Source organism: Dipodomys merriami, unplaced genomic scaffold (genome assembly GCF_024711535.1).
Source record: "Dipodomys merriami isolate MVZ:Mamm:240054 unplaced genomic scaffold, mDipMer1.0.p SCAF_729, whole genome shotgun sequence".
Taxonomy (NCBI): Eukaryota; Metazoa; Chordata; class Mammalia; order Rodentia; family Heteromyidae; genus Dipodomys; species Dipodomys merriami.
This window is the reverse complement of record NW_027206323.1, coordinates 351,425-423,513: the sequence shown is the minus strand read 5'-3', so window position 1 is coordinate 423,513 and position 72,089 is coordinate 351,425. Positions and strand designations below refer to the sequence as shown.

General features: G+C 37.9%; 1 pseudogene; it reads right to left on the bottom strand.

Moving 5' to 3' along the window:
* Nucleotides 1–26,316: 26,316 nt before the first annotated feature.
* LOC138818279 (Golgi to ER traffic protein 4 homolog pseudogene) lies at nucleotides 26,317–64,137 on the bottom strand (annotated as a pseudogene).
* Between the last annotated feature and the right edge of the window lie 7,952 nt (nucleotides 64,138–72,089).

Below are 72,089 nucleotides of genomic sequence, written 5' to 3'. Positions count from 1 at the left end.
AGGCAAGAGTTCTATCACACTCCAGCCTTTCACTTTTATTTTGTTTTTGAGATACTATCTCACTTCCTTTGTCCAAACGGGACTGAAATCTATGATTTGATCTTCCTGCAAGTAACAGATGTGCACCACCAATCTAGGTGCTGAATATACACATTATTCATTTAACTCAATACTCCCTCAACAGTGTGTGCGTGTATACACATATCTACTCAATATTCTCTTTCTCTCCCTTCCCTCAACTCTTGTTCTTTTCTGTTTGGAAGAGATTAGGATCAGTCTCAATCACTTCATGACACTCTAACCCTGAAGCTGGAAAGGTCGGCACCAGGACAACATGACAAGAGAGAAGAACTCTGCCAACCAAGTCTAATATGCCAATCTTGCCTCAGAAAATAGAATTGAGGACCTGAAAATGAGGCAGCAGATAGGAGTCTGTGATGGAGCTTAATTCTATTTTCAGCCACAGTTCATTCAATGAGTGGAGCAATCAAGCCTGGAGGAAAAATCAAGAGAAGGAGAAACTATGTAAGCTTGTGTCTGGGGGTGGGAAGAGAGAGGGAGAGGAAGGGAAAGACAGAGGGGAAGGAGAGAGAGGAAAAATGAGACACACAGACAGACAGACAGACACACACACACACGCACGCACACACACAGACTCACACACACACACACACACACACACACACACACACACACACACACACACACACACACACAGATTGCATTCTTGGAGCATTTCCAATTGCAAGGAGATTTTACTGTTTTTCCCCAAATAGACTTCTATCTTCCCTTCAAATACATTTTGAACTTAAGCTAATTGAGTATGTTCCTTTAAGATACCATGATAATGTGCATTGGTAATGACTATCTTGTTCTGTACAAGGCATCATTCCAACTATTTAATGTTCATTTATTTCATTAAATACATTTTAATTGTTATATCAACCCTCTCTAAAATGTGTGTCACTGCCTTCATTTTACATAGGAGGACAGAACCTCAAAAACTTAAGCACGAGGCACTGGTTAGGAACGGCATGCTCACATACTACACCTGCCCCCCCCCCATATATACATTTATTTTTCTGTGCCCTTTGGCACCTCCTCACCTTCAATAGAACAGAAATGGACGTCTTTTTTAAAATATGTGTGCAAACCAGCATCAAGAATACAAGAACAATATAAGAAATGGGAAAATACAATTGAGTGAAAATCTGAAAACTCCTATGCCCCAGACCTGTATTTCTGTCCTGCACAGGGAGGGGCCTCTTTCTACCTCTACTCTCCCAGGCCTCCTCAGCAGGTCCCTGGGAACATAGTTGGAGAGGGACTAGTAAGTCTTTTCAAATGAAAGACATCAGTGAATTTACTATAAGAGTCAAAGGCAGAGGAATTAAAATCCACATAGACATTGACTGCTTTCCTTTACCCTGACTTTCAAAATTCTTTACTTCTTCACATACCTCAAAAAGCCAACTGTTGCTTGACACCCGTGGCTCACCCCTGTAAGCTTAGCTACTAAGGAGGCTGAGATCTGAGGATCACGGTTCAAAGCCAGCATGGGAGGGAAAGTCCATGAGACTCTTATCTCCAATAAACTAAAAGAAAACTGGAAGTGGCACTGTGGTTCAAGTGGTAGAGTGCCTTTATCAATTTTCCTAGGGAAAATTAATTTGTATTCCTCCAAACAGTCTGATGGTTGGCAAATGTTGTGAGCTCCCGAAGACACTCCTAGATGTCTGTCATCATTTCCAACTTCAAAACTTTTGCCTTCAATCAGGGTTTCTGAAGAACATCGATACAATCAAAGTTAATCAACACAGCTTTATTGTACTTGGTCTCATAAAAAATATAATAGCTCTACTTTCAATGAAGGAAATTAATGATCATGGCCTTGAGACATGGCCCTTCATTTGAAATGTGTGTGTTCTATTTCTGTCATAAATTTTCATGATGCTTTTTTTTCTTGAAAACAGTCCCTGAATATTCCTTCAGCAAACATTTACTGTGCAGTGTTGCAGGATACACTGAGTGTTGGGAGCCCAGAATGCCCTAAAAGTTCCACCCGCCTTATGTATTATGTACATAATAAAGTTTGAAAGTCTGGATCATTTTAGCAACTGAAGGAAAAATCATTTCTGAAAATATAAAAGTCTCTTTAGTATGAAGAATAAGCCTGAGGAACTTGTCTTCCTGGTTTCCAGCCAGGAGATCTATCTATTTAAAATCACTTAACATCAGAATATGTAAGCAAATGTTTAAGGGCATGAAATGATTACAACTAAGTATGTAGCATGCACATGTTACTTGGGTATGGTAGTTTCTATTTTATTCATAAAAATGGATTGAGAAAAAGATTATTCTCCACATGAATGACAATGTCCCCAAATTGTTTCTTTATTACCCATTCATTATAACTCTAGCTTTTGTTGGGAGATGAGATCCTTGTTCAAAAAACATAACTGAGGGCCATTGTTACATTCTTCTTTCTGTCATTGTCAAAGATGTTTCAGAGAAAAGAGACCTACAAAGATATGAGTCCTGGCACATATTGTAAATGCCAGCATTGAATGATATCCCCATGGTAAGAAAGAGAAACTTCACAAATTTTCACCCACCTGAACAACCCATCCTGTTGCTTTGCCTCTGAGCCTGGATGAGTTTTCCCATTTGTCTTTCTGTGGCACAGCTACTGTGGAAGGAATGTGTCTTTTCCTTTATTTGGCAGATTTGGAGTCCTAACTCCTCTTGCAAACATTCTGAGAAGCTTTCGCCAGGCCACAAGAAGTACAGATGAAATTTTCATCCCATACTCTCCCCTCACAGTAATCCTGTCCTGAAAAACTGCTTACTGAATAAAATGGAACAATGATTGGACAGTGATATAAACCTGAGCGAGCATTATCATACTAGTCATAACACCAGAGAGGAACAAGCAGAAGAATCATTATCTGAGTGTCACAACTATCAATTGACCTACTACACCACATGCTTAAGTGAGGCAATTAATAGATGTTTTGCTAGCTGCCAGTGGCTCATACCAGCAATCAAGCTACTCAGGAGACTGAGGTCTGAAGATTGTAGTTCAAAGCCAACCCAGGCTAGAAAGTCCATGAGATTCTTATCTCCAATCGACTACCAAAAAGCTGGAAATGGTGCTGTGGCTCAAGTGGTAGAGTGCTAGCCTTGAGCAAAGCAGCTCAGGGACAGCACTCAGGCACTCAGGCTCCAGAACCAACACACACACACACACACACACACACACACACACACACACAAAGATAGATAGATGCTTCACGTTTTCCTGGCCACTTTCTTTTTTCTTATGCTTCTTTTGGTGAAGATTTTGTAAGTCAAATAATCTTGATGTCAATTAATATCTATGCTGTATTGGGCTTATTGTCCTCAGCGTCATCTTCCTTGCCTGTGGAATGAAGACATTTCTTTGCAAAATTCGTGCAGTGGGTGAATCCAGTCTTAGTGTTCAATGTACATGTGTGAAAATATCACCAGGTAAATTGGGGGTGGGGTTGAGAGAAATGGAGAAGAACGATCTAAGTGGTGACATTGATCAAGATGTACTGTACTCACAAACTGACATGTTAAATTAGAACTCCTTTGTACAAGTACTTAGGTATAATTTTTTAAGTAGAAAAAAATGAAACCAGTGCATCAGTGCAATCCATAACTCTGAGGTCTAGATTGTGCATAGCTGCCTCTTTTAAAGAATATAGGACAGAGAAGAGTGGAACAAATCATTTCCAGAATACAAGTGATCAACTCTACCACGAAGTTAACATCAATAGTGATGCTGACATACATCCTTGATTTCATGCACAGAGAACACATTTTCCCCTAACTCCCCCAGGATTGGGAACTCAGGGCCTAGATTCTGTCCCTGAACTTTCTCCTCCCTACCGCTCACCCCAAACACACAAAGCTAGTGCTTTTACACTTGAGCCATAGCTCCAATTCTGGCTCTTTTCGTTAAATGGAGATGAGTCTCATGGATTTTCTCAGCCCAGGCTGGCTTCCAATCATAATCCTCAGATCTCAGGCTTGGATTATAGGTGTGAGCGACCAGTGTCCAGCGTGAGAACACACTTTTTCTCTGTAATTCTCCTCCCCAAAACCTCATAGCCACAATCTTAAGAGAAAAGATTAAGAGCCCACAACTGAAGAATATTCTACAGAATGCCCTGTCCAATACTCCAAAAAAGGGGAGAAATGCCATCTCTTTTCCTTTGGTGAAAACAATAGATGTTTGATTATTATATGACAATAATAATAGATATTATTATAATGCTCACAATATGTATTCCCATCCCCATTGCTACCAGGCTTGGTTATATAACGTACTTTGACAAATGACATATGAGAAGTGATGACATGTATCTTTTCTGAGTTTTAGTCATGTGGTTTTCACACTGTTCTCTTCCCTTGGGATCCTCCAGCAGGCAGTCTGAATCCCAGAATGGACAGCATGCTGAGTGGCAGTGGACATGGATTAGGCTTGTAGCATGAGATAGTAATCAAAGTTGTAAGCTATTGCATCATTGGAGTTGTTATCCCACCGTAAAATTAAGTTCACATTGAGGCCCCAGCTCTAGGTAATCTAGGCCTTTTTTGTCTCCATTCCCTCCTGTTCCCTTCTCATTTTTCCTAAATATTCTCTCTTCTACCAGCTTCTCCTCAGGTGACACCAAATCCTGAGTCTCCTTATCCTAGAAACACTTTTCAGGCTTAAGCATTGTGGCTTCCTTTCTTACATTTTCTCTTAGCTGTTTCTTCACTTTTTTCTTTCTGGAGTTTTCAGCCAGAAGCTCCCAAATGTGATGGAGCCTCAGATAAAATCCCTCTGCCACATCTCCCTTGCTTGCTTTCACTCTTCTCATGTTGGCATACTATGAAACCAGAATAAGATGAAGCTCCAGAAAACCCTTTGGATAGAAAAATAAACCACCGCATGGGAAGTGAGGGTTGTTTTAGAAGAGATTGGGAGCTGAACACAGGCAGGAAGGCTCATGGCTGCAGCCTCAGCTGTCTTCTGAATCATTGCCCAGTTTCCATCTGTCAGTCTTTTCTCCAAAGTCAATGGGGCAAATTCTGCATTTCTTACGGACTCACCCACATTCACAGACCTAGTTAGGAATCCAAAATGACTTAAAATATAGACTCTCCACATCATAGAAATCTGTACCAGAGAAAATGGGCAGAAAGAACTTCAGATAATCAGGTTCAATTCATTTTTACATGTTTATAATTTATTTTATTTTATTTTTTTGGGTCCGGTCGTGGGGCCTGAACTCTGGGCTGGGGCGCTGTCCCTCAGCTCTTCAGCTCAAGGCTAGCGCTCTACAACTTGAGCCACAGCACCACTTCTGGCTTTTTTTGTTTATGTGGTGCTGAGGAATCGAACCCAGGGCCTCATGCATGCAAGGCAAGCGTTCTACCACTGAGCCACCTTCCCAGCCCCACATGCTTATAATTTAACTGAGAGAACAATATCAAATTCACTCACCCTTCATAAAATCAAAATATCAAAGCAACTACTTTTTACAGGAAGTAAATATTCACATCATAAATCGAGTTTCTAAAGGGGTGGTGTTCTCAGAAAGTAAGGAATTAGGGCTAAGGAAACATTTCAAACACATTTCACATCAGCATCAAGATTAAATTCATTAGCACAGGCTGCAAAAGTTGCTTACTCTCAGCAGGTAAGAACCTATCATTTTTTTCTGGCCCTTAGTAAAAAAAGATGGAAGAGTTTGATTTCCTTTTTCAATTTCAATCTTCAAAGTCACATTGTCTTCTAAGGAAGTCATTTATCTCACTCACCTGAAAATACAGAATATATCTTCACAGGAGGGTCCTCTGGGCTTCAGGAAGCAAAATATGAGGAGTGAAACAGGCTGCAAGATGCTTGCAGGAAAAGAATATGTTTGACTTCTTCCACAGCCAAGCTAGCTTTGAGCGCTTGTCCTTTCCACAACTCAGGTGGGACGGTAGTTATGTAGGAGGGGAGAAATACCATAGAGTTTCAGAAAAAGGTAAAAGAAAGGTGCATGGCTTTTCTTCTCAGAACAGAACCTTTAAATAGGATATGTTTTTTCTCTTCACAAAACACTTAATTATACAGTAATCCCCTTCACTGTATTCCCCTTCTGTAGTTAGTTACCTGTGCTCAACTCTGGTTTGAAAAGATTAAATGGAAAAAATCTCATATTTTGGAAGATATCACATTCACATAATACCTTTTTTCTTTTTTTCTTTTTTGTTTTTTTGCATATAAGGTCTCACTGTATATCTCTCTCATTATCTTCCTGCCTCAGCTTCTGTTTCCTAGGATTATATGTGTGCATTTCCACACCCATTTCACATTACATTTTTACAGCATATTGTTACAATTCTTCTATTTTATTAGTTACTGTTATTATTGTCTTACTGTACATAATTTATAACTTAAGCTTTATTGTAGCTATAATTGTCTGGGTAAAAGCATAGTATATATGGTCATCTTGGTATTTATAGGGTTGCTTCCAGAACTGATGAGCATACTAAAATCAGCATAGGCTCCAGTCCCATATAGAAAATAGCATAATATTTCATACAAAGTAAGTTACACTTTAAATCACATCAAGGTTATTTCTATTACCACCATACATATAACAGTATATAAATAGTTGCTATATTGTCTGCTTAAGGAGCAACAAACTTTTCCTATCTTAAATTTCTGGTTGGTTGAACCCCTAGATGTGGAAATTGTAGATACTGAGGGTTAACTGTATAAATTGCTTCATTGATTTCACGTGCTCACGTGGAATGCCTCTCCAGAGACTAATCAGGAACTACTATAAAGATCAAAAAGACAGAAACTTGACCTTCTTATTTTGCCATGATTACCCACTAAATAAAATATGAATAAGTTTGATTCTGTACCTCCTCCTCCTCCTCCTCCGCCTCCTCCTCCGCCTCCGCCTCCTCCTCCTCCTCCTCCTCCTCCTCCTCCTCCTCATCCTCCGCCTCCTCCTCCTCCTCCTCCTCCTCCTCCTCCTCATCCTCCGCCTCCTCCTCCTCCTCCTCCTCCTCCTCCTCCTCCTCCGCCTCCTCCTCCTCCTCCTCCTCCTCCTCCTCCTCCTCCTCCTCCTCCTCCTCCTCCTCCTCCTCCTCCTCCTCCTCCTCCTCCTCCTCCTCCTTCTTCTTCTTCTTCTTCTTCTTCTTCTTCTTCTTCTTCTTCTTCTTCTTCTTCTTCTTCTTCTTCTTCTTCTTCTTCTTCTTCTTCTTCTTCCTTGCACATGCTAGGCTTGGTATCTACCACAGTTCTAGAGCTTCTAAAAAGCTAGTTTGAGAATTTCACAATTTTTAATAATCAACACCAATTTCCGTTTTCTTTCCTAGGCTCCAAAACAGGGGAATGTGGGGGAGGCATAAATGGGACAGTCATCTAGGGAAAACTTTGCTGACTATCATATTTTAATTTTTTGTTCAGTTGGAATTTAAAAAATATATAACCATATAATTTAAGTCCTATTTTAAAAATTTCTTCATAGGAACAAAGACCAACTAAACAATTTTTGTCCTTTTTATGTATAAAGCTCACAATGTTGTCTCTGTAATAATTTTTAAAACATTCTTTTGAATATGACTTCTACCATCTCCTTGGAGGCGAAGCTGAATTCTACATATTAAATATTCTAGTCAATAACTAGGAAGTATAAATCAATAGAAACAATTAAAATATGTCAAACACAATAAAAAGAACAATTATCCATCAAACAGATGCTTATCATCTTGACAGTTTGGGAACAACAGTTTCAGAATGTACAGAAATACTGAAAGAACATCTTTTAATTCATAAGAAAGGGGAAAATACTTAAAATATTAAAAACAAACATGCAGCAATAGATAATGCCTGTAATCCTAGATGCTCTGGAAGCTAAGATCTGAGTATCATAGTTCAAATCCATCCAGGGAAAGAAAGTCCTGTGAGACTCATCTCCAATTAATTACCAAAATGCCAGAAGGGGAGGTGTGGCTCAAGTGAAAAAGCACTAGTCTTGAGCAAAAAAGCTCAGGGGCAGTGTTTAGACCTGATTTTAAGCCCAAAGACCAGCGTGCATGTGCCCATACACACACACACACACACACAAACACACACACACACACACACACACACACACACACACACACACACACACATTATTGAAAGACAAATACCAATGCTTTTCCTAATGTATTGTTTCACATTGTAATAGGACTTAAGGCATTAGTGGGTCTAGATTCCTACTATAGTATATATGTTTGAATAGGTTATTCAGAGAAAACTTTATTTGGAAAACTCTAATACTCAAATTGTAGCTTATTTTTTAAAATATGGGCGATGGACCAAGTATATTAATGACCAGGTATAGTTATAAGGGATAAAACTCTGGCTTGATTTTAACATCATTATTTTATTTTTTTAACAATGGAAGAAAGATATTTGACTTGAAAGAGACACAGGATGAGACTCAGAAGAGATGGTGAGTCCATTCTTTGTAGAAATGGGCACATCAGACTTTTGAAGATATTATTCATTTTTTGGCATAAGACTTGATTATTCAAGTATGTGCAGTTACTAGATAAATAACTTAATATGGAAATAATAAATAAGTGTTATCAGTGCATACAAAACAATTGGTTCTGAACATCTATATTATGCAATGATTTGTACTGTTCATGTCACAGAACTGACTTAGAAGGCTGATTTAAATCAAATATATATATTTGGTCAGCATTAAATCCTCTTTTCCAAATTCTGCCTCCTCGAAAAAAAAAAGGATATTACCTATTTTATCAGTAATCAGGAATAGTAAGTTATTTTAAGTATTTATATATTTTATCCAAGTATGATCCTCCAATTTATCATTCCAGGTGCTAGAGTCTAACCATCATGGTGATGGATAGTCACATCCTAATGGAGAAATATGTAGCTTGCCCTGCTTGCATGCTCCCCAACCTTCCCTTCCATGGCTCTATATTTACATTTAGTAAAATTCACTCATCTAATAAAGTCAAGGACAATGGCAGCTCCTCCTTGAAGATTCTTCTGTCAAGAATAAGCAATCAATCATTAATTTGATAATATTTCATTATAATGCAGTCAAATATAGAAATTTTTGAGCTTTTTTTCCATGAAATTTACTTCATGTGATTGTTGATTTATAGTTGGTGGTATTGGACTTAAAACAACGTACGAGTTTCAAAGATTTAAATAAAAAGTTGCACATTGCCTTGTCTAGTGACAAATTAAAGAGAGAATTCTAGGTTCTTATATTCATCCCAGTGTGCTTTTGTTTCCTTGCTGGCTTTTTTCCTACAGTGATGACCAATTTCATTATTTGGCATAGCAAAGTTTTCTCATTTTTGTAGTCCTGATTTTATCATAGGTGTTATTTTCCTAAGCATTCTGCCCATGATAAATTAATCTATTATTATAATCACATCTTAGAACATTCATATTCAGTAATTATTCTTATATTCCTTAATAACATCTCATTATATTTTAAAAATTGTATTAATTTATATAGTCAGCAGTAGGGCTGAACTCAAGGTCTGACTGCTGTCTCCTAGCTTTGTTGCTCAAGGTTAGTACTAGATCACTTCTAGATGTTTGGTGGTTAATTGGACATGAAAGTCTCATGGACTTTCCTGCCCAGGCAGGCTCTGAACTGTGATCCTCCTGAGTAGCTAACATAACAGATGTGAGCCACCAGTCCACAGTATATATAGCACATTACTTTTAACAATAGAAGAAAGTAATTTTACTATAGAAATTTTGTCTTTAGGAGAATTCTTTCAATGTTTGATACAAACTTTTACATGTTTAAATATTATTTTGGTATCACTGTTGCTTTTTATAATTTTTCCACTTTGTATTTGCCTGTATTATTTGTACATAGACTTTTTCACTGTTATTCATACATACTATATAACTCTATCACAATTCATCCCCTTTATCACTTTCTCTCTTTTCTACTTCCCTCTTCTTGATACAATTTCAACAGGTTTTATTGTACTCTTCTTACACACACACAATATGAACAGAATATGTAGAAGATAATACTGCACCCTCCCCCTCCATGCCCTCTTGTTTTATCTTCTCCCCTTCCACTGGTACCTCCCCTCAAACAGGTTCTGTTCTGTTTTATATTTCTGTCTTTCATTTTTACAGCTAGATACTGCATACAAGCAAAAACATATAATATTTTACTTTCTCAGCATATTTACTTTTGCTTAATATAATGGTATCTAGTTCTATCCATTTTGCCATCAATGACATATTTTATTGCTATGTATAGTTGAAAACTCCATTGTGGATATATTTCAAATTTTCTCATGAATTTTATTTATATATGTATATATATATATATATTGGGTCAGTCATGGGGCTTGAACTCTAGGTCTGGGAGCTGTCCATGAGCTCTTCAGCTCAAGGCGAACGTTCTACCACATAAGCCACAGTGCCACTTTTGGTTTTCTGGTGGGTAATTGGAGATAAGAATCTCAAGGACTTTCCTCATATTTTATCCTAGGATTACAGGTGTGAGCCATGGGCGGCTAGCTTAATTTTATATTTTATATATTTATCTATTTGTGTGCAATACTGGTGTTTGAACTTAAGGGCTTTCATTCTTGCTTGACCATTTTGCGTTGCTCACAACTGGTGCTCTACCACTTAAGACATGCATCCAGTACTAGGTTTCTGCTGGTTAGTTGTAGAAAAAGATCTCTCAGATTTGTATCCCTGGTCTGGTTCTGAACCACAATCCTCAGATCTCAGTCTCTTGAGTAGCTAGTATTATGGGCATGAGCCTCAGGCAGCCAGAATAACTTTTATTTTTTATAAGTAGATTGCTTAAGATGTTGGCTTGGGTTTCCTGAGAGAAATTCATGTTTAATTTCTTGTTTCTTTTAAGGTTATCAAATGAATATCTTTAAATTTGCAAGATGTTATTATGTCAAATATGAAATAATATTTTTATGTTACTAGGTGGCACCAAGTTTCCTTTTAGATAGAAAATATTTGGCTGGCTTCCAACCAAAATCTTTACATCTCAGCTTCCTGAGTACCTAGGATTGTAGGCACTGGTCACCTCTCCTGGCTGAGACAAATATTTTTGGTAAGGAAAATCACTGTGATGTGGAACATGAGACATGATGAATATAGACTAAACAGGAATATTTTGAAAGCTTTAACAAAACTGAAGTTATCACAAATTTGCAGGCTTCAGTGAGGAGAAAAATGACAAAGAAGTTACAGAAGCAGAGAATTGGAGACTAAAGAAAAGTTAGTGAATAATTCCTTGTTAGCAGAACTACTGATGATTTCTTTTTAGAAAACTTCAGCTTGATATACTGGTACATGCCTATAATTCTAATTAATTATGAGATAGACACTGGATGTTTGCTGTTGGTATGGTAAAAATATAATACTGAAACTCAAATCTCTAAAGCAAACTGGTGCCATATGTTGATAAGAGAGGCAGAAGTTGGAGGACCACTGTTTGAGGCAGTTAATATGAGACTATCTGAAAAGCAAACTAAAGCTAAACAAAGTGCTAGGGGTATGGATCAAGAGCAATTATCCAGCAAGTTTGAGGCCCTGAATTCCATACCTTCTACTGAGAACAAAAGACAAGGAAAAGGAAAAAGGTTCTTGTTACAATTTTCAAGATATTTTCTGTGCAATTTTCTGCTATAATTTCCTTCTTCAGTTGCCGTAAAATTTTGAGAAGTCACTTACACAAATGACTACCATTATTTGTGGAAATCAAGGGAAAGTCTTTGCAACCAGTTTTGTAAGACAGAACAACTTTGTAAAATTGAATTCAATGAGATGAAAATGAGAGGTAATGGTTTCATGAAAATGCACTTAATAGCTATGTGTCAGAAGGTGAGGAGCTCATTAAGAGGATTTACTTCCTAAAAGAACAGGAGGATTGAGTTGATTTTATATTAATTTTTAAAAATAGGTTAAATTTGGTTGGTATTTTAACACCTTTAAACAAGGTGTTAAGCCAGTAAAATTATTGTTGAGATTTTTATAAAAGCTATAAGACAATTGTTACATAGATTTTTAGAGAAGCTATTCAACAATTGTTGGATAAATCCCAACAATGCAAATATGTGTTCTCTGTCATCTGGTGGTGTTACATACCTCATCATCTAAGGTTGGGAGAATATTATCTTCATTTTCAGAATACAGAAATGGAGGCAAGAAGAAAGGTGGTGTATTTCTGAAGGCTGATGTGTAAATTACAATTGAGAATGAGCAGAAACCAGAATCCATGAACAGAAACCAGAATACATGGCTCAAATTCAATTCATTATTTGCAAACCTCGTGACTATACTAATATCTGAAACTCTTCTGCTGGCTGGGTAACATGGAACTGTTTCTTAGAATTGTCATGTGTTGTTTTTGGTAAAAAGCTAAAAATATTGGTGTTTTATAAAATTAAAGAATATGCCTTTTGTAAAGTGTTATGCACAGAATATGAAACAAGAATTCCATGAACTCTGAAGTTCTTTATGCAGTTTTTCTTAAAATTATTCTTTGAAGAATCAAGATAGTGAAATTATTCACATTCCTTTCATTCCAGAAAGCATTATCTGAACACATTTGAGAAGAATTTCTACAACAGTCTTATAATATATGGGCTTTTGGTGTACTTATTTGTCTTCTCTCTGTATCTTCTTAATGGGGTTATTATTATCTTATTCATGGGTTTAAGAGTCCTTTATATATTATGAATAAAGCAATTTGTCAAGATCTTTATATTTTGTTTCATTAGCAAAAATGCCTGCTATGTGATTGAACAGAAATTAATGACATCTTTGCCTGATTTCTGAGCAACTAGGAATTCTTTCATTCTAATTCAGTACTCTTTATCAGGTCAAGAAAGTTCCCATGTAATAATTTTGACAAATTTTTACCATTCTGATATTTTGAACAGGACAGAATTATTTTAGCGTCACAGCAGGGAATTCCCCTGTGACATGTCTCCTCTACAGGCATGGAATCCCCATTTGCAAACTGCTGATCATACTGGAAGCAAATTTTTGCTTGTTAGGAATATCGAATTTTTGGCCTATGTACTCAGGATTTTTTTTCCAGAAAACATAAATCCACACATAGATATTAGTCATAGCTACTTGAATTGGAATTAGTAATATTTTTATTCTTGATGTGCCACATCTCTATATAAAACTATGAAAAACACAGTTTGTAACAGAATAAACATGAGTATATCACTTAGAATCTGGGTATGGTTAGTAAACTCTAGGGGATTTTCTAATAGCTTTCAGACTTTTCATAAACATAAATAAAATGAGATGGTTTATACCTATTATCCTAGCTTCTTTGAAAATGGACATGTGGATAGTGGGAGTTCAGGGTTAAGCTGGAAAACATACGAGACCTCCATCTCAGTCAATAAAAGCGGGGTGTGCCAATGTGTGGGTGTTATCCTACCTGTGTTGGACATCCAACTAGGAAGTTTACTATCCAGGTAGCCTAGGAATAAACAAATGCAAGACTCTACCTCAAAAATAACCAAAGCAAAAATTGCTGGATGTGGTATGATTCAAGGGGTAAGGTGCCTGCCTGGCAAATGCAAGGCTCTGAATTCAAACCCAAGTACCTACCAAAAAATGAAAAGTAAATAATATGAAATAATTCTCTAAATAACTACTCACTTAGTGTAATTATCTTATGTATTCTCCAAATAATCTTGTAGTGAAGGCATAGAATTGAATAAGCCAGATCAATATAATACTCCAAAATCATAGAGTGGCCCAGAGGTCAGCTTTATGATCATTCAATGTCTGGATCTTCCTGTTCTTAGATCCACAATCTTATGGGGGGGGGAACGAATGTATTTATTTACATCCTTCATCCAGTTTCACATGTTGAAATCCTATCTCAAATGTAATGTTACAGAAGTGGGCTTTTGTGTGTATGTGGATGTTAATTAAGTCTTGGAGGCAAGCCTTCATGAATGGGATTTAAATAAACAAAACCAAAGAGATTTCACTCCTGATCTTTAATACAGTGCATCACTCAGAAAAAAAAATACTAACTATGCTGGCATTGCAAACTTGGACCTCCAGGCTCCAGAATGTAAAAATAAATTTAGTGTTTATAACCAATTCAGTGTCTGGTAATGTGTCATCATAAGTCAAAAGGATGAACAGTAAGCCAGCTGAAAAGGACTGTTGTGGTTTCTCTACCAAATTTCCAGAGTCCCTGTGATACTGAAAAATGTTAAGGCTCCTTAGGGAAAATGTTTTAAAACTGCCTTCTTGTCCAACTCTGACTTCACAAATTTTGGAATATAAAGAATGACATCAAGTGCCCAAGATACCTAAGACAGGACACTTGATCCTCGTCTGCTTTGGTCTTCAGCACCTGGTACAAATTTACACTATATAAACAAGTCAACTAAAGGCAGTTATAATACATTTTAAAATGCATAGCCAGAAAACACTTTATAAACACTCTCTCATTATAGTCTCATTGGCTCCCATGTCCAAAATAGGAAACCAAGGCTTAAAGAGAGGTAGGTAAGTTACCCAAATTTGCAAAATTGATATATTTGTATCCATACTTAGGCTGATATACCATATGCATTTGTTTTTCTGCAGAAATAAAAGGCTCACGAACTTTTTTTCCATGTTCTAAACTCATATGCACTACCGTGATATCTCTATCCTGGCTGCCCCCAAGTCATATCAGCTGAAGTTGATACATCTCTACCCACTCAAACACAAATAGATAAGAATTGGGCAACTGTACTTTTAAATCCCTATGCAGTAATAATGTGTATTTAACAGTATGAAATCCTGGGCTAGAAAATAAAACTTCTATGATGGTGCTAGGCCCACCTCACATATCTTTCTTTGTCTCTTCCTTCCTTCCTTTTTAGGGCTTGGGATTGAACGCACGGCCTTGTGCATATTAAGCAATTGCAACAAAACTAAGTTACATGGCCATTTCAATCGCTCCAATTTGATTCACTGCTACCCTGTTCCTGATACTTTGTATTACTTGGTCATAGTATTTGGAGACTACTAAACTTCATAAGCGTTTCATCTTTTTTACTCCCTTCCCATGTATCAAGACACTGTGCAAGAAAGAATTTCCTGACCTCCCCAGACAGAGTTCATGGATCATCATCAGGTTCTATTTTACCATGCATAGCACTCTTTTTTATTATTACATTTATAACAACTCACTTAAATAATTGTTCTCTTCTTCAGACCATTGGTAGACGATTGTTCAATCCTATATTTTATATAACCAGGAATAGAAATTTTCTTGTCATGTTTTCCTCTTTTTGACTTGGTAAAATTTTCCTGATTTTGTAGAACTGTTTATTCTCCATGAATATTGTTTCAGGACATTTCTGCATAATGTCTATAATAAAATTAAGAAATTTCCAGCCAAAGAAGACAACTCAGCATTCTAGATGTTAATGACTGTACTCTGGGTTCCTGTGCACTGGGCACTGCATTTGGCATCTCAGTTTTACAACAATGGACAATCTATATTGAAAGTTGCTTTTTTTTGGTTTCCTATTTTGTGCCATATGAAGTATTTAAGGTGTATAGCCAGTTAATTGTGGAAGTATGAGCTGGTAATCTTTTCAAAAAATTTTTGTAAAGATACTGTATAGAGTTGTTACAATTACATGAGTAAGGTAATGAGTACATTTCCTATTGAGCATTGTTACCCCCTCCTTTGTTTCCCCCCTAAATTCCCTTCCTTCTCTATTTCCCAACTCCTCTTTCCCCCTACTTTCGAAGATGTGAAGTTCGTTTTCAACATAGTGTCTTGTACATGCCATTGTTACAATGGATCAAACTGAATCCTTGTCTCAGCATTTTGTTATTTCCCTGCCCCTCCCCAAATTAGAAAAATGTATATACAAGATGGGGTCATATGAGCTGGTAATCTTTAGCCTTCAAATCTTAAAACAAAAACAAGCAATGCATGAAAAAAATTGTTCATAATGGAAATCTCAGCCTCCTGATTGATGCTCTGATTCTTCCATTAAAGTATAATCTTGTTAGAATCAAGTTCCAGGCTAAAATGTAAATACCCAGGGAAATGATGACATTAAGTTGCTAATAGTTAATTATGCCTTCCTATTAATGAAATAATTTGGAAAATGTTTTTTAAAAAACTGGATGATAGCAAGAAGGATTTTAGAAAAAGGCATTACAGTGGGTAAGGTGTGTAAAATTGTACAAAACTGGAACTACATGCTGGGAAAAGAACAACTTCACAGAGAGGGGTAACTTATTTTTTTAGATGAGGCAAGTTAAGATGGATTATTATGTAAGAAGAAAGTTTCTATTTGGTTTTTTCTAACAACTAGCAGAGACTTATCTGTTTATAAAAAATAAATACTAGAATGAAAAATTCAAAAGACCTTTAATGATGCATTTAATATTTTGGAGACAACAAAGATTTTCAGAGTAGAGACAGTTCAATAAACTATGGTATTTATAAGCACTGGACTCCCATGTAATCATTATAAGTGATGTTCTTAGAACAGTGCAATTTCTTAGGATGTTATTAGATAGGAAATATATGCATGATATAATGCGATGTAGACTCACACCTGTAATCCTACCTACTCATAGGGGTGAGATTTGAGGATCATGGTTCACAGCCAGCCCCCATAGGAAAATCCATTTAACCATCAAAATGCCAATAGTGGAGCTGTGGCTAACCTTGGGGGAAAAAAGTAAAGCCGAGAATAATACGCAGGCACTGAATTCAAGTTCCAGTTTTGGCAACAAACAAATGAATAATCAAACAAATATATCACCCCAAAGTTATATGAAAATATGTATATGCATATATGCATGGCAGAAGGTCTAACCGTAGTGTTCCAATATTCACCTTGTAGAAGTCCAAAATGGGAACAACATAAACATTTACTTAAAGAAAATCAAAAGTGACAATATGTTGGAAATGATCTTTACAACTTAGGGGGCATTGAGAAAGGGAGGAAAAAGGGAAGAAAAATAAAGGAGGGGGTAAAAAGTTAGACAAGAAATGTAATCATTACCTTACTTATGTAACTGTGACCCCTCTCTACATCACCTTGACAATAAAATTAAAATGAAAAAAACTAAAAAAAAAGACAACCAAAAGCTTTTACTTATGTTATTCTATTTAAAAGTATATTTTAAAAGAATTATTGGCATGTTTTAAAGTTCTAATGCATTGCCCTACTCTACTGGATTATACTGGAATATGGAGAGAATTATTTACACATGAGTCCATACGTAAGGACCCCAATGTGATTGTTTCTAACGTATTTATAAGATGATTTATTTGTTGCTTTGTATGTCCCTCCCCCATGGTATAACCCCTGCTTTCACTGTATTTGATGTTGTTATAATTTATGGGGGGGAAGGGAAAAAACAAATCGTTTAAATAAGGATACAGGTGGACCCATTGCAACAATGAGATGTACAAGCTGTTATGTCTAAAAATGAACTTTACAACCTCTGCAAGGGGTGGGGGAGGGGGCCCGGAATGGGAAGGGATGGGAAGGGGAAACAAAGGAGGAGGCAACCTTGCTTGATAAGAAATATACTCATTATCTTGCCCATGTAATTGTAACCCCTCTGTACGGTATTTTCACAATACATTTTTTAATTAAAACAAAGAATTCCACAAAGAAATGCCAACGTGGACCAAAGGGTCCTACCCATAATACCTTGCTTCTACAGCAAATCACACAATCCCCCAATCCACATAATGTGATCATTTAAAGGCGATTGATGAATCAACTTCTCCATTTGTAGAAACACATACCTGTGACAAGGATGGAAAAGGCACCGAAAGCCAAAATGAATGTTACACAATTTTGTGGAAGATTCCATAGATAAAGGAATGTGTCCCACACATTTCCAACTCTCAGTCTGGGAAAGTCAGTCATCCTTACCATACTAATAAAAACACAAAAATGCTAACTGTGGGATTCAAAAAGATTGCATGAGAATATGTGTTCATTGTGACAGCACAGTAACTTCAGTGCAAATTACTGTGTCTCTCTTTCCTTGCCTTATTCCCAACTCATTCTTCAATTCTGAAGGGGAGATTCTGGGGAGCCAGTTCTCTTTGCTCCAATAATTAATGAAAGGAAACAGGTTATTGGAGATAAAATTTCTACACATAGTTCTTGGAATCTCATTCTTTATTAAGCTTACTGAGTACTAATGGGATTATAAAACACAAGAACGTCTTAATTTTTCCACTAATTTTTTAAATGCCTCTTGTAAGAAGAATCAAAATTAACGAAAGAAACACCTCAGAAACCTTATAAAGATATTTGTGGTGTATGGATGCCAGGAAAATTAGAAATGTCACATGTAAATACCAAATGATATTTACAAAGCACAAACCCTAATTCTTCTGTGAGCTAATGTGATAATTACACATTTAAACTTTCCAACAAAATCACCATTGAGAATACCACAGCCAATTTCAATCACAAAAGAAAAGCTGCAAAGAATTGCTAAAATTTTCACCTATTCATTCCTAAAGTTGAGACAGTTGACTCTGCTGCTGTTGACTGTTTGATCCTTTTCCTCCTCACAAATAAATGTGCCTATGTAGAACAATTTATATCTATACATTAAGTTAATGGGTGTCTAGCCTTTCTAGTCTGATCTTCAGTCTGAGTAGAAACGATGGAGCATAAGTAGTTTATGAACATGGACCATCCCATAACAAGCAGAAACACGCTCTAAACCAATTCTAACAGAAACATCTGTGATAATGGAAATATTCTATATATACATTCTCTAACAGAGTAGCCACTGACTATATATGGCTACTCCATCTCAAATATGAATAGTGTCTGAGAAATTAATTCTTCCAATTTCAGTTAAATGAAATTTTTTTTAATTTTAATTTTTTATTGTGAAAATACTGCACAGAGGGGTTACAATTACTTGGGCAAGATAGTGAGTACATTTCTTATCAAGCATTGTACCCTCCTCCTTTGTTTACCCTTCCCATCCCTTCCCATCTTTCCTCCCCCCACCCCATCCCACCCCCACAAGTTGTAAAGTTCGTTTTCGACATGACAACTTGTACTTCTCATTGTTGCAACAGGTCCACCTGTATCCTTATTTAAACGACTTATTTTTCCCCTTCCCCTCCACAAATTATACCGACATCAAATACAGTGAAAGCACGGTTTATCCTGTAGGGGAGGGACATACAAAGCAACAAAGAAACAAATGCGTTAGAAACAAATGCATGAAAGACAAAAACATTTAAAATACATATTTTAGGGTTAATTTTCCTAACATCACATTATCTGAACTTTTCTGCTTGACTCATACATATACTAAATAATGCAAATAAGGGAAATCATGGGACCTATGTTTGTTTGGGCTTGGCTTACTTCACTTAATATAATGTTTTCCAAGTTTTTACATTTCCTAACAAATGGGGTAATGTCATTCTTTCTGATGGAGACATAGAATTCCATTTTGTATATATATATACCACATTTACTTGATCCATTCATCTACTGAGGGGCATCGGGGTTGGTTCCAGATATCAGCTATGGTAAATAATGCTGCAATAAACATAGTTGTGCTGGTAGCTTTAGTGTGGTCTTGTTTGTAAACATTTGGGTAAATGCCCAAAAGGGGGACTGCTCGGTCACAGTGGAGATCTATGTGAAGTCTTTTGAGGAACCTCCATACTACTTTCCAAAGTGGTTGAACAAGTTTACACTCCAACCAACAATGAAATAAGGTTCCCTTCTGTCCACATCCCCTCCAGCAACTGTTCTTATTAGACTTCTTGATTTATGCCATTCTAACTGGGGTGAGGTTGTATCTCAATGTTGTTTTGATTTGCATTTCTTTTATGGCTAGGGAGGTTCAACATTTCTTCATGTGTCTATTGGTCATCCTTCTTTCTTCTTCAGAGAAGTTTCTCTTTAAGTAATTAGCCCCCTTATTTACTGGGAAGTTGTTTCTTTGAGGATTTGTTGTTGGGGAATTTAATTTTTTGAGTTCCAAGTGTATTTTAGATATGAGACCCTTGTCTGTTGTATGGCTAGTAAAGATCTCCCAATCCGTGGGCTTTCTATTGATCTTGCTAGCTATGTCCGTTGCCATGCAGAAGCTCTGCAATTTCATGAAATCCCAATATCCCAATTGTCCAAACTTTCTTTGATTTGTTGTGTTTCCAGGCCTCTATTAAGAAAATTTCGGCCTGCACCAAGGAGAACTAGGATTTCTTCTATTCCATCCTGAAATGTTTTCGTTGTGTCTGCTTTGACTCCGAGGTCTTTGATCCATTTGGGGTTGATTGTGGTGCAGGGTGATATACAAGGGTCTAGCTTTAGTTTTCTACAAGTAGTTAACCAATTTTGCCAGCACCATTTGCTGAAGAGGCTGTCTTTCTTCCATTCTATTTTTTTTAGCTCTCTTATCAAAGATTAGATGGTTATAGGTCTGTACGTTCACTACTGGGTTTTCAATTCTATTCCATTGGTCCTGAGGTCTCTTCTTGTGCCAGTACCAAGCTCTTTTGACTACTATGGCTTTATAGTAGAGTTTGAAATTTGGTATTGATGTTCCTCCAGTAGTGTTCTTTCCGTTGAGGAGCGTTTTTGCTATTCAGAGTGTTTTATTGTTCCATATGAAATTTTGGATTGCCTCTTCTATTTCCTTGAAGAATGAGGTTGGAATTTTGATAGGTATCGCAGTGAATTTGTAGAGAGCCTTTCCAATCCAGGAGCATAGGAGTTTTTCCCATTTTCTAAGTTCTGTTTTGATTTCCTTTTTCAAGTTTTTTAAGTTTTCATCATAGAGGTCCTTCACTTCTTTGGTTAAGTTAATTCCTAGGTATTTTATTTTTTGTGGGGTTATTACAAATGGAGTTGCTTTCCTAAATTCAGCCGCACTTTGCTCATTGTTCTCATATAGAAAAGCCATTGATTTGGGGGGTTAATTTTATACCCTGCCACTTTGCCAAAATTTTGAATCAGCTTGAGTAATTTGGGAATGGCGTCTATGGGATTCTTTAAATACAGGATCATATCATCTGGGAAGAGAGAGTTTTTTTCTTCTTTCTCTCTTTGGATCCCCTTTATGTCTGCATCTTGTCTTATTGCTGTAGCTATGCATTCTAACACTAGGTGGAAGAGAAGTGGAGAGAGTGAACATCCTTGTCTTGTTCCTGAGTTATGAGGAAATGGCTTTAGTTTTTCACCAGTAAGTATAATGCTGGCTGTAAGTTTGTAATATACATCCTTTATTGTATTGAGGAATGTTCTATGGAATCCTAATTTTTCCAGAATCTTCATTATAAAGGGGTGTTGGATCTAGTCGAATGGTTTTTCTGCATCTATTGAGAAAACCATGTGGTTCTTATCTTTGTTCCTGTTGATGTGATGAATAATAAAAATTGATTTGCACATATTGAACAAGCTTTGCATCCCTGAAAAGAACCCTGTTGATCATGGTGTATGATTTTTTGAATGAATTGTTGAAGTCGATTGGCCAAAATTTGGTTGAGAATTTTTGCATCAATGTTCATCAAAGAAATGGGTCTATAGTTCTCTTTCTTTGATGAGTCCCTGCCTGGTTTTGGGATGAGGGTTATGATGAATTCATAGGCTGTGTTTGGTAGTGAACTTTCTCTTTCAATTTCATTGAAGAGTTGGAGGAGTATTCGTGTGAGCTCTGCAATAAAGGCCTTGCAGAATTCCGCTGTAAAACCGTCTGGTCCTTGACTTTTCTTAGCTGGGAGGTCTCTTATTGCTGTTTCTATTTCAATGCTTGATATGGGCCTGTTAAGATGGTTTAACTCATCTTGGTTTAGTTTTGGCATGTCAATATTTGCTAGGAAAAGGGCCATTTCTGCCAAGTTCTCAAACTTATTAACATAAAGTTTGAGAAGTATTCCCTTAAAATTTTCTGAATATTGGTGGTTTCCGTGGTGATGTTTCCATTCTCATCTCTGAGTTTTTTATTTAGGTGTGTTCTCTTCTTTTTTTGATAAGATTTGCTAAGGGTCTGTCAATTTTGTTAATTTTTTGAAGAACCAACTCTTTGTTTTGTTGATTTTTTTCTATAGTTTGTTTTGGATTCTAATTCATTTAATTCTGATTTAATGTTAATTTTTTCTTTCCGTCTACTGGATTGGGGTTTATCTTGCTGCTCTTTTTCAAGGAAGTTCAGATGTCTCATTAAATTTTTGGTTTCAGATCTCTCCAATTTGTTGAGGTAGGAACTCAGAGCTATAAACTTGCCTCTGAGTACTGCCTTTCCTATGTCCCAGAGGATCTAGTAATTTGTGTGCTCAGTTTTTTTTAATAGCATGAACACTTGAATTTCTTTTCTAATCTCTTCCATGACCCACTCGTGATTCAGCAGTGTGTTGTTCAGCCTCCATGTGTTACCAGACTTTCTTTGGTGGCTTTTGGTGTTGAGTTCTAATTTTATTCCCTTGTGGTCTGACAGAATGCAAGGTATAATTTCAATGTGTCTCAATTTGGACAATTTTGCTTTGTGGCCTAAAATGTGGTCTATTTTAGAAAATGTTCCATGTGTATTCTGATGCTGTTGGGTAAAATATTTGGTAGATGTCTGTTAAATCTAGTTGATCTATGCAGTTGTTTAGATCTGCGGTTTCTCTGTTGAGTTTTTGCGGAGGTGATCTATCTAGTGGGGAGAATGGTATGTTAAAATCCCCAACAATTAATGTCTTTGGATCTATGTGGGATTTGAGGGAAAGTAGTGTTTCTTGGATAAATTTGTGAGCTCCGTTGTTTGGCGAATAGATATTTAGAATTGTAATATCCTCCTAAAGGAGAGAAACCTTAATTAGTATGTAGGGACCTTCTTTATCTCTTCTCACAAATTTTAATTTGAAGTCTATTTTTTCTGATATTAGGATTGCAACTCCCGCCTGTTTATGGGGGCCATTTGCTTGGTAGATTTTGTTCCAACCTTTAACATTGAAAATGTTTTTGTTTTTACGGGCAAGATGTGATTCCTGAAGGCAGCATATATAAGGATCTTGTTTTTTAATCCAACTAGACAGTCTATGTCCCTTAATTGGAGAGTTAAGTCCGTTAATGTTAAGAGATAGTACTGAGAGGTATTTGGGAGTTCCACCTTCTTGGTGGCTGCGAAAACTGGGTTCTTCCTATGGTTCTTGGATTCTCAGTTTGGGTGCAGTTTCTTGGCCTCTATTGTGGTCTTGTTGGTTTTCTATGTGTAAGACATCTTTAAGAATCTTTTGCAGGGTTGGTTTGGTGGAGATCTATTGTTTCAATTTTTCTTTGCTATGGAAGGTTTTTATTTGGCTTTCAGTAATGAAGGAGAGTTTAGCTCGGTAGAGTATTCTTGATTGATAGTGATTTGTTTTTAGTGCATGGCATACATCATTCCAGGCTCTTCTTGCTTTGATTGTCACTGCTGAGATATCTGAGGTGATTCTAATTGGTTTCCCTTTATATGTCATTAATGTTTTCTCCTTGACAGCTTTAAGGATCTTTTCCTTGGTCTGAATTGATCCTATGTGGATTATAATTTGACAGTGGGATGTCTTATTCTGGTCTGGCCTATTTGGAGTTCTAAAAGCTTCTTGTATGTGAATAGGCCTATCTTTTTGCATGTTTGGGAAGTTCTCTGCTAGGATCCTGTTAAACAAATTTCCTTCACCATTAACTTCTGTTTCTAGGTGCTCCTCTACAACCATTACTCTTAGATTAGGCCTTCTGATGGTGTCTTCCAAGTGTTGGATAGATCTCTCATATTTCTTGGATTTCTCTTGGATGGTTGTATGTTCTTTCTCTATAATGTTTAGGCTCTCTTCACTCCCCGAGATTCCATCTTCTGCATGGTCTGACCTCCTGTCGAGACTTTCTACTTTGTTTTTTATTTTTTTTCCTTCTAGTTGGTCAGCTTTGATGGCTTCAAATTCTTTGTTGAAGCTTTGTTTTAGATCTTGTATGAAGTTCTTTACTTCCTTAATTTGGTGCTCAGTGTTTATTCTCAAATCACTTAGTTGATTGGTTATGGTTTCCTTGGACTCCCATTCCTTCTGTTTTTTTTCTATTCAGCATTCCCTTTGTGGGCTCCCTGACTTCCTTCAGCTCTTTGTTAATGGATTCCCTGAATGCCTTTAGTGATCTTTCTGTATTCTCATCCTGCTCTCTCAATTCCTGTATTACTCTTTGATTAGCTTCCTCCGGTTCATGCGATTCCTGTAGTTCTCTTTGAGTGTTCTCAGCCTGCTCACGCCATTCCTGCCTTTCCCTTTGAGTATTCTCAAGCTGCTCATGCAAATCCTGTATCAGTTTTTGAGTACCTTCCTCACGCTTATGATATTCCTGTATAAACTTTTGGATTGCCTCCACTCTCTCCCTATCCTGCTCATACAAAATTTTTGGAATGTTTTCAATCTTTTCATTTATCATGTTTGCCAGCAGTGTTCGTAGAGCTATTTGGGAACTCTCTTCTGGATTATTCATTATCTGTTATCTGTTCTGTCCCCTGATTATCATGAGTGGGATTTGAGATACCGGGACTTGCAATTTTTCTTGTGTTTTTCTGGCTAACTCTGCCGATTTGGGATGAAATTAACACCAGTTTTGTGCTAGAACACTATCTTAAGGCAAGCATCAACCAAAGTCTATATTTGCACAGTCAGTAGTCTGCAGATACAATCTAGTTCAACAGATACATCTATTCAACATCAAACAACTATATATTAATGGGCTACGAACCACAAAGAAGAATTTGGAAGACCACAAATTATTAGGTTTAGGAAGAGTTGTGGGTAAAAAATAGGAAGAGTGATGTGGGATGGCACAGTGAGTGTTAACTAAGTCCTAATCTCAAAGCAGGAAATAGGTTGGATAGGATGAAAGTAGAGAGATAGAAAAAAAAGAAATAGAAAGGGGAAAAAAGAGACCAGAAAAAATAGAAAAGTAAAAATTAAAAATATTATAGAGATTCGTAAACAAACTATTCAGAGAAGAAAATGAATTTAATGAGAGAAAGGGAGGGATATAAAGGAGATGTGAAAAACTTAAAAATAAAAATACTTAAAATATTATATAGGTATAAAGAGGTAGTACTGCTATTAAGGAATTTAAGTCTAAGAGGTTTTGAATTGAGTAATAAATTTGTGGATTAAGTGTGTACACAATGGGGGATAACGTCTAATAATTGACTACGGGTTTATCTGAGGATGTGCAGAACAGCAATTAAGTCACATAAAGAACGAAAGAGAAGAACAGATGAAAAGGATAAGAAAGAAAGAAAAAAGATCAGAAGTTCAATAGAGCTAAACAAAAACAAAAACAAACACAAAAAAGAGAGAAAAACTCACACTCACTTATAACCCTAAAATAAAATTCTAAGAGGACAAAAAATTACTATAAAATATTTTTTTTCAAAAAAGGTAAAATTTAAAGATTAAAAAATTTTTAGAAAAAAAAATTTTTTTATAAAATATAGAACAAAAAATTCTTTGACTTTTTTGGGAAGGGCGGGAAAAATCCTGTATCTCCCTTGTGTCCGTAACCAGCCCCTTGTTGGAGTCTCTGGTCTGCTTGTGTTCCTGTGGCTTGGTTGGTTACTTAAGTCAGTTTCTTTGAACAGGCAGAAAAATGCTCTGCAACCCTCCTCCCAGGTTAGTTCAATGGGAGGGAGGTCTGCTTTAAGTATCACAAAAGAGGGAGATGGCTTTTTCCTTGGGTTTGTAGGTGCTGTGATGAGGCTAGGTTCTGGGTAGAGGTGAGGCCTTTCAGCAAACAGTAGCTTTTCCCGGGGGCTGGTTTGTGAGAAACTCACACTGCCCAGCCTGGAGCCATTCTCAGGGTTTCTGTTTACTGAATTTCAATTGATTGTCAAGGCTGCTAGAGGGAGGGGCAGCCTCTGGCTCTGATTACCCAGTGAAGAAAGCCACTCCTAGGGCTGGCGCCTGAGCTGGGTGACTTTTCCCTGTGTGGAGCTGAGTCTGGCAGGTCAGGTTAGGCTCTTTTGACCTGCTAGATGTCTCTAGATTTATTCCAAGGCCTGAGTTGGTGCTAGCAGCTCCACCAAGCTTTGTCGGTATCCAAGATGGTCTCCGGTACTGGGGGGCGAGGGGTGGCCTTCCCTCCTCTGCTCCCTGAGAAGGAGTGAGTACGTTAGGCTGCTATGCACGCCGAGTCTTGGTTCCTGGGTAGTCTCTGGTCTGTGAACTGCAGGATGAAGATGTCTGCTCCTTGTCAGTTCTTGCTGGTGTTGTGTAGAATCCGCTCATCCACCTCGTCTGGCTGCTTCGTCCTGGTCTCTTTGTGATTCAGGTATGGCGGCTGCAGTCGCTTCCGCCACCACTGCTGCTGTGGCGGCAGCTGCTGACAAGTGCTCAGGGCTGTCTCCTTGCCTGTATTTTCTCTCTCTGGCCTAACTCTCTGTGTGATGGCACACTTGGTGTGATTCTCTGGCTTAGTACTGTTCACTGGAGCTCTGAAACTGCTTTCTTATGCGAGAGCCTGTTTAGCCTCCAGCTTCTCCTCTGCCATCTTCCCCTCGAAGCCTTAAATGAAATTTTATGTAATGAGATTCATCTACTCACTGGGAACTGGACAGCTCAGTTTCCAAATTAGGAAGCTGAAATTCTCAAAAACATAGTGATAAAATATAATCCAAGCAGGGCGCTAGTGGCTAATGCCTGTAACACAAGTTAATCAGGAGGCTAAGATCTGAGGATCATGATTCAAAGCCAGCTCAGGCAGGAAAATCTGTGAGCTCTTATCTCCAATAAACCACTAGAAAACCAAAAGCGGCACTGTTGCTCAAGCGGTAGAGTGCTTGCCTTGAGGTGAATAGTCCAGGGACAGCGCCCAAGACCAGAGTTCAAACTCCACTCCCAACCAACACACACACACACACACACACACACACGCACACACACACACACACACACACACACAATCCAAGTGAAGAAGGTTCCATTGGATACTAACTGCATGTCTGTGAATTATCTAAGTTTTTCTGTCTTATAGCAGTTACCACTCACCTAGATTGACAGCGGGAGGAAAGGGGTGGGAGATAAACACAAGCTACTTGGGATACTGAGAGCTGCTCCTTGAAGGTAAGGGTTGTGCATGAATCTTTTCTATATTTAGTAGACATCAAAGTGTGTAGAATCCTGTAGTTATAAAAATGTATTTCAACATGTACAACAGATGCTCTGTTTATCAAAATAGGAGAGAAATCAGACAGGTGGATTCTATAAATATACAAGCAATATATAGAAAATTTGCTACATTCTATTCCATGATAGGCTCTGGAATAAACTTTGGTTTTCTGTACATACTAGGTAAATATTCACACACTAAAAAACAGAAGTGTAATCCTTTATTACGGTTAAAATATATAGAATATCTTAATGAAATATATTTGTGGACCTATTTTTTCCTTAATTTCTTCCACTCCTGCATTAAAAATGGCTCTAAGAGAAAAGTTTCTAGATGTGTAAAATATGAACTCCATCTATTTCGTTTGTTGAATTTGTACTTTAGATAGGATTTAAGTCCTTATTTCATCTTTAGGCTTAGGGCTAGGAAAAGAATAAGTAATCTCAACAGATTGTCATGCCTCACTTTTAAGGAGAGTTATGTATTTATTAGGAGAAATGTGTATTGGTCTTGGTAGCTAGGAAACTTCAAGAAACAAAAGAAAAAGAACAATTCCACAGCAGTCTCAAGTATTTGCATATCTTCAAGTGAACATTAGTTGCTCTTTATTCTATAGTATATTTACAAGGATAGTTTTACAACCTATTTCTAAGCTATTGTCATCCTCCAGAGTAAAGTTCAGGCATGCCTATTGCTCATTATATAGATCGCAGTTGCTCAAACTCAGAACCCATTTTTTGTATAGGTTTCACCTGGCTACCTTTACCTCACTCAGTAGCACTGAGGGCTGGGAGATTTATTTCAAATATTTAAATACACACAAACACACACACACATCACTGGCTTTCACTATTGCTGTAAAAATTAAGTCCCTTTTGTCCCTTACCCAAGAGTATCATAAATCGTGTACCATCCATGAAAATGTGACAAGTTCATTATTAACTTGCAAGTAGGTTAAATCTCTAGCCTCATACAATTCTACATATTCATATGAAGAAAAATATATACCTAGAGTTTTGGTGTGCTACTACATTATGAAGCTCTCAATTTTCATTTTTTTAAAAAAATACATTTTTATTGTAAAAATAATGTACAGAGGGGTTAGAGTTTCATGAGGAAGGTAATGAGTATATTTCCTATCAAGCATTGGAAGGCAGCTCAGTGGTAGAGTGCTTGCCTTGTAGGCATGAGGCCCTGGGTTCAATGCCTCAGTACCACATACACAGAAAAGGCCAGAAGTGGTGCTGTGGCTCAAGTGATAAAGCACTAGCCTTGAGCTGAAGAGCTGAGGGACAGCACCCAGGCCCAGAGTTCAAGCACTATGACTGGCAATTTAAAAAATCTGTATCAAGTTCATCATATTTGCCCTATTTTAGAAATTGGAAGTCACATATTTCCATCAGAACTAACTATATTTAATGGTACAACTTTCTACGGTGTTTTTAGGACCTAATAATTTGTGGATATGCCCCAAGGCTTTTTACTAAAAGCTGAGGGAATAGGTCCAAAAATGGAAGCCTATAAACAGTCAGAGCATTATTATGTAGCTTTAGTTCACTGTTACAAAAGAGGAGTGCAAATCAATATGATGGTTCATCGTTACAGGACCAGAAGACATACTAGAAACTGACATCAGAGAAGAGTCAGTCACTGTAGGAAAACGCAAACAGGATGCACCAAAGGATGCAATCATCAGTGTCCAAATAAGCAACACAGAATGGTATAAAGTCATTGCAAGCATATATTTGATGAGTGGTTCACATCAAGAATATATAAAGAACAACATCCCAACAATAACAAACAACCTGATTTTACACTGTGCAAAGAATTCAGATGTTTCTCCAGAGAAGACAATTAAAATGTTAACATGCACATAAAGGTGTTTAACGTCACTAATCACTAGGAAAGTGTAAGTCAAAACAATGAAGAATATGACCATTTCATATGAATTAGGATAACTACAAAAAACAAAGTAACAATACTGACAAAAGTGTGGCAAAATTGGAACCTTTCTATGGGAAACAGTATGGCAACTTTTCCAGCAATTCAAAACAGGATTATTCATGCCTGTAATCCTAACCAGTCAGGACAAGAAGCTGAAATCCAAGGATCATCGTTCCAAGCTAGCCTGAGTAGAAAACAGGAAGTGGACCTGTGTTTTAAAGTGGTAAAACACTAGCCTTGAGGAAAAGTTCAGAGACAGTGACCTGGCCCTGAGTCAAGCCCATGACAGAAAAAAAATGAAAGGAAGGAAAGAGAATTGTCATATGATCCAATGACTCCAATTCTGGGCATATACTCTAAAGATCTAAAAGCAGGGTCTTGAAGAAACCTTTGAGCACTCATATTCATTTTGTACAATACTAAAACATGGAGGCAATCCAAGTGGCCTGATACAAATGAATACATTAAATAAATGTGGTTTATACATACAGTGGTATATTACTTCAACTTTAAAAAGAATTATTTTGTGACAGATGTTATATTATGGCTGAATCTTGGGGACACTGTACTACATGAAATAAGCCAGTCATAACAAGATCAAATATTGCATAATTCTACTTATATCAGTTACATAGAACAGTCAAATTGATAGAGACAGGAAACAAAATCGTACTTGATGGAGATCTTGAAGCAGAGGAGAGTGGAAAATTATTTTAATGAATATAGAATTTTAATATTGGAGGATGATATCAGTGTGGACATTGAACTTGTACAATATTGTAAATATACTTACTACTATGTTGTAATCTTAAAATGATTAAGATAATAAAACCTGGGAGAAGAGAAGGAGAATGATGAAAGGGTAAATATGATCAGGGTACATTGTATGCCTATGTGGATATATCAAAATGAAATCCACTTATATAACTAGGTAATGCTAATACAAAGTGTAAAAAGATGATCAATTTTAAATTGTTTGCATTTGACCACAATTTCTGGAAAAAAAAGAAAAAAACAACCACAGGCTGGGAAAAAATTTAAATTTCCAGTAAGCAATAAACCTGGGTTCAAAACTATATCTCACTTGTGTGTGAAGCTGTTTTGTAATGTAATGAGAGAAGGCTCAGGAAAATCACCCCTTTTGTACAAAAATACATAGTGAATTTGCCGTAATTTGGATGTTATCATACAAATTTTAAAAATATAATAGCATATGTAGCATCTGAGATATGTTTCCTCTTTTTCTTAAGCTTCAAAGTAGTTTCTACTTGCACACAAAATGCATCATCTATTCTGCTTACAAAACAGTAAAACATTACAGGTGAGGTCTATAGCCCTTAATATACATAGCAATACATCTGAGGTGCCTACCATAATATCCACCCTTCCTTTCTGAATCAATAAAGACACCTTTCCATTTAACTGAACACCAGACTAAGTAAAATAGTGATAACATTTCCCAATAGTGATAATATTTAGATAACAGTACAGAGAAAAATTTTTGGGAGGTTATTGTGAATGGGGTTGCTCCCTTTATTTCCCTCCCTTCTTGTACATTGTCAGTGTACAGGAAGGCAACTGATTTTTGTGGGTTTATTTTGTATCCTGCTACTTTGCTGAAGTGATTTATGATTTCTAAATGGATGGAGTTCTTGGGATCGAGAAGGTATAAAATCATGTCGTCTGCAAAAAGGGATAGTTTATCTTCTTCTTTTCCTATGCAGATCCCTTTAATATCTTTTCCTTGCCTTATTGCCCTGGATAAGGGTTCCAGGACTATATTGAAGAGGAGTGCAGACAGGGGGCATCCTTGCCTTGTTCCTGATTTTAGGAGAATTGGTTTTAGCTTTTCCCCATTACGTATAATTGGCTATTGGTCTGACATAAATGGCTTTTATTGTTTTAAGAAATTTTCCTTTTATTCCTATTTTCTCCACAGCTTTTAGTATGAATGAATGTTGATTTTTATCAAAGGCCTTTTCTGCATCTGTGGCGATAATCATGTGATTCTTGACCTTGGCTCTGTTGATGTGTTGGATTACATTTATTGACTTATGTATGTTAAACCATCCCTGCATTTCTGGGATGAAGCCTATCTGGTCATAGTGTATTTTTTATGTGTTTCTGGATTCTGTTAGCTAGAATCTTATTAAGGATCTTTGCATCTGTGTTCATCAAGGAAATTGGCCTGTAATTCTACTTTTTGGTTGGGTCTTTGCCTGGTTTGGGGATGAGTGTGATATTGGCATCGTAGAATGAGTTTGGGATAGCTCCCTCCTTCTCTGTTTCTCTGAAGAGCTTGAGGAGTATGGGTAATAGCTCTTCTTTAAAGGTCTTATAGAATTCTGCTGTGAATCCATCTAGTCCTGGGCTTTTTTTTGTTGGAAGACTTTTGATAACTTCCTGTACCTCGTTGTAGGATATTGGCTTATTTAATTGGTTTACTTCTTCTTTGCTCAATTTGGGCAACTTGTATTTCTCTAAAAATGCATCTATTTCTGCCAGGTTTTCTTTCTTTAGAGAGTATAACTTTTGAAAGTAGTCCATTAGGATTGTTTGGATATCTTGGGTACGTGTGGTGATTTTTCCCGTAGCATCCCTAATCCTGTTAATAAGGGTTTTCTCTCTTTTTTTTTTAAATTAATCTTGCCAACGGTCCATCAATTTAATTTATTTTTTCAAAGAACCAGCTTTTTATTTGGTTAAATTTGGCTATAATTTTCTGGTTTTCTAATTGGTTAATCTCTGCTCTTAATTTGGGTATCTGGCTCCATCTGGTAACTTTAGGTTCCATTTTTTTCTTGTTTTTCTAGCTGTTTTAATTGCAACATGAGATTATTTACTTGGTCTGTTTGCATTTTCTTGATGTGGGCACTGAGAGCAATAAATCTGCCCCTCAGGACTGCTTTTGCTGTGTCCCACAAGTTTCTTTGCGAGGTGTTTTCATTTTCATTGAGTTGTAGGAAATGTTTTATTTCTTCTCTGATCTCTTCTGTTACCCAGGCATTGCTAAGAAGTGTGCTGTTCAATTTCCCTGTATTAGAGAAATTTCTGCAGTATGCTTTGTTATTGAGAACTAGCTTAATTCCACTGTGGTCAGATAGGACACAAGGGATTATGTCGATCCCTTTGTATTTGCTTAAGTTCCTTGCATGAACTATGATATGGTCTATTTTGGAGAAAGTTCCATGAGCTGCTGAGAAGAATGTGTACTGTGTTGTTTTAGGGTGAAATACTCGGTAGATGTCAGTTAATTCCGCTTGAAGTATGGCCTCACTTAATTCAGTAGCTTCTTTGCCAATCCTCTGGTTGGTGGACCTGTCCTTTGGTAAGAGTGGTGTGTTAAAGTCTCTTAGTATTATCGTATTGCAGTCTATTTTATTCTGTAAGTTTGAGAGTATTTGTTTAACCTATGTGGGTGCACCAATATTTGGGGCATATAAGTTGATGATGGTAATATCCTCCTCTTGGATTGTTCCCTCTATTAATATGCAGTGTCCGTCCTTGTCTTTCTGTACTGATTTTAATGAAAAGTTTATTTTGTCAGATATCAGGATAGCTACACCTGCTTTCTTACTGGGGGAATTTGATTTGTAGATCCTTTTCCAACCCTTTACTCTGAATTTGATTTGTAGATCCTTTTCCAACCCTTTACTCTGAATTTGTTTGTATGTTTGGCTGAGTTTTTGGGGTTATGAAGATATAGTGTCGTTTCATCTGCACAAAGGGATAGTTTAACTTCTTCTTTCCCTATGAGGATCCCTTTAATGTCTTTGTCTTGCCTTATTGTCCTGGCTAATTGTGCCAGGACTATATTGAAGAGGAGTGGAGAGAGTGGGCATCTTTGCCTTGTTCCTGATTTTAGGAGAATTGGTAGTAGCTTTTCCCTATTACTTATAATATTGGGTATTGGTCTGTCGTGTATGGCTTTCATTGTTTTAAGAAATGTTCCTTCTGGAAGTGGCGCTGTAGCTTTAGTGGTAGAGCACTCGCCTTGAGCTGAAGAGCTGAGGGACAGCGCCCAGGCCCAAAGTTCAAGCCCCACGACCGACAAAAAAAAAAAAAAAGAAATGTTCCTTCTGTTCCTATTTTCTCCACAGCTTTTAACATAATGTTGTATTTTACCAAAAGCCTTTTCTGTGTCTGTGGAGATAAGCACGTCAATCTTGACTTGGCTCTGTTGATGTGTTGGATTACATTTATTGACCTATGTATGTTAAACCATCCCTGCATCTCTAGGATGAAGCCCACCTGGTCATAGTGTATGATTATTTTGTGTGTGTTTTCTGGATTCTGTTAGCTAGAATTTTGTTAAGGGTCTTTGAATCTGTGTTCAAGGAAATTTGTCTAATTCTCTTTTTTGGTTGAGTTTTTGCCTGATTTGGGGATGAGTGTAATATTGGCGTCATAGAATGAGTTTGGGATAGTTCCCTCCTTCTCTGTTTCTCGGAAGAGTTTGAGGAGTATGGGTATTACTTCCTCTTTATAGGTTTTATAGAATTCTGTTGTGAATCCATCTATTCTTGGGCTTTTCCTTATTGGAAGACTTCTGATTGCTTCCTGCATCTCATTGTGACATAGTGACTAATTGATTTACTTCTTCTTTGCTCAGTTTGGGGAACTTCTGTTTCTGTAAAAATGCATCCATTTCTGCCAGGTTTTCTTTGTTTAGAAAATATAACTTTTGAAAAGACTCCTTTAAAATTGTTCAGATATCCTGGCTACTTGTGATTTTTCCTATGGCATCCCTGATCTTGTTAATTTGGGTTTCCTCTCTTCTTTTCTTAATTAATCTTGCCAACGGTCCATCAATTTTACTTATTTTTTCAAAGAAACAGATTTTTGTTTTATTAATTTTATCTATTATTTTCCTATTCTCTATTTCATTAATTTTCAGCTATTAGTTTGATTGGCTTTGTCTAGTAACGTTGGGTACCATTTTTTCATGTTTTTCTAGCTGTTTTGATTGCAATATGAGATTTTTTACTTGGTCTGTCTATTTTCTTGATGTGGGCACGGAAGGTAATAAATTTGCCCCTTAAGACTGCTTTTGCTGTGTCCCACAAGTTTCTTTGTGATGTATCTTCATTTTCATTGAGTTGTAGGAACTTTTTAATTTCTTCTTTAAGTTCTTCTGTTACCCAGGTTTTTCATAGAAGTGTGCTGTTGAATTTTGATGTATTTGAATAATTTCTACGGTTTGATTTATTATTGACAAGTAGCTTGATTCCACTGTGTTTGGACAGGACACGGGATTCGGTCAATCCCCTTGTATCTGCTTAAGTTCCTTGCATGAACTATGATTTTGGAGAAAGTTCCATGAGCTGCTGAGAAGAATGTGTATTGTTGTTTTAGGGTGAAATACTGGGTAGATTTCAGTTAGTTCTGCTTTTGGCTTCACTCAATTCAGTAGCTTCTTTGCCAATCCTCTCTTTGGTAGACCTGTCCTTTGGTGAGAGTGGTGTGTTAAAGTCTCCTAGTATTATTGTATTGGGATCTATTTTATTCTGTAAGTTTGCTTAACATATTTTGGTGCGCCAATGTGTGGGGAATATAAGTTAATAATGGTAATATCCTCCTCCTGGATTGTTCCCTGTATTAATATGTAGTGTCCTTCTTTGTCTTTTTCTATTGATTTTAATGAAAAGTTTATTTTGTTAGATATCAGGATAGCTACTCCTGCTTTCTTACTGGGGGCATCTGATTGGTAGATCCTTTTCCAACCCTTCACTCCGAGTTTGTATGTTTGGCTGAGAAGTGGGTCTCCTGAAGGCTAAAATGGATGGGTCATGTTTTCTGATCCAATCTGGAGTTCTTTTTCTTTTGATTGGTGAATTAAGACCGTTAATATTAAGAGATAATACAGAGAGATGCATTGTGGTCCCTGTCATTCCCTGTTTCTATGAGATTTTCTTCTTTCCTTTCCTTCTGTGCTTGCTCAGTTAGAATTCTATTAAAGCCTGTCTGGTGTGGGTCCCTGTTCCTGGTTGCTTTCTTCAGGTTGTGTTCCCCCTATTGTATTCTTTGTAGTGCTGGCTTAATGTTTATGTATTGATTTAGTTTTTCTTTACTTTTAAAGTTTTTCAGTTCTCCATCCACTGTGAATGCTAGCTTTGCCAGTTATATCAGTCTGGGTTGGCAGTTATTGGCTCTCAGGGCTCGTATGGTACTTCCCCAGGCCTTTTTTGCATTCAGTGTCTGTGTGGAGAGATCTGCATTGATTTAATTTTTTCCCATTGTAGTATACCTGCTTCTTCATTTTTGCTGCATGCAAGATTGTTTCCTTATTTTTCAGATCTACCATTTTTTACTATAATGTGTCTAGAAGTGTTTCTCCTGGGATCTTGCTTCTTTGGTATTCTATATGCTTCTGTTATGTAGGTAACTTGTTCTTTTTTGAGATGGGGGAAAGTTTCACAGATTATCTTTTTGAATAGGTGTTGCATTCGCTTGCTTTGATATTCCTCACTTTTGTCCACTCGAATTATATGAAGGTTAAATTTCCTGGCACTATCTGCTTGCTCTTGGATTTCCCTTTGGCATAATTTAAGTGATTTTTTTTCCATATCTGAGATTTTTTTGGTCCAGTTGGTGTATTCTGTCTTCTGTATCTGACACTCTACATTCCATTTTGTTCACTCTGTTAACTACAGCTTCCATTGTGGTTTGCATGGACTCATTTCTGGATTCAATGTTCGTTCTCCAAATACTAATCTCACCTCTTAATGAGATGTGTGCTACCTCTATTTTTGTACTAATCTCACCTCTTAGTGAGGTCTGTGCTGCCTCTGTGTTTGTACTAATCTCACCTTTTAGTGAGGTGTGTACTGCCTCTATTTTTGCATGCACCTCCTGTGTGATACCTTGCATCACTTTCAATATTTTGTCCCTGTGTTCTTTAAATTTCTGGTCTATTTCTCACTTTAATTCTTGAGTCATTACCTCCTGCATCTCTTGGATGTAACTTTGTCTTCTATTCCTGCTTTGCTCCCACTGGGCCTCTCCCCTGGATAGCTGCTGTCTTTTGGGGGTAGCTTGCTATACAGGGTGTTGATAAGGCTTGTAATTTTTTTCTGTTATTTTCAGGGATTATTGTAGACTAATCTGAAATTTTGTTTTGGTCAATAGATGTCTGCTTTGCTTGGTTGCTCTTTCTGTGCTGGTAGAGAGAGTTTGTACCTGCCTGGTCTCAGTTCTGTTGGTGGCCAACCTCTAGCTTCTACTCTGACCGATGTAGGGTTCTGTTCTCAGCTCTCTGCTGTAGAACAATGGCAGTTCCCACCTATAGAAGGGTTGAGCAGCCTAGAATGTTCCTGTTTATTCCAACAGGTGCTCTTGGTGAGATCGGATGTGCTGGATGTACTCTCCCATTTGCTGGAGTCTGCTATGGGCTCCTGATTTTTTTTGGCCGGTTGTGGGCTTGAACTCTGGGCCTGGGCGCTGTCCCTCAGCTCTTCAGCTTAAGGCTGGTGCCCTACCATTTGAGCCACAGCACGACTTCTGGCCCTTTCTGCATATATGGTGTTTGGGAATCAGATCCAGGACCTCATGCACACAAGACAAGCACTCTAATCCTGAGCCACCTTACCAGCCTGACCTCCTGACTATTATCAGGTGCTGGCGGCCTGCGTTGTCCAATAACCAGCCTAGGATATATGGGTCGGGTTCTGGTTGGGTTTTGGCTTCTGGTTCTCTTGTGCTGGACCCCTGATCTTTTGCTGTCAGAGGCATGATTCCAAGGCGGGTGCAGTTCCTTGTTTTTCCCCCCTCTGCTGAGGCATATGCTAAGCTTCTGAATTCAGTTGGGAAGAGTTGGTTGTGTTGCTCAGGCACTGGATCCCCAGGCCTTGTCCCCGCCCCTGCCCTGGGGCATGCCAGTTGGACCTGTGCTGCTGTGTATCCTGCCTAGGTTACACAGCCTGGAGTACACATTTCAAATTTCTTCCACTGTAGGCTGTTTTGACCCAGGGGCACTGTTCCTGGCTTGGGCATTTGCGCTCCCTTCCAGGGGCGCTCTTGCTCTAGCCTGGCCAGCTGGGTGTGCTCCATGGGCTGGTGGAGCTCTCAAACTATTCCCAGTTTTAGTGGATCCTGTGGGGGAGGAGTCTGGGTCAGGGTCTGGGGATTCCCACCAGCTCTGGTCTCCCTTGAGGGATACACTGTCCCCTGGGGAGTACTCACCCTGGAGTTAGTTGTTGTTTCTGTGTGATGTAGGTCATTGGTTGCCATTGCAATCAGAGTTCAGTTGAGATGGTTGTGGGCTGGGCAGGGTGGTGATGGCTCTGTGTGTTTCACCTCAGTCTCTGTCTCTGTTGATGCTGTTTGGGTTGGCGCCACTGGATGGACCTCCGGCCAAGGAGTTGGGGAAGGGGTAACCAGTTAATGAGATAATAGTCTAACAGACTTTCTTACTCAGGTTGTCTTTAAACCTCGATTATCAGATCTCAGCCTCCTGAGTTGCTACGATTACAGGCATGAGCCACTGGCACCAGCTTTTTTGAAAAAGCAACAATTAATAAGGCAGATACCTTAGATCATGCCTGTAATCCTAGCTACTCCAGAGGCTAAGATCTGAAGATGATGATTTGAATGTAGTGGTGCAAAAACGTTTGTGTGAGTCTTTTATCTCCAATAAACTGCTCAAGAAAATCCAGAAGTGAAGCTTTGGCTCAAGTGGTAGAGTGCACTCTTGAGCAAAAAAGAATCTCAGGGACAGCACCTAGATCCTGAGTTCAAGCTCCAATTCTGGCACACACACACACACACACACACACACACACACACACACACACACACACACACACACACACACACACACACACACAAACACACACTGAAAAGTAAATAGACAATGTGAAGAAATCAAGGACAAAAAAATTGAATATTGTAAGGACTTTTGGGTTTAGAGGCATGACTCAGTTTGTAGGACAATAGCTAATGATTGAAACTTTCAGGTACCAAGGACTTAAAAAAAAAGAATTATCTGCCCTGTATTTCCCTTTTTTCATATTCTCATTTGGGAACTATTTTCTTTTTTAAAAACCAAATATTGCTGTTTTAGTGGTGATATACAGCATGGTTAACTTTCTCTATGTCATGTAACTAGTACATTTTCTTCCTTTTACCTAGTCTCATCTGTTCCCCCATTCTCATCCATTTCCTCCCTCCCATCTAGACCCTCGAGTTCCATAGTTCACTTTCAACAATGTCCAGTACAGCCAGTGGGCTCTACTGATGCAATTTTTCATCCACTTTCCAGTGATTCTGTTCCCTTCCCCTATCTTTCCTTAGATGTGCACGTATATTATATAATGTATATTGGGTTAAGAATACAGAGTCATCACAAAATGAATAGATGAATTAAGACAAGTTCCTTTGTTTCCTTATCTTTGTAATTTTATTCAGTTATATGTATTGTTTTATACACATAAGAAGAGGTGCTTGGGTATTACAATTTTGTGATTTTCTCCAAAGCCTGTCCTCTTCTGTTCTTATTATATATGATGCCTAGAATCATGTACAGTTTGTCATATCCCCTTGAGTTTTAAATCTAACTTTCACATATCAGGGAGAAAATGTGCCATTTGTCTCTATGATCTTGGCTTAACTTTCTTAACATGATTTATTCTAGTTCCATCCATTTCCCTGCAAATGACATTATTTTTTTCTTTCTAATGGCTCTTTCTGTAAAATTTCATTGTATATAGATAGCATAATTATTGGATCCATTTATTTATTGTGGGGCATCTGAGTTTTGTACATAACTTGGCACTGTGAATTGAGCAGCAAGGAACATGGTTATGCAAGTGTCCTTGTCATATTATGGTTCATGATTCTCAGGTTAGATGCCTAGAACTGGTATGGGATGGTATTAGAGAAGGCCTGTATTTAGATTTTTGAGCAACTTCCAGACTGCTTTCCAGAGTGGTTGTATTAGTATACATTCCCACCACCAGTGCAGTAGGATTCCTTTTTATCCACTTCCCAACAGCATTTGTTTTCAGAATTCAGAATATTTGGGTAAGATGGTACCTCAGGATTGCTTTGATTTACATTTTTATGGCCAGGGATGATGAACCTTTTCTGATGTTTCTTTGCCATACTTACCTCTTCTTCTGAGAAGTCTCTCCTTACCTCCTTGCCCATTTAGTGATTGGTTTATTAGGTTTGGGAGGGGTAGTTTCCTGAAATCCATGTATACATTGAATATTAGCCCTTTGTCTGATGTATTGCAGGTAAATATCTTTTCCCAATTTGTTGGTTGTCTTTTTAGTTTAGTGGCTATGTCCCTAGTCTTTGCAGAATTTCTTTCCTTTGATGTAGTCCCATTTGTTGGGTCTCTCTCCTATCGGTTGTGCCCCTGGGACTCTATTCAGGAAGTCCATGCCTGTACCTACAATTTCTAATGTCATCCCTATTCTGTGTTACAGTAGTTTGGCTGATTTTATGGTAGTTAATCCATTTTGAATTGATGTTAGTGCAAGCAGAGATCCACTTCTAGTTTTCTGACTATAGCTGCCCAGTTTTCCCAACACCAATTGTTGAAAAGGCTATGATTTGTGTGTGTGTGTGTGTGTGTGTGTGTGTGTGTGTGTGTGTGTGTGTGTGTGTTTGTGTGTTGGTTTTGGGGCTTGAACTCTGGTCCTCAGCGCTGTCCCTCAGATATTCAGCTTAAGGCTAGTGCTTGAGCCACAGTTCCACTTCCCATTTTCTTGTGCTTTATTGGAGATAAGAGTCTCATGGGCTTACCTGGCCCTGCTGGCCTTGAACAACGATCCTCAGATCTCAGCCTTCTGAGTAGCTAGGATTAAAGGCATGAGCCACAGGCAACTGGCAAGGCTATGTTTTTCCACTGTACATCTTTCACTCCTTTATCAAACATCAGATGATTGTAAGTATGTGGTTTTATTTCTGGGTCTTTTGATCTTTTTTAATACATTTTCAATGTAAAAATAATGTACAGAGGGTTTACAGTTACATAATCTAGGTGATGAGTACATTTCCTATCAAGCATTATTACCTCCTCCTTTGTTTATCCCCCATCATGCCTTCCCTCCCACCTCCACAGCTACACTCCCCCTGATCCCGCCTAAATTCTGATGATCGTTTTTCCACAAAGTGTCTTGTGCATCTCATTATTACAATGGGTCAACCTGTATCTCTATTTAAGCATTTTGTTTTTTCCCTTCCCGTCCACAAATTAGAGAAGCATATATAAAATATGCATGGCATCGACATTACATACAGTGAAAACAGGGGTTATACCATGGGGGAGGAACATACAAAGAACAAAAAAATCACATGATATATTGTAAATACGTTAGAAACAAGAGAAAGAAAGAAAAAAACACTTATGTCCCTATCTTGTGGTTCATTTCACTTATTTGGTCATATGTACATACCTTTTCTTTTTGGAGTGCAGGATAAATGTGTGCCAATGGAAAATGACCCAGTCTATGTTTAGGAAAACCAATAAGTGAGGTCCAAAATCTAGTTTCAGTTGAGGAAAGGGAATCTGTCCTCACAGAATATCCAGAATAATCTGTCCTGCTGCAGGGGATCCAATATCCAATTGAGAAATTATAATCTCTCCCTCCCACGACTCAGGAAAAAATTCTATCTTTTATGAGGAAGTAGATCTCTTTGAGGACTCTGAGGCAGAATTGCTGCCTGAAGGCAACTTAGAGGCCAATCTAGATTTCGAGATTCCTTCACCTCTTCCTGGGAAAATTTTTCTTTTTCTTTTTGTCCTTATAGTTGTAAAATGTTCATTCTATTTATTTTTCTAACGTTATTAAAATGCCAATGTTTATATTATGTTATACAATTCGTGAATCCTAAATGTGGTTTTTTTCAACCTACAATCTAAAGCACCATGCACTTGTTTTGTTTGTGGGAAAACACAGAGTAAGAGGGGCTGTACAAGAGAGACTTATGGATATAAAGGGGACTGTTAAATGCACAGGCAGTGGCAAGGAAGCCAGGCCATGCCTGAATGAGGTGATAAGGTGGCTCCAAAAGCTCTAGGACATAGCAGATCAGATGTCCTTAGAAAGCAGTTCTGTCAATTGTGACAAATGCTACAATGTTTATAATGGTATATGGGACTCTCTTCCAACAGTGAATTCAAGTCTGTATACATATTTATTGTGCTTTGGGAAATATTGAAGAAAAATTTGGCTCCAATAATATCCAAAATGTACTTAGGGCTGAAAATATTTGACAAAATACATAGTAAACACCTATATTGGAAAGTAAAAGCCATCATCAATAGAAGAAAGAAGGCTTACATAGATGGACAAAGACAAAATCAGGAAGGAAAAAAATCCACTATTAAATCAGTTATATGCAAATATTTGTTATATTCTTTATATTTTTATAGTATATTATATGATGTATAAGAATGAATATGATTTTTCATACTACAAAGGCATTTATCACTTTCAGTCTTGAGTATATTTTTCACAAATCTAGTGTAAATCATTATTGGGGAAAGTGGTAATATAACTTTGATTATAATTATATGAATATATTTTTTGATTCTAGATATAATACTGATTATAAATAGATGAATAAATATATACACATATTTTCATATCTGTCTATGAAGTGAATAGAATGAAACTTAGTACACTATGTATAAAAAAGCAGCTATGAGTTGAGTATAGGAGTCTCAGGTCTATAATCCTAGTGATGTGGGAAGCTGGGTTCTGAGGTTTAGTCTCTCTTACCCCCATCGCATTAGATTTTGAGAGGAGTCCTGGGCCCTCCAGTGTAACAAAGAGACACACATGCAGTGGAATCACACTCCCTGCACCCAGAGGAAAGTCAGTAGAAATCAGAACAAGCCTCTTATCTTATGACAGTATACTCAGTTCCTGTGCCAAGATGGACATCTGTAGAACATCATATTGAAAGTTTGCATTCCCTCCAAAAGTGTTTCTGACTATGCTGAATTAAACCTCATTTTACCTTCCAAGCTTCAAACACATAGAAATATGTCAATGGCTCAAGAGAGATGGAGAAAGACTTACAAATACACAAAATTGTATACTCTGCTTCAGTAATTCAATGACAAATCATCAAAGGCATGTTTTGAATTTTTCTTTCTTTTTAAGGAAATGGAAATATAGAATTCATCAGGGAGTGGGTGATAATTTGGTTGCTGAGTTGTAGAATGCACTTCTGGGCATGGGACACACTTGGCTTGGTGAATTTCTGTGGGGATGTGTGTCCTCACGCAGCTTCACGAAACAATAGCCATAACTTCTATGATGCCACAGCCATCTTTCCATAGCAGGAAATAGGTGTCAGGCACTGATCTTGCCCTGAAGTGGACTCAGCGACACAGAAAGGCACAAAGAATGCTAGCCACCAGACTTCAACTTGAAGAGCTGGCTTGACCAGAAACTAGCATAAATTGAGCTGGAGAAGGATGATCTCCAAGTAAGGTTCCTGAGCACTAAGGACCAGGCATTATTACAGATGTTGGCGAAACAGAAGTGAACGTGGATCTCTCCTTAGCAATTTCTTGCTGAAAAGAAAACCAGAAGTCATAATGATAATTTCTATAAATCAGAGACATGACATTGGTCGTTTTGTGGCAACAACTTCAAAGTGGGGATGCGAGGAGACATCCCTGAGAAGGAGATAGTTAGCTTGAAAGCCATCATCCATGCAATTATCTAGAAGCAGGTACTGCAGGCAGTAAGAACAGTAAGTACATCCCCAATTAATGGGAATGGACGTGACTTGCTTCAGAAAAGGAAAACAGCACTGACATGCTTGCTTGTGAAGTAAGAATGGAAAGCTACAATGAAGAAAAAAAGATCAGAAATGAAGATAAGAATAAATTAGATAGATATTGGATGCTGCGGGTTACAAAATGAAAAATTCTCATGTTATTCTAAATCTGACATGACCCCTGGAACCAAAGTGCTCAAATAGGAGCTAGACACATATGATTCACCGAGAGAATACTTTTAAAATGTGACTCTAGCCGGGCTCTGGTGACTCACAACTGGAATGCTTGCTACTCAGGAGGCTGATACCTGAAGATCATGTTTGAAGCAAGCCCAAAGAGTTAATTTTGGAAAGACTGTTCTCCAATTAACCACCCAAAATATCATGTGAAACAACTGGTAGAGCACTAGCCTTGAGAAACAAAAACTAAGGAACAGTACCCAAGCCCAAGGTTCTAATCCCTGGAATACATAAAACAAAGAATCCAACAAATAAAATTTAGTGCTCAGTAGATCATCACTTAGCATTCTAGTTCCATATATTTGGTATGACCTTTGGAAATTATATCCTTAGCAAATGCTCTCCTCTGATATTCTGCTTCATTATCCGCTTTCAAACCCCTGGCATCACCAATGTCTGCTCCCATTTAGCATACCAGTCTGCCACTGGAAATTTTTTTTTAATTTAATTTAATTTTATTTGTGAACATAGTGTACAGAGGAGTTACAATTACATGGGCAGGATAATGCGTACATTTCTTACCAAGCATTGCAGCCTCCTCCTTTGTTTACCCTTCACATCCTTTCCCAGCCTCCCCCCTCCCCCCATCCCAATCCTTCTCCTTCCTCCCCTCCCTCCCCCCCCCCCCACACCGACGTTGTAAAGCTCGTTTTGGACATGACAACTTGTACTTCTCATTGTTGCAACAGGTCCACCTGTATCCTTAAACAACTGGTTTTTCCCCATCTCCTCCACAAGTTATACTGACATCAAATATAGTGAAAGCAGGGGTTATACTGTGGGGGAGGGACATACAAAGTAACAAAGAGATAATCTTATAAATGCGTTAGAAACACATGCATGGAAGAAAAAAACATTAAAATACACATCTAAGGGTTCATTTTCCTGACATCACATTATCTGACCTTTTCCGCTTGACTCATACATATACTAGATATTACAAATAAGAGAAACCATGGAACCTATGTTTCTTTGGGCCTGGCTTACTTCACTTAATATAATTTTTTCCAAGTTTTTCCATTTCCTAACAAATGGTGCAATGTCATTCTTTCTGATGGAGGCATAGAATTCCATTGTGTATATATACCACATTTTCTTTTTTTTTTTATGAGGTCTCTAATTTTTTTTTAATATTATTTTATTTTATTTGAGAACATACTGTACAGAGGGGCTACAATTACATGGGCAGGATAATGCATACATTTCTTACCAAGCATTGCAGCCTCCTCCTTTGTTTACCCTTCACCTCCCTTCCCAGCCTCCCCCCTCCCCCCACCCAATTATACCCCCCTCCCCCCCACACCGACATTGTAAAGCTGGTTTTGACATGACATTTTGTATTTCTCATTGTTGCAACAGGTCCACCTGAATCCTTAAACGACTTGTTTGCCCCCATCTCCTCCACATGTTATACTGACATCAAATATAGTGAAAGCGGGGGTTACACTGTGGGGGAGGGACATACAAAGCAACAAAGAAATAATCTTATAAATGCGTTAGAAACATATGTATGAAAGAAATGAAAACATTAAAATACATATTTAAGGGTTCATTTTCCTAACATCACATTATCTGACCTTTTCTGCTTGACTCATACCTATACTAGATATTGCAAATAAGGGAAACCATGGGACCTATGCTTCTTTGGGCCTGGCTTACTTCACTTAATATAATTTTTTCCAAGCCTTTCCATTTCCTAACAAATGGGGAAATGTCATTCTTTCTGATGGAGGCATAGAATTCCATTGTGTATATATACCATATTTTCTTGATCCATTCATCTACTGAGGGGCATCTGGGTTGGTTCCATATCTTAGCTATGGTAAATAATGCTGCAATAAACATAGTTGTGCTGGTAGCTTTAGTGTGGTCTTGTTTGTAAACATTTGGGTAAATGCCCAAAAGTGGGATTGCTGGGTCATAGGGAGTTCTATGTGAAGTCTTTTGAGGAACCTCCATACTGTTTTCCAAAGTAGTTGAACAAGTTTACATTCCCACCAACAATGAAGTAAAGTTCCTTTCTGTCCACATCCCCTCCAGCATCTGTTGTTGTTAGAGTTCTTGGTTTTTGCCGTTCTAACTGGAGTGAGGTGATATCTCAATGTTGTTTTGATTTGCATTTCTTTTATGGCTAGGGATGTTGAACATTTCTTCATGTGTCTATTGGCCATCCTTCTTTCTTCTTCAGAGAAGCTTCTCTTTAAGTCTTTCGCCCACTTTTTTATTGGGCAGTTGTTTCTTTGAGGATTTGTTGTTGGGGCGTTTAATTTTTTGAGTTCCAAGTATATTTTAGATATGAGACCCTTGTCCGTTTTATGGCTAGTAAAGATCTTCTCCCAATCGGTGGGCTTTCTATTGATCTTGCTAGCTATGTCATTTGCCCTGCAGAAGCTCTGCAACTTTATGCAATCCCATTTGTCCAACCTTTCTTTCATTTGTTGTGTTTCTGGGTCTCTATTCAGAAAATTTCGGGCTGAGCCAAGGAGACCTAGGGTTTCTCCTATTCCATCCTGTAATGTTTTCAGAGTGTTTGCTTTGAGTTCAAGGTCTTTGATCCATTTGGAGTTGATTCTGGTGCAGGGTGATATATAAGGATCTAGCTTAAGTTTTCTACATGTAGTTAACCAATTTTGCCAGCACCATTTACTGCCACTGGAAATTTGAACATATATTTTTATTAATCATCACAATTCTGATTATCTTTCCACACACATCAAATGAGTAGTAACTATATTCCTCTATTTTGTGTGTTTTAATCCTCCTTTGAGTTAAAAAGCCTTAACTATTAAAAACTATAGAAGAGTTATCAAATTAATTCTACCATCATCATTTTTCCACCCAATCTTGTTACATTAGTTATGTGAATTTTTGTTTCTTTATATGTTGCTCCGCCACAATATAATCCCTGTTTTCACTGCATTTGATGTCGGTGCCATGCATCTTCTATATATATTTCTCTAGCTTTGGGAGGAGAGGGGAAAAATCCAAATGCTTAACAATGGATACAGCTTGACCCCCTGTAACAATGAGGTGTAAAAGACACTATGTTGAAAAACTTACTTTACAATTTAGGCAGGAAGGAAGGCGAGAGGAGGGAGTGTACTTCTGGAGGTGGGAGGGAAGGGATGGTAGGGGAAAAACAAAGGAGGAGGTAACAATGCTTGATAGGAAATATACTCATTATTTTGCTCATGTAAATGTAACCCCTCTGTACAGTATTTTTACAATAAAAACATTAAAAAAGATACTATATGAAAGTTTGCACATGATACCTTATAACTATAATTCTTTCAAGAATTAGGGTTTTACACAAACATCCTGATTGCTTTGCCAAAGGATAAGAGATTGAAATAAGGTACCTAGCATCTTGGAAGGAAAATACTATTGGCTTTAGATCAAATTCATTTATCTAATACTGAGGAAATGAATTTCAGAAATGGCAGAGGCAACGTGTATCATAAAAATAACCTTATGAGGTACAACCAGGATGCCCAGATCAAACTTCCTGGAAAAAAGCAATGAATGAAAAGCTACTAATACTTCTAAAATGAGCCTATTGGTGATGGTTCATGCTTGTTATGCTAGGTAATTAGAAGTCAAAGATGAAAGGATATCAATTGAAAGCTTGGCCAGGAAGAAAACCTTCCTCTCTGCAACCAGCAGACAGGAAGCATCAGCTCTGTGCCTGATGCCCAGCTGGCTGGACGGTCTCTGCCCACATTCCGACACACAAGACCAACCCAATCTGAAATATTATCAAATACATTCAAATAATATCTCCTGATTGGGAGATAATCTTTGAAAGATATAACTAAAACATTTCACTGATTTCCTTTTGAAAAATTCAGAATGAAAGGGGAAATATGTTCTCACTGACTGAAGGGTAAGTTAACGACCAGAATGATGTTAATGGGGGTAGAAGCCCATTTGGTAACTTATCCACTCAACCATCTTTCCTCACTTCTTGTCACATATCCTGAGCAGTGAGATTTTGTAATGCAAAGTATGTGTGTGAGCATGCAGCTTGTAAAAGTAGTAATGAAATGCTAGGCACTGGAACTCAGGCCTGTAAAACTAGCTGCTCAGAACCCTGAGATATGAGGAACTGAGTTCAAAGCCAACATGAGAATAAAAGACTCTTACCTTCAATTTACCAGTAAAGGCAAAAAGATGAGCTGTGCTTCAAATGCCAGAGTGCTAGCATTGCATACAAAGCTAAGGGACATCCAGGCCCTGAATTCAAGCCCAGTACTGGCTCTCATACACAAAAAGTAACCATGACAACATCACAGGTTATAAATATATTAGCAAGGGATGTAGGAGAATGGGATGATGACAGCATTTACCTCACTTTTAGTCTCAAGCATTCTGTACAGCGTAGCCCAATCTGTGAAAAGCTCTAGGTGAAATCTTCCTCAAAATCAGATTCATCCTCATATCCCTCTGCACATTTATCACACACACACACACACACACACACACACACACACACACACACACACACACACACACACACACAAAGGTCTATATTTTGCCATCTAATTTTGAAATATATAACCATACACATATGCTTCAGAATTCTGTGCCCTTGATTAGGTTACATAGGGAGCACAATATATCCAGGGTCTGGCTCATTCTTCTAATCCGCTGCTCAGGAGGGTGGGATCTGAGGATCACAGTTTGATGCCAACCTAAGCAAATAACTCCTCAAGATTCTTATCTTCAATTAAGAAGCAAGAAGTGGAGATGTGGTTCAAGTGGCACAGTGATAGCATTGAGTAAAATAATCTAAGCAAGATTTCCAGACCCTCAGTCCAAGCCTGTGTACTGGCCCACTAACACTCCATAAGCCAAAAATCCCTGAAAGACCAAACCAAAAATATGTCAATTTTATGCTAACTTATGAAGTGAAATCCAATAAGGCAACATAGCTTTTGGTTGTTGAAGATTTGGTTGGAAAACCAAAAATTCAACGTGTGCTTAAGTGATATAACAAACAAGCAACGAAATAAAAATTTCCCAATAAAAATCTGGAACCCCTGACCAAGAGATTTTTTTCTACGTTTTTGAAAATTACTTATTTTTCAGTAAGTGAAATAGTATAAACCTTTATTATAAGTTATAGGAGTCAGTGTAAGCTCCAAGGAAGTGAATGTAAAACTAAAATCACACACAGCATTACAAGTTTCTATGCCTCTGGTGAGACACTAGAAATCTGTAATTGTGTAGCCTCTAGAAAGGAGAAGGGAGATGCTCAGCATCATTGGTCATAAAAGAAATGCAAATCAAAACCACATTGATTCCACCTCACCCCAGTTAGAATAGCCATTTTCAAGAGAACAAATAATAGCAGATGTTGACCAGGATGTGGCTAAATATGAACACTACTACACTGTTGGTGGGAATGGAAGGCAGTATGGAGGTTCCTAAAAAGACTAAACATAGAACTCCCGTAAGATCCAACTATCCCACTTCTTGGCCATCACCCAAATGATTTCAAAATAGAGCACAATAAGCTACCAGCACAACTATGTTCATTGCAGCATTGTTTACCATAAATAAGATATGGAACCAACCCAGTTGCCTCACAATAGATGAATGGATCAAGAAAATGTGGTATATTTACACAATTTTATGCTTCTGTAAGAAAGAATGATATTGTCCCTTTCATAAGAAAATTGATAGACTTGGAAAAAATCATATTAAGTGAAGTAAGCCAGGCCCAAAGAAACATAGGCTCTATGATTTCCCTTATTTGCAATTAGTATTATCCTGTTAGTCCTGACAGAGGATTATAATAGCTGAAGTACTATAAACATATGTGTGATCATACAAAATGATGCTAATTGAAATGAACACGAAGATATTGAAACAGCAGGTCTTATTTTGTTTAGTTGTCAACCTTGATATAGCCAATGTACAGTAACTAGTTCTTTCTTTTTACTTTATTTCATTTTTCTTTTCAAATTAGTTTTATCCCTGGCAATTCTTGTCTTTGATTCTGGTACCCTCCATCCTATATATGCATGTATTTGAGGAAAGGGAAGGGAAATAACAAAATGCTGAAAGATGACCCAGTGCAACAATAATAGGTTACATTAAAGCGGGAATGATCTTTACAACAACCTGGGGGACATGGGGGGAGGAAGGAGTGGAGGGAAGGGATAGACAGAGAAAAACAATAGAGTGGGAAACAATTTTCAATGAGAAATGTAACTTATTCGTGTAAATATAACCCCTCTGTACAGCATCTTTACAATAAAATATTTTTAGTGTAAAAATGAATTTTTCCCATCAAATGTCAAGCTGATACCATTGGAACTTCTGAGTTCATGTGAAAGAGTGTTTTAGGAGTTTCAAGAAGCTAGTACTAAGTACAAATAACCACAATTTAGTGATAATAAGAAAAGCTCTTTTTATTGTACTATATGAACAAAAGAAAATTTCTTTTTGTTTCTGTTCACTTAGAACTCTCTTTGCCATCTGCATTGTTCCAAAGTCAAACTAACCACTTATCCTTATCTTTCTTTGGTATCTAGCTTTGGCATGTAATCTGAGATATAAGCAGTATTCTTTTTTCAATTTGGAGGCCTAGCAGGGAGGTGCTCCTTCCTGGTCAAGAGGTTAGACTGGAGGACCCAGCACACTTGCTGTGGTTTCTTCTGCACAGCTCACTGAGGAACTTACTCAAATATGTTTTCAAATTCTACCAATAACTCTTATTAGTATGAAGCACTTAATTAGAAGTCACTTTCTCAAACTCCTATTTGAGTAATAAATAGAATAGGAAAAATGTTGTTTGCTATTTTTTATCACTACATATCTTAATGTCTAAGTATAAAAGCCAGACTTACTCTAAGGGCCTAGAATAAGCAAAATGGCTTCTAGAGCTCAGATTATTTCTTTCCACAGAAGATGACAGCAGCAGAAACTGGCAGAAGGAAGAGAAAGTTTAATGTCTCCTTAATTCTTAAGTTTCAATGCTCATTGAGGAATCCTCAGGACTGAGGACAGTTTAAGGACGTAACAGATCCTGTGTTGTTTTCTATCATAGGAAGCAGACACCAGTCTCCCATCACTCTTTAGGTGACACACATGAGTGGTGTTCTTGGTGGGTCCTGAGAGGGTCCAGGACGGCTCTGTCATGATCACTGGAAACTCGGAATTGCTCTCTAAGAGAACGACATAGAGGAATGTGGTAACAAGACCTGAGATAGGGTTTTGTCAGATCTAGGTGATTTGTAACAGGCACTAATGCCTTCTGACTAAGAATGTGAATATATCATCAGGGTCCGGCACACAAATTTATCATGACGCGTTACCTTGCACCATTTCATAATGAAAGCCAAGAAAAGATAATTAATGCCCTCTGGACATGTTTTCATCAATATTTATTAGATAAAAAGTTATAAAATCAAGTTCATGTTGAGGAAAAATCCCAGATGAAAACCAAATTTCAGGGGCATTTACAAAAACTGTTGTTCCGTATATATCATATGTGACAAATTATTAAAACTTAAAGAAGCTGTGTAAGTTAAATTGATTCTTTTGTAATACTGCTGCAACTTTATTTTACATTTCAACTACTTAATAAAAATAAGGTAGGCCAAGCATCACCAGTGGCTCACATCTAGCTTCAACTGTGGCTATTAAGAAGGATGAGAGGAGTTCCGGGAAGATGGCGGAGGAGAAGCTGGAATCTGAACAAGCTCTCGCATAGAAAGGAGTTTTAGAGTTCCAGTGAACAGTCCTAAGCCAGAGAATCACACCAAGTGTGTCATCACAGGACAGAGAGTTAGACAAGAGAGGGGAAGCCAAGGAAACGCAGCAGCTGCCGCTCCGGCGGCGGGGCCGCGGCAGCGGCGACCACCGCCGCGGAGACATACCTGAGACACAGAGAGTCGGGAACGAAGGAGCCAGACGCAGCGGACGAGCGGATTCTACCCAACACCAACAAGAACCGACAAGGAGCGAACATCTTCATCCTGCTGTTTGCAGACCAGAGACGACCCAGGATCCAAGACTCGGCGTGAGTACAAGCCTGACATCCTCACTCCTCAGGGAGCAGAGGAGGGAAGGCCACCCCTCCCCCCCCAGCACCGGTGATCTCCATCTTGGATACCGACAAAGCTCGGAGGAGCTGCTAGCTCCAGCTCAGGCCTTGGAATAAAATGAGTCATTTAGCAGGTCACAAGAACTTAACGGCGAAGTGACCTGCCAGACTCAGCTCCATCCAGGGAAAAGCCACCCAGCTCAGGCGCCAGCCATCGGAGTGCCTTACTTCACTGGGTAACCAGAGCCAGAGGCTGCCCCTCCCTCTAGCAGCCTCGACAATCAATTGAAAAACAGAAACCCTGAGAATGGCTCCAGGCTGGGCGCTGTGAGCTTTATCACAAAATAGCCCCAGGGAAAAGCTACTGTTTATTGAAAGGCCTCAACTCTACCCAGAACCTAGCCTCATCACCACATCCCCCTCTTTTGTGACTCTCAAAGCAGACCACCCTCCCAGAAAACTAACCTGGGAGGGGGATCTCAAAATCTTGGGTAAAGCAGAGCATTTTTCTGCCTCTTCCAACCAACCGACTTAAGAAACCAATCAAGCCACAGGACCTCAACCTGACCAGAGACTCCAACAAGAGACTGGTTGCAGACAAAAGGGAGATACAGGATTCTTCCCATTCCTCCCCCCCCAAAAAAAAAAAATCAAAAGACTTTTTTTTTCTTTTTTTTTTTCTTCTTCTTCTTTTCTTTTTTTTGCTTGTTTTTTGTTTTTTGTTACCTTATATATATATATATATATATATATATAAATTTTTTCCCTTCTAAAACTTTTATTAATCTTTAATTTTTGCCTCTTCTGAAAAAATAATTGTTTTCCAGTAGCCTTTTTTTTTTTTTCTCATCTTATAATTTTTATTTTAGGAATACGTGAATAAGAGTTTTCCTTTCTTTTCTTGTCTTCTTTCTCTTTTTCTTTCTTTCTTAATTATCTTTTTGTTTTTTATCTAGCTCTACTGAACTTCTGATCTTTTCTTCTCCCGTTCCCATCCTCAAAGCTTTTCACATCTCCGCTATGTCCCTCCCCTTCTCTGAACATATTCACATTCCATTCTAAATAGACGGTCTTTTAACCTCTATAATAACATTAATTTTTACGTTTCTATTATTTTCTGGTCTCTCTTTATTCCCCTTTCCGTCTCTTCTTTCTCTCTCTCTCTCTACTTGCATCCTACCCAACTCATTTCCTGCACTGTGATTAGGACATAGTTAACTCTCCCTGTGCCTCCCCACACCAATCTACTCCTATTTTTTACCCACATCTCTCCCTAATCCTAATAATTTCTGGTTTTCCAAATTCTTTTCTGCGGTTCGAAGTCCTTTAACATATAGTTGTTTGATGTTGAATAGATGTATCTGTTGAACTAGATTGTATCTGTAAACTATTGACTGTACAAATGCAAACTTTGGTTGATGGTTGCCTTAAGATAGTGTTCTAGCACAAAACTGGTGCAATCTTTATCTCAAATGGGCCGAGTAAGCCGAAAAAACACAAGAAAAATGGCAAATTCGGGTATCTCAATTCCCAACCTTGATAATCAGGGATTAGAACAGATAAAGAATAATCCAGAGGAGAGTTCCCAAATAGCTCTACAAACACTAATAGCAAACATGATAAATGAGAAGTTTGACAATGTACAAAGGACTCTGTATGAGCGTGATAGGGAGAGAGAGGAGGCATCCCAGAAGTTTATACAGGAATATCATAAGCGTGAGGAAGCTTCTCAAAAACTGATACAGGATTTGCGTGAACAACTTGAGAATACTCAAAGAGAAAGGGAGGAATGGCGTGAGCAGGCAGAGATCACTCAAAGAGAACTGCAGGAATCCCACAGAAGGGAGGAAACTAATCAAAGAGTAATTCACGAATTAAGAGACCAGGTAAAGAATACACAAAGATCACTAAAGACATTCATGGAATCCATTAACAAAGAGCTGAAGGAAGTCAGGGAGACCACAAAGGGAATGCTGAATGGAACCCAACAGAAGGAATGGGAGTCCAAAGAAACCATAACCAATCAACTAAGTGATTTGAGAACAAACACTGAACACCAAATTAAGGAAGTAAAGAAAATCATACAAGACCTAAAACAGAGCTTCAACAAAGAACTTGAAACCATCAAAGCTGACCAATTAGAAGGAAAAGAGATAAAAAACAAAGTAGAGAGTCTCGACAGCAGGTTAGACCATGCAGAAGATCGAATCTCAGGGATTGAAGACAGCCTTGATATTATAGAGAAAGAACATACAACCATCCAAGACAAGTCCAAGAAATATGATAGGTCTATCCAACACCTGGAAGACACCATCAGAAGGCCCAATCTAAGGATAATGGGTGTAGAGGAGCACCTAGAAACAGAAGTTAATGGTCTAGGAAATTTGTTTAACAGGATCCTAGCAGAGAACTTCCCAAACATACAAAAAGATAGGCCTATTCAGATACAAGAAGCTTTTAGAACCCCAAATAGACCAGACCAGAATAGGACATCCCACCGTCACATTATAATCCACACAGGATCAACCCAGACCAAGGAAAAGATCCTTAAAGCTGTCAAGGAGAAAAGGTTAATCACCTATAAAGGGAAACCAATTAGAATTACCTCAGATTTCTCAGCAGAGACAATCAAAGCAAGAAGAGCCTGTAATGACGTATGCCATGCCCTAAAAACAAACAACTATCAACCAAGAATACTGTACCCAGCTAAACTCTCCTTCCTAACTGAAGGCCAAATAAAAACCTTCCATAGCAAAGAAAAATTGAAACAATACATCTCCACCAAACCAGCCTTGCAAAAGATTCTTAAAGATGTCCTACACATAGAAAACCAACAAGAATGCAACAAAGGCCAAGAAACTGCACCCAAACTGAGAATCCAAGAACCTTAGGAAGAACCCAGTTTTCACAGCCCCCAAGAAGGTGGATAACATGGCAGGAACCCTCAAATACCTCTCAGTCCTATCTCTTAACGTTAACGGACTGAACTCTCCAATTAAGCGACATAGACTGTCTAGTTGGATTAAAAAACAAGACCCCTCTATCTGCTGCCTGCAGGAGTCACATCTTGCCCGTAAAAACAAACATATTTTCAAAGTTAAAGGCTGGAACAAAATCTACCAAGCAAACGGCCCTCATAAACAGGCGGGAGTTGCAATCCTAATATCAGATAAAATAGACTTCAAACTAAAATTCGTGAGAAGAGATAAAGAAGGTCGCTACATACTAATTAAAGGATCTCTCCTTCAGGAGGATATTACAATTCTAAATATCTATTCGCCAAACAATGGAGCACCCAAATTTATCAAAGAAACACTACTTTCCCTCAAATCCCATATAGATCCAAAGACATTAATTGTTGGGGATTTTAACACACCACTCTCCCCACTAGATAGATCAACTCGGCAAAAACTCAACAGAGAATCCCCAGATCTAAACAGCTGCATAGATCAACTAGACTTAACAGACATTTACCAAACATTTCACCCAGCAGCAACAGAATACACGTTCTTCTCAGCAGCACATGGAACGTTTTCTAAAATAGACCACATTTTAGGCCACAAAGCAAACTTGTCTAAATTCAGAAACATTGAAGTTATACCTTGCATTCTCTCTGACCACAAGGGAATAAAATTAGATCTCAACACCAAAAGCCACCAAAGAAAGTCCGGTATCACATGGAGGCTGAACAACACACTGCTGAATCATGAGTGGGTCATGGAAGAGATTAGAAAGGAAATTCAAATGTTCATGCTATTCAACAAAAATGAACACACAAATTACCAGCTCCTCTGGGACACAGCAAAGGCAGTACTCAGAGGCAAGTTTATAGCTCTGAGCTCCTACATCAACAAATTGGAGAGATCGGAAACTAACAATTTAATGACACATCTAAACCTCCTTGAAAAAGAGCAGCAAGATAAACCCCAATCCAGTAGACGGAAAGAAATAATCAAAATTAAATCAGAATTAAATGAATTAGAATCCAAAAAAACTATAGAAAGAATCAACAAAACAAAGAGTTGGTTCTTTGAAAAACTTAACAAAATTGACAGACCCTTAGCAAACCTTATCAGAAAAAGGAGAGAACACACCCAAATTAATAAACTCAGAGATGGGAATGGAAACATCACCACGGAAACAACCAAGATTCAGAACATTATTAGGGGATACTTCTCAAAACTTTATGCTAATAAGTTTGAGAACTTGACAGAAATGGACCTTTTCCTAGCAAATATTGACATGCCAAAACTAAACCAAGATGAGTTAAACCAGCTTAACAGGCCCATATCAAGCATCGAAATAGAAACAGCAATAAGAGACCTCCCAGCTAAGAAAAGTCCAGGACCAGATGGTTTTACAGCGGAATTTTACAAGGCCTTCAAAGCAGAGCTCACACCAATACTCCTCCAACTCTTCAATGAAATTGAAAGAGAAAGCTCACTACCGAATACATTCTATGAAGCCATCATAACCCTCATCCCAAAACCAGGCAGGGACTCATCAAAGAAAGAGAACTATAGACCCATTTCTTTGATGAACATTGATGCAAAACTTCTCAACAAAATTTTGGCCAATCGACTTCAACAATTCATCCAAAAAATCATACACCATGATCAAACAGGATTCATTTCAGGGATGCAAAGCTGGTTCAATATACGCAAATCAATTAATATTATTCATCACATCAACAGGAGCAAGAATAAGAACCACATGGTTATCTCAATAGATGCAGAAAAAGCATTTGACAAGATCCAACACCCCTTTATGATGAAGGTTCTGGAAAAATTAGGAATCCATGGAACATTCCTCAATACAATAAAGGCTATATATGACAAACCTACAGCCAGCATTATACTCAATGGTGAAAAACTAAAGCCATTTCCTCTTAACTCAGGAACAAGACAAGGATGCCCACTCTCTCCACTTCTCTTCAATCTAGTATTAGAATGCCTAGCTACAGCAATAAGACAAGATGCAGACATAAAGGGGATCCAAATAGGGAAAGAAGAAATAAAACTCTCCCTCTTTGCAGATGACATGATCTTGTATTTAAAGAATCCCATAGACTCCACTCCCAAACTACTCAAGCTGATTCAAAACTTTGGCAAAGTAGCAGGTTATAAAATTAACCCCAAAAAATCAATGGCTTTTCTATATGCCAACAATGAGAAAAGTGTGGCTGAAATTAGGAAAGCAACTCCATTTGTAATAGCCCCATAAAAATAAAATACCTAGGAATTAACTTAACCAAAGAAGTGAAGGACCTCTATGATGAAAACTTTAAAATCTTGAAAAAGGAAATCAACACAGAACTTAAAAAATGGCAAAACCTCCCATGCTCCTGGATTGGCAAGATTAACATCGTGAAAATGGCAATACTTCCCAAGGCTATCTACAAATTCAACGCGATACCTATCAAAATTCCACCCTCATTCTTCAAGGAAATAGAGGAGGCAATCCAAAAATTCATATGGAACAATAAAAGACACCGAATAGCAAAAACGCTCCTCAACGGAAAGAACACTGCTGGAGGAATATCAATACCAAATTTCAAACTCTACTATAAAGCCATAGTAATCAAAACAGCTTGGTATTGGCATAAGAACAGACCTCAGGACCAATGGAATAGAATTGAAAACCCAGAAATGAACCTACAGACCTATAGCCATCTAATCTTCGATAAGGGAGCTAAAACAATAGAATGGAAGAAAGACAGCCTCTTCAGTAAATGGTGCTGGCAAAATTGGTTAACTACATGTAGAAAACTAAAGCTAGATCCTTATATATCACCCTGCACCAGAATCAACTCCAAATGGATCAAAGACCTTGAACTCAAAGCAGACACTCTGAAAACATTACAGGATGGAATAGGAGAAACCCTAGGTGTCCTTGGCTCAGGCCGAAATTTTCTGAATAGAGACCCGGAAGCACAACAAATCAAAGAAAGGTTGGACAAATGGGATTGCATAAGATTGCAGAGCTTCTGCAGGGCAAATGACATAGCTGGCAAGATCAATAGAAAGCCCACCGATTGGGAGAAGATCTTTACTAGCCATACAACGGACAAGGGTCTCATATCTAAAATATACTTGGAACTCAAAAAATTAAACCACCCAACAACAAATCCTCAAAGAATCAACTGCCCAATAAAAAAGTGGGCGAAAGACTTAAAGAGAAGCTTCTCTGAAGAAGAAACAAGGATGGCCAATAGACACATGAAGAAATGTTCAACATCCCTAGCCATAAAAGAAATGCAAATCAAAACAACATTGAGATATCACCTCACTCCAGTTAGAACAGCAAAAATCTAGAACTCTAACAACAACAGATGCTGGAGGGGATGTGGACAGAAAGGAACCTTACTTCATTGTTGGTGGGAATGTAAACTTGTTCAACCACTTTGGAAAGCAGTATGGAGGTTCCTCAGAAGACTTCACATAGATCTCCCCTATGATCCAGCAATCCCACTTTTGGGCATTTACCCAAATGTTTACAAACAAGACCACACTAAAGCTACCAGCACAACTATGTTTATTGCAGCATTATTTACCATAGCTAAGATATGGAACCAACCCAGATGCCCCTCAGTAGATGAATGGATCAAGAAAATGTGGTATATATACACAATGGAATTCTATGCCTCCATCAGAAAGAATGACATTTCCCCATTTGTTAGGAAATGGAAAGGTTTGGAAAAAATTATATTAAGTGAAGTAAGCCAGGCCCAAAGAAGCATAGGTCCCATGGTTTCCCTTATTTGCAATATCTAGTATAGGTATGAGTCAAGCGGAAAAGGTCAGATAATGTGATGTTAGGAAAATGAACCCTTAAATATGTATTTTAATGTTTTCGTTTCTTTCATGCATGTGCTTCTAACGCATTTATAAGATTATTTCTTTGTTGCTTTGTATGTCCCTCCCCCACAGTGTAACCCCCGCTTTCACTATATTTGATGTCAGTATAACATGTGGAGGAGATGGGGACAAACAAGTCATTTAAGGACTCAGGTGGACCTGTTGCAACAATGAGAAGTACAAAATGTCATGTCAAAACCAGCTTTACAATGTCGGTGTGGGGGGTGGAGGGGGGTATAATTGGGTGGGGGGAGGGGGGAGGCGGGGAAGGGAAGTGAAGGGTAAACAAAGGAGGAGGCTGCAATGCTTGGTAAGAAATGTATGCATTATCCTGCCCATGTAATTGTAGCCCCCCTGTACAGTATGTTCTCAAATAAAATAAAATACAATTAAAAAAAAAAAAAAAAGAAGGATGAGAACTGTGGAAAGTGGATTGAAGCTACCGCAAGCAGGAAAATCTGTGAAACTTTTATCTCCAATTAACTGTTCAAATCCAGAAATGGATGTTTGGTTCAAGTTGTAGAGAGTTAGCTATAAGTAAAATAGCTAAAGGTCAGCTCCCTGAGTTCAAGCCCCACTATACACACACACACACACACACACACACACACACACAACCTATCTCAAAAATAACGAGTGACCAAGGACCAGAAGAAAGATAATATTTTTTCTTTATTTTCTTTCATTTTTGTCATTTTTTCATTTATCTCTCTTTGGGAATGTAAAGGGGGCATAGCAATGGAGGGACAAAGGATGAACAAATGCAGCAGTGGCACTCAGTTGAGACTATGTTGAAAGTGCACTATGAAACTTGTTGGTGGGGAAGGAGGGGAAAACTGGAGGAGACGCAGGGAAAGGGTGACATTGTCCAAATAGAAATATACTCATTGAAGTAGAGCTTTGGCTCAATATCAATGCCATTCTTCAGCAAAAGGGCTCAGGAACACTGCCCAGGCCATGGGTTCAAGCCTCATGACTATAACAAAAACAAAGACAAAAATAGGTAGTCATTACCAAACATATGTAACAAATCTTCTACATCACAGTAATAAGAAGAAGGAGGAGGAGGAGGAGGAGGAGGAGGAGGAGGAGGAGGAGGAGGAGGAGGAGGAGGAGGAGGAGGAAGAGGAGGAGGAAAAGGAAAAGAAGAAGAAGAAGAAGAAGAAGAAGAAGAAGAAGAAGAAGAAGAAGAAGAAGAAGAAGAAGAAGAAGAAGAAGAAGAAGAAGAAGAAGAAGAAAGAAAGAAGGAGAAGGAGGAGGAAGAGGAGGAGGAGGAGGAGGAGGAGGAGGAGGAGGAGGAGGAGGAGGAGGAGGAGGAGGAGGAGAAGAAGAAGAAGAAGAAGAAGAAGAAGAAGAAGAAGAAGAAGAAGAAGAAGAAGAAGAAGAAGAAGAAGAAGAAGAAGAAAAGAAGAAGAAGAAGAAGAAGAAGAAGAAGAAGAAGAAGAAGAAGAAGAAGAAGAAGAAGAAGAAGAAGAAGAAGAAGAAGAAGAAGAAGAAGAAGAAGAAGAAGAAGAAGAAGAAGAAGAAGAAGAAGAAGAAGAAGAAGAAGTTAATAAAAACCAAACCAATGAGAGAAAATCTAAGAGAGCAAGGTAAGGGGTGACATTTCCAAAAAGAAATATACTCATACCTGACTTATATGACTATAATCTATGTGTAAATTACCTTTATCATAATATAAAATTTAAAAAAAAACAGAAATATAGTGCTGGAGGCAAATCTGAAATGGAAGAAGATCAGATTAATATCCAATACCAATTTCAAACCCCATTATCAATTTCTCTTTCAAAAATGGCTCTTCTCATCACTTGTACTTTCCCTAGCTTATGAGATGGGGTGCAAATATTTAAAGGGTGAGGAATGAGTCATACATACAAGAGGAATTTAATAGTACCTGTAAAGAGCAGTACTTGCTAGAACACATGTTGCCTAGAACACATGTTGATACCATGTTTTCTGAAATATACAAACCTAGTTGAGCTTGCATACAAGCTCCACTCTATACAAGCTGTGGATTCAAAGTTAACTAAAGTCTCTGGACCTCAAATTCTTCATAGGTAACAATAGTTATATCACAGGATTATGAGACCTGGATGTCATCAAACATGGTGTGGGTTGTGTTTTAAGTGTGTGTGCAACACTCAAACACTGCTGGGGCGAGTAAAAACTGGCGTGATGTTTACCATATTACTTAACAGTAATACAACACCTACTACAAGCTCACACCTATAATCCTACTTATAAAAGAGGTTGAGGCCTCAGGATCTAGGTTCTTTGTCAGCCTGGACCGGAAACTGGATGAGACTCATCTCCAATGACCTCTAAAAAGGTTGGAGGTGGAGCTTTGGTTCAAATGGTAGAGTGCTAGACTTGAGCATAAATCTCAGGACATTGACCAGGCCCTGAGTTCAAGCCCTAGGGCCAACACACACACACACACACACACACACACACACACACACACACACACACACACACACAATTTTGTATATTCCTATCACGTCACTTAATACTTTTTCTCTTCCAAGCCCACCAGTTGTTGTTGTTGATGATGATGATGATGACAAGGACTTGCTGTGAAGCTCAGGGTGCTATTAAACTTACAATACCCTTGCGTACTGGGATTACAGGTATGTGTACCATACTTGACTTTACTCAGTAACTCTACTTATAACATTTTTCTGAAAGAAATTTATTCAAATTCATGAAGATACTATGGCTTAAAGTTGTTCACACTAATTTTCAAGTGTACAAAATGTAAATAATATAAGTGGATATAGTACTATGCTACCACATGGTAATTCCAGCCAAAACTCAGGAACCTGACACAAGAGAATAAGGATTTGAGGTAAGCCTTGTCTACAATGTAGGACTTCTTCTATAAAGGAAAAAAAGTATAAATATTAATCTACTAGGAAATATATAATATGTTAAATTTATATAATGGAACAAATAGATCATTGTTAATGAAAATAAAATGGCTTTTACTAGAAATGAGGAATCAAATGTGCTCACTGTGTAGGTGAGTTAGAAAGTTCTTACCAAAAGCTACATACTTTTCTTGTTTTCTATTCTTCCAAAATTGTTTGCTTTCCAGAATCATGCCTTATCTTTCCTTACTGGTTTCTTTAGCTTATTTCATACATGCCCACAGGGTCTTCAACTATCATTTATTTATGTGAAGAGCTTGCAAATATCTCTCTTCAGTCCAAACTCCTGGTATGCACCTCTGTTCCATATATTCAACTACCATAAATACTTGTGAAAGAGTAATCCTGTCTTTCTATTACTGTCTTTCTATTAATGTGTCAGTAAACTTTAGGAAAATAAAGGAATAACATCAATAAATATAACTGATTATTGTAATAGTAATGTTAAACATTACTACAATGCTGATTATTTTCTGAGCAATTTAATATAAAGCTCAAGGAAAGCAACGTTTTTGAGTGCTGATATTGGAGTTTAAACTCAAGACCTTACCTTCTCACTTATGCATTTTCCCTCAAGGGCGGTGTTTTACTCTTGAACCACAGATTCCCTTCCAAATTTATTTGGGGGATTATTTAGAGATAAGAAACTCATGGTCTTTCCTTCTTGGGCTGGATTTAAACCTGGATCTCAGTTCTCTGAGTAGATAGAATTACCAGTGTGTGCTAACAATGTCCAGTTTCAAGGAGAGGGCAAGTTTCTGATTTCAAGCTCCAGTAATAGCACAAAAACAAAAACAAAATTATGACATATAAATATACTGATAAACTAGGAACCCAAACAAACCAAATGTGGGTATCTAGATGGGCGAAAGACTTAATAGCATTATTATCACTATTACCTTTCCTAACATTTTGAATAACCTGAAATTATGGATTAAAGTCATAGCTTAGTTGGTAAAGTACTAGCTAAAGAGCAACAACATCAAACACCAAGTACAAGTCTCAGTCTCAAACTTTAAATGAAATCTGAAATGATTTTTTCCTTAAATGAAAATTGACCATAGGAAACCCCTGATACCTAAATGTATGGTCAAAGAAGAAAATTGGAAAATGTTCAGGAAGACAGACTTTTAAATCTCAGTGATTACCATATGGACAGTAGATCAGACCATGTGTAACTTCATACTACATGCAGTGGGCTACGTTAAGGACTTAAAAATTGTACACATTTACACTCCTCAAAAAAAAAAAACAAACACAACTTACCAGGACACTGGGGATTCACATATGTAATTCTAGCTCAGTGCTCTGTTACTTGAGCCACAAACTCCATTTTCAGCATTTTTGGTGTTTAGTTGGAGATAGGAGTCTCACAGGTTTTCCTCCCCTGGCTGGCTTTGAAACAAAATCCTCAGCTCTTTGCCCACTGAGTAGATAGGATTACAAGCTTGAACTGATACTCTTATTTTTCTATTCTATTCTTCTTTTGCTTTTCTATTTAAGAATCATTTCGTTAAGTGGCAAAAAAATCCTGCTTTTGAACACAGCAGAGAAAATCAATGAAAATAGAAGCTGTGTCTGAATAGATCAATAAATGGATATATATTTTAAAAGACGGATCAAAATACAAAATAACAAAACAGAGAAGAAACCAGTTGCCAATAACCAAAACAAATGAGTACTTTATCAGAAATCCTACCGTTATAAAATTTAAAAGTACAGTAATAAACAGCTTCAGATGATTTATTCAAAGATAAAACCTATCAAACCTACTTAAGGAAGAACGAAAAAAAATGGAATCTACACAAATTTTCTCAATTTACATTTAAATGCATTGCAATCTATAAAACTCTAGGTACTGATGAATTTATTATTGATTTTCCTAAAACTTTGAAGAGATCATTTTGATTCTACAAAAATATTTCCTTAGAAAGTGAGGAAATACTATTTGCCCTCTTAAAAGTTTCTCGTAAAAAATATCTGGCTGAATTTTGTCTGGAATTATACTCTATGTACTGAGCAGTTAAGGAGAATTGTTTCAGGACATTGAGTCTTCTAATCATTAAGTACTTGATCGTTCATTTACTTAGTCCTTATTTTTTTGTATAACATTTGAAAGGTTTTATAAAATCCATTAAAGATAAACTTCTGAATTGGAAAACCTTTTGGAGGGAATTTACTCAAAGCAGAATGATATATTTTAGGCATGTCAGTATTTAGAGCTGTGAGTATGAACTCCATGAACAGAATAACTTGTCTTTAAAGAAGTTTTTAATACATAGAGCATAACTAAGAAAAATTGTAGGTGATAGAGTAACTAAGGGAGGCCAGGACGTGGCCAACTGCCTCCATAGGAAGACAAAAGCTTGGGATGTACCCTGAGGGACAACTCTCCTGTCCTGTTCTGTCCTGTCGAGCTACTTGTCATGTATTGGGTACCTGCACAGGGAGGGCTGGAACTGCTCTCACAGCACCATGAACGTGGTTAGCTTGCTGCCATCCAAGGCCAGCAGCAGAAATCAGATGAAGTGGAGCAGGGATTGGATGGAGGGCGGCCCGTGCTTGATGGATGTTGCTTCTGTGCATACATGATGAAGACCACAGACCTGGTTTTGTTTTCCAATAGAGAAACTGCAGCACTGCCTGAGCCACAAGTATGTCCACTTGCCATGGAAGCTGTGGGCCGTGGAGTCCTCCACCAGCATGTTGGCACAGCCCTCACCGTCTGTGGAGTGTAGAAAGTAGTATCAAGATTCCCAGTAGTTCGGCTCTTTCCACAGGGTCAGGGCCCAAAATGGAAGGAGCTAAGGATGGCCCCATTTCCAGGAACCCCAACTGGAACACTTCAGGGCTCTGGAGAAGGGGTCCATCAACTGAACACCCTAGCCAGACACTCCATCCATTTCTGCCATCTACATCCATTTCAGGGACTCCAACACCAGCATGGACAGCTCTGCTGTGCTGTTTTGCTGGCCATGAGGGAAGAACAGCAGTATGCTCCTGAGCACATGAGCTCTTGGGCCTCAGAGGGCTTGCTCTGGGACATGTACCTGAAGAAGATGGTCCAGTACATTTGGTGTGCCCCATACTGGCCGCTTTTCTCCATGCAGCTTAACTTGCATGTGATTGTGGGCTTCATTGTGAGAGCCTTCCTGCTCCACCATCGCTGCTGCCAATGTGGCCCTAGTAGTATAATCTTTAGAAAGACTAGGACAAAGCCTGAGAATATTAATGCAAGAAATTGGGGTACATCAAAAAGAGGGTGGGGAAAGGGTAGACGAATGAAGGGAGGAAGGGGCAGAATGTAGTCAAGCTCATTGGGAGAAAATGAGGGAACAGAAGATGTTGTATGAAAGGAAATGTTCTCATCTGACTTATGCAAATGAAATCCCTCTACACAACCTCTTTAAAATAACTATAATCAGCTGGGCACAGGCCACTCAGGCCTGTAATCTTAGCTACACAGGAAGCTGAGATCTGAGGGTCTCAGTTCAAAGCCAGCCCGGGCAGGAAACTCCATGTCACCCTTATCTCCAATAAACCACTAAAAAACAGGAAGTGGCGCTCTGGCTCAAGTGGTAGAGTGCTCATCTTGAGTGCAACAGCTGAGAGATAATGCCCAATCCCAGAGTTCAAACCCCATGCCTGACAATAAATAAATAAATAAATGAATAAATAAATAAATAAATAAATAAATAAATAAATAAATAAAACTAAATTTGCTAAAAAGGAATTCATTGCCTATACTGCAAAACTAAGAAATATAAGGGAATGGTGGGTCAGAGGGGGGTGTGATTATTGTAGGTGTGGCACAAATCAATATGCACTGTATTCATAAACTGCTTTTGTTATATGGCAACTCCTTTGTACAACTACTGAAAGATAATTGACAAATAAAAATAATAATTGAATAGATGTAAAATAAGATACAGGAGAAAGAAATGGTTGATAGATACTTCTGATATAGAACAGGGCTTCCTATTACATTGGGACCCTATAGAAGAACTCTACTGTTTTTGTAATATTTCAGAATAAGATGAGATTCATAAAGCATAGTTCATTATGATTTTTCAAAAATAATTTAAGTAGTTGTTAATAACCCAACAATACTAAATTCCTATATTATCTACATGAACAAATGTAATTTATTATCATGGTTTGAAAGAAAAATCTATGGAAACACTTTTATTTTTGGTAAGACATGAAGCTTGACCTCTGGGCCTGGGCACTACCCCTCAGCTCTTCATCTCAAGGCAAGCACCTTACCACTTGAGCCACATAGCCATTTCTGGTTTTCTGGTGGTTATTTAGAAATAAGAGTCTCATGCACTTGCCTGCCCAGGCTGGCTTTGAAGCGCAATCTTCTGATCTCAGCACCTTGACTAGCTAGGATTACAGGTGAGGGCCACCGATGCCTGGCTAAAATTCTTAATTCCAATTAATAAGCAAAAACCCAGAACTTGAGGCTTTGCTTAAAAGGGGGAGTGCAGGTAGAAAGTGTAAAGCAAATACTAGCAGAGAGGCAAGCAGAGAAAGAGAGAGAAAGAGAGGGAAGGAGAGAAAAAGCGAGAGTAAGAGAGAGGGAGGGAGAGAGAGAGAAAAATGTAAAAACAAGAAGCAACCATGGGGGGAGACAGGCAAAAGAGTGTAATGAAAGTGAATATTATGAAAATAAGTAGTATGAAAATAGGAAAATATAATGGAGTCCATTATTTTGTACAATAATAAGACAATATATCTAAAAGAAATTATTTAGACAGTGATGAGGACATATTAGCTGGTGGGGAAGATATTATTTACATTCACTTAGGCCCCAAACACAATCTCTGAAGATGCTCCTGTTCTATCCGGGCCAATGAAGTGGCCACTGCCAGTTTTTGCAGCAAAAAAAGAAAAATGTCATTCTGAGAACCAATGAGAGATAATGGCCAGACATCTGTGGCTCAAGCTTGTAATCCTAATTACTCAGGAGCCTGAGATGTGAGGATCCAACTCAGGACAAGCAGGGAAGTCCCTGAGACACTAATCTCAAGTTAAACACTAAAAATAGGAAATGGAACTATGGTTCAAGTACAAAGGCTCCAGGACAGCACTCAGGCTCTGATTTCACCCTCAGGTCCAGAAAATACATACATATACACAGAGATACACAGACACACAGAAGCACAGACACACACACACACACACACACACACACACACACACACACACACACACACACACACACACACAAAGTTAACTATGTATTAGAAAACTCAGTCATATGTCAACATTTAATGCTCACAAATGTTAACTCCCACTGATTTTCACATTCTCTTAAAAGGGACTATTTACTTGGCAGATGGTCCTGCATTTTATAAAAAAAAAATTATAGTCATACTTCTTTGGCAGTCACTATCACAAATTTGAATGGCAGGAGAGGGGAGGGAATGGGAAACTGTGTAGCCACTTTCCTTGTGCTCCACTGATACTCTTATGCTTCACTACTGGAAAGACATTAGCAGGAATGACATGTGTCTAAAATAATTTAAAACCATTGAAATGGCCACTGATCATGTATAGACTGATTAAGTACAAAGTGACATATAGAGTGAAAACCACAGGTTGCTCTATCAAGTGAAAAGCAACCTATATATGATATAATTGGTAACATTTGATGTATGTATTTTATACTTATGGACATAGAAGTTTGTACATGCATGGGAAAGGTTCTAGCAATATATATCTGACAATGGAATTCTTTTGGGAACGGAATATATGGTTGTGCAGATGGAGTGGGGAGAAAATCTTAACTCCTAGATTAGAATTATGACATTTATATACAACCAAATCTATTTCTCTCAAAATTAAAAAAGATGTACTAGCATATGAAATAAGAAAAATAGCACATAAATCTGTAGTAATTTTTTCTCACTTTTTGATTAGCACACATTCTTCCAAGGATTTGATTTGTATCTTTATGAGACTCATTTCCTCCATCACTCTCACACATCTACAGACTTTTCTCAAATCAATGTCAACATGCTTTGTTGGTCATTTTTTACATGCATTAAAAAACTACCTATTTTGAACATGTTTTCCCACCTTTGCCCTCTCTGTCCTTCTCACTTCCATTAAAACACACATATAATAGTTGTTTAGCATTCCTATATCTCATTTTAATTAAATTGCATAACAATAGTATTTAAGAAATTTCACCATAAAATTTTACAAACTTATATTGAGTATTTTTAATCATACTGATGGCCTGACTCTCCCTTTCCCCATCTAGCTTCCTTTTCAATATTCAACGGATTTCGGTGAGATTCCTTTGTCATCATTGCCATGCACAGATGCCAAATAACATTTATTTATCCTTCCCTAATCCTACTAATTCCCTCAAAAATTCCCAAACATATAGACATATTCTATAAATGTATTTATATATGATTCTCTGTGTGTTTACATGTTTATCTTTTAGATTGTGTATTTACATATTACAGAAAACATGTGACCTTTATCTTTCTTAACCTGGCTTACTTCACTCAGCATGATAGTCTCCATTTCTATTTCCCTGCATATAAAAACATTTCACTCATCTTAATGCATGGTGTGAAGTAGAAGGGAAAGGCCTGGCTGGGCATACACAATGGAAATCTGGTATCATGTAGTTAACATTTAATGCCAAGTGGCCAGAAAGATACTCGTTTTAGTGAAGATGGAAGGAAGTGAGAAACCAACGGAGCCTCCAGTATGTCCAAATGTGCCTAGAGACCTCTTCACCTGGACAAAGAAGCTGGGGTGATAAGGGAAGAAATAACCAAAAAGTTTGAGCAGGGAAAGGTGATAAGATAATTGGGAGCCACATGCCACAGCAAAGCCAGCTAACATGAAGAATGGAGCTGACACAAACTAGGCAAAGTTTAGGCCACTGGGGTCTTTGACAAAGCCATTGAAGGCTATCAGATAATTATTGATTGAATATAAGATAGTGATAGAATACAAATATAGAGAGTGTAAAATAATTATTGTATTTCAGTTTCCTTGGGTACTATTGTTATATACTTTGTTTACTAAGAAATTATCATAACATTGAAAAAAGAAGCTAAAATGGAAACTGGTAAGTCAACTGGCTGTGAAAATCAGGATTTCAAACATATGTTTGACTTCTAAAATCCCATACAAGTGTAACAGTCTTACAAGGGAACATGGGAAGCAGATTCTGCTTTTGTGTGTATAGAAAGCACTTCTTGAAGCCCACCAAGCTTGTCACACCAAAGACTGGGTTCTCAAAGCCCATGAGGAGATATTGTCACTAGAATCTTCTACATAGGAGGCTCAATGCAAATTGTTTATTTTTGTATTGATCTTTTGCTAACTGACCTTATAAAGGAAAAGTAAAGCCTAATTCTGTTACAAAGATAAAGATCTCCCAGCCAAGAGAAGCCAGGCTCATATTCTTTCTGGCTGCCTGGTGATTAGTCCATTGGTTGTACTTTTGTCCTTCTGATATAACACTTCTGTGAGGTGTTACCCTGCTTTGAGAAGGCAAATCCTTATTAGAGGCATGATTAACTTTTGAGGACAAGGATACATTGGTTAACCTTTTCTTCAGTGGTATTTTAAAGACACAATGAGAATATTATGGTTCAAGACCATTCAAGGAAATATTTTTTAACCAAGAAACCTATCTCAATCAGTATTTGCTAGATGTAGTGGCATACATCTGTCATTCCAGTATGTATGGGAGGCATAACTAGCAGGGCTACAGTCAACAGCCCAAGAAAACCTACAAGAACCTACTTAAAATTAAGTAATATTAAAAGGTCTGTCAGTTTCATGCTTCCCTAACAAGTGTAATTTCATATGTGGCAAATCTAGGTACACTCTTCCACAGTGAATTTATAGAATGACCCAGGCTCAGGTGTGTTCTGAATTTCCACATCTTACTTTCTCAGTAGCCCCACCCATTCCAGCACACACATGGGGCTGGGATGGGCAGCTTCCTCTGTTGCTGGTAGGGTTGATGCTTTATGCAAGCAATAAATTAGTAAACATACAAACTCCCAAAGAGTATTCTGTTTTCTTTTCCACTCTGCTTCCATCCATCCAGTTCTCTGCTGCTCTGCCTCTCCAAGGTTCATAAAATGCTTGTCCCTCCTCCTGGACATTCTCACATTTGATATACCTGGAAAATACCTGTTCTACTTCCACAACCCTCACAGGATTCTACCTGTATAAGTTCTTTCCTGCATCACTGTACTCCAAGCCCATGATAATAATTCATACTACTCTTTACCTTTGTCCTTCCCAACAGTCTTCTTGGCCTGCTCTGGAATGTTGTGTAATTAGGTACTATGCATACCACTACCCTTTTACATTCTTCAGTTACCTAGAGCAAGATATGCTTTCTAAAGATATCTTCCAATATAGAACAATACTTTGTAAACACTGGCCATGGTATCAAACTAAAGGCAGTTGAGTAGAAGTGTGTACTAATCACATAACATTCCTGCTATGAGTGATGCTACACATTTGTTATCCTACCATTCAAGAAGTTGATCCGGAACATCATGGGTTCAAGATCAGCCTGGGCTACAATAGGTCTCAAAAATAAAAGGACAATCCTGCTTTAGTAAAGGAATTATTTTGAGGAACAACACATCTAAATGAAAATCTAAAAGGACAAACAAGGTAACACATAGCACCCTATCAATGCTCCACAGTTTACTCACCACCCACCATGAGAGATTTCCACCAGCCAGGAATAAATCTTTCAGCACAGCACAAAACAGAAACCAAAACACCCCCAGAATAATTCTTGAAACCAATTTTCCCTTTAAAAAAGTTCTGAAAAACAGGATGAGGGCTGGGAAGGTGGCTCAGTGGTAGAGCGCTTGCCTTGCATGCCTGAGGCCCTGGGTTCGATTCCTCAGCACCACATAAGCAAAACGAAAAAAGCCGGAAGTGGCGCTGTGGCTCAGGTGGTAGAGCGCTAGCCTTGAGCTGAAGAGCTGAGGGACAGTGCCCAGGCCCAGAGTTCAGGCTCCACAACCGGACCCAAAAAAAAAAAAAAAAGAAAAAAGAAAAAGAAAAACAGGATGAACAACTTTTAGGCCCAGTACTAACAATAAAAAGGAGAAAATGAAATATATAAAATTTTAAAAATTACAATTAGTGTAGTGGCACACCCCTGTAAAATAGTTACTTGGAAACCAGAGTTCAGGATTGTATAGGGAACAATTATCAAGATCCCCGTCTCGGCTGAAAATGTAGCTTAGTGGTAGAATGATTGCCTAGGATGCATGAAGCCCTGGGTTTGATTCCTCAGTATCACACAAACAGAAAAAGAGTCTCAAGTGGTACAGCTCTAACCTTGAGCAAAAGAAACTAAGGGACAGTGCTCAACCCTGACTTCAAGCCCCACAGCTGGGAAAAAAGATCCCATTCTCAATCAATAAGTGCTTCCAGGTATGTATGAGAGGCATTCTAACACTGCGTTCTAACACAACCTAGGGAATGCATGATATTCATTCAAAAGTAACTGTTATAAACAGGGCTAGCTGTCTAACACTTGTCTAACAAGTGCAAGGAAATGAGTTTAATCTAGGTACACACGTGCTTGGGTACACACATAGAATCCTATACAAAGATATTCGGATAATTGAATAATAGCATATGCACAGCAGTGGGTGAGTGAGGAACTCCACACCTTCTAGTAGATATGTGGACTGATCATAAAAACAAAAATATGTATATTTTCTCTTGATGTGCATATTATAAAATTATATACATGCTCATATGTGTCTATAAGTTGAATACATTAAGCAGCTATATGACTCTGTATGTTACATAAGCACTGAATAAAGAAAGAAAAGGTCCAAGGTTACCTCAGAAAAATTGCTGAGATATGCCTCTGCTCTCAATATTTTTTCTGGTTAATTGGAGACAATCTTACAGACTTTTCTGCTTTAGGGAGCTTCAAACTACAATCTTCCAGGTCTCAATCTCCTAAGTAGCTAGAGTTACAGGCATGCCAGATTAGAGATAAAGCTCAAGTGGGGAGCATCAACCTTGAAAGAAAAAGTTAAGGAAGTGAATAAGGGCTTGAATTCAGGCGCTAGTACTAGGGTATGTGAGCACACATATGCATACACATACACACTCACAGATTAATAAGAATGAAACTCTGGTGAACCAGCTATATTTGTATACTTTAAATTACCTGTAGATTGTGGTTTAATAATCTAATAATACAGAAATGATTCCTCAAGCTTCCTCCTCTTTATCACATTAGGTGTCTTAATTAACTTATCAGGGTTTTTCCTTTTCTTTTTTCTCTTGTGTGTGTGTGTGTGTGTGTGTGTGTGTGTGTGTGTGTGTGTGTGTGTTATACACACACTCTGGTGTATGTATAACAATACTGAGACTTGAACTCAGTGAATTGGCATGATGCTATTGCTTCTTCTCTCAAAGCTGTTCCTCTACCCCTTGAGGCACAGAACCACTTCCATCTCTTTTGGGGAGAGAAGTGTCCCACGCATTTTCTAGGCCAAGTGGGGCTCAATCAGAGGTCTTTATATCTCAGCATCATGAGTATATTTTTTTCTTATGTGCTAAAATCATCGGGTAATAGTCATACTTAAAATTTAAAAAAAAAAAAACCCTCTGGGACAGCAGTCAGGGCTTGATTAATGCCCTAGGACCAACACAAAAAATAAATGCAGTTTCTTGTGATTATTTCAGTTTACTTATTGATACCTCTAGGATTATCATCTATGTCAAGGGTATCTGGAATGTGACTCCCTCCATAGATAAGGGATCACTCTAATTCATTCAATCAATCAGTCAAAAGTAACTGTAAATCCTCCATATATTACCTGTGTAATATCAATTAAAATAGTTAGTAACCAATAAATTATAAAAAGGGTAGACAAAAAGTCCATTAACATCCAAGATTTAATTCATGCTATGACATTTTAGACCTCACTCAGGAGTTCTTTTAAAAACATATTTCTATCACTATTAGTATTCTATCCACTGTGAAACTGAGGAACTGAAACCATACACTACCTAACTTAAAGGCCTACACCAAGAAACAATTAGATAGCA